Genomic DNA, 60,948 nt, shown 5'->3' with positions numbered 1-60,948 from the left:
TGTTCAACTTTAGTAATGCTGGTTGTAAATATAATGACTTTGCTTGTTTTGACTGCAATAGGATTACCACAAAACTTGCTGACACACTTCATACTAGCATTGACATAAAACCGAGACTATAAATGTTCATTTTAGCTGTGAATTTACTAATGCAGCATGGGGTTTCAACATTTTAATTTATGATAACAGTATTTTATAAAGCACCCGCATTCCAACATTGCTAACAACTTTCATAAATGACTAGCCACTGACTCCTAACTTTTCTTGCCGTTGTTCGAAGTCTTGGACAAAAGGGACAAGTGCATGCAGATACATGCGTTTGTCTAATTTATATGGCACTTTAACTTATTGTTTGCCTTGTTGTAACACTAAATTCAACACTTAATTCGTTCATTATCACATGCTAGAACGGACATTGTTTTTAACCTTACAGAAGTATATGTGCATTAATATGCAGATGCACGTTTGCTGCCAGTGGTAGCCTTAAATTAATTAAAATTATGTTAAATGGCGAGGCATTTAATGACTGCAAAATGGAACAGTACAATGACTGCAAATTGTTTCACAAATGGACATAAAGTTGTTCACACAATAAAACATCAAATAACCTTATTTGTAAATGTGAAGTAAGCAGGGCTAAGGTAGCACAATAAATAACTTGATTTATTATTTGGTTTATTGTTGTTGTAGTTTGTTTAAAATTTAATAAATGTACAACGCATTACAACTTCCAGACAATTTTGTTCTTTGGCGCTTTTTATAAACACAATAGTATTAGTTAAAAAGATTGCATCACATACAAATCACAACTTAATATTACAGTGGAACCCATATTTGTAGACCTTCAAAAATCGGAAAAATCAAGGTCTTAACCCCTTTACTGCCCACCCCGTATGTATTACGTGGTCATTATTGGTTTGTCCTACGCCCATACACGTACTAGGTATGTGGTATTTACATCAGCACTTTTCAGGACATTTGTGAAAACTAAATGGGAGGTAACCACTGTCCAACTTCTTTATGGGGTTTAAACACAGTTCTTTCCCATTGACCAGCAATGGGGCGGGGATATAGCTCAGTTGGTGGCGCGCTGGATTTGTATTCAGTTGGCCGCTGTCAGCGTGAGTTCGATCCCAGGTTCGGCGGAAATTTATTTTACAGAGTCAACTTTGTGTGCAGACTCTCTTCGGTGTCCGAACCTCCCCCCGTGTACACTACATTGGGTGTGCACGTTAAATATCCCACGATTGACAAAAGGGCCTTTCCTGGCAAAATTGCTTAGGCACAGTTAATAATTGTCTACCTATACCCGTGTGACTTGGAATAATAGGCCGTGAAAGGTAAATATGCGCCGAAATGGCTGCAATCTACTGGCCGTATAAAATTTCATCTCACACGGCATCACTGCAGAGCGCCTAGAACTGTACCCACGGAATATGCGCGATATAAGACTCATTGATTGATTGATTGATTGAATACCAAAATGCTAATATACTGTGGCAGTGAAGGGGTTAAAAAGGAGGAGTCTTAAATTGGGGGGTCTTCAAAGATAGGTTCCACTGTACTCACAAACCTTCTTTATTTGGTGTTTAACGTCGTTTTCAACCGTTCAAGGTTAAATCGCAACTGAGGGAAAGGGGGAGATGGGATAGAGCCACTTGTCAATTGTTTCTTGTTCACAAAAGCACTAATCAAAAAATTGCTCCAGGGGCTTGCAACGTAGTACAATATATGACCTTACTGGGAGAATGCAAGTTTCCAGTGCAAAGGACTTAACATTTCTTACATACTGCTTGACTAAAATCTTTACAAACATTGACTATATTCTATATTCTATACAAGAAACTACACTTAACAAGGGTAAAAGGAGAAACAGAATCCGTTAGTCGCCTCTTACAACATGCTGGGGAGCATCGGGTAAATTCTTTCTCGTCCCAACCAATATGGGACTCCCCCCTAACCCGCAGGGGGCCTCACAAACCTTAGTTACACCACTTCACGTATCATTTAATTGAAGAATCACAAATCTAGAAAATGTATCATACTAGTACTTACATAATTCACTTCCCACACACACACATCCATAGCCACACACATATTAACAACCTACATATTATATTCCCTACACGTCCATTCTCATGTATAAGTACATTATAATTGATCTGGTTTTCTGGTGCCTGTCTTTCAATATAGTTTCATGATATTGTAGACATAATCAAAGCCCAGAAAATATTCCACTCCATACAGATCCCATTAGTAATCAACATACCTACAATCTGTGACCACATGCAATCATTAACAGGTATTTGATCGATCCAGCTTGTACATTGAAACACTTCAGGTAAAAACCAGCTAGCCAAGAAAACTTGGACTAACAAAGCCCAACCCACATAAACACGTGACAGAAAAAAACAATGTGGAAAAATACAAAAAACAAGGTCGAAAAATACAAAAAGCTGCATAAAGTACAAAAATCAAAACAAACAATAAACAAGGAAGCTAGGTTAACCTATTGAAACATTGCGTTTGTTTACTTTTGTCCTGATCTAAATAGTTTGGCCTTTTTAAAATTTATTCTTGATACCTACAGCCTTACATGTATCTGTTTCTGATTTTTGCATTACAGTTGGCAAATTGGCTAACACAAACACTACCTAACAAACATTATTTCAAAATTAGAATCGCACATACATTGTAAAAAAAAGTTTGATTCTAAAATACTGTCCTATGAACATTAAATAAGATAATGATCCCATGTAGAGTAAACTCTTCACAATATCCTCAAACAGTTGAGCATTAGGTCACAATACTGAGCAGTATAGTGTCCGACTCTTGAGCACAAAAAAGTCTAAAATCAGATATGAAAAATTACACTCTCTCTCTCTCTCCCTCCCTCCCTCCCTAGGGGAGCATATCACAAATGTGGACCATTGAACCGATAACAAAAAACAGTTGGTCTGAGCTGCAAGCTGAGACATTCTTCTCCCCAAACATGTGTAACCCAAGCCAGAGAAAAACACATTCAGTAGCTTTTCTAATAGACAGGCAATTATTGGTTGGGTAGATTTCATGCAGTTACTTACAAAGCCTTTTGTTTATTTGCCTGTGGTCATTTGGTTGTAGCTTTTGTTCAGACTGTTTGGTTCAGTTGTCTTCAGAATTCACTTCAACACTGAGAAACTAAATGTAAATTTATTGTCTTCGGAACGCCAATGAGAAGAGGCGAAGAATTTCAGAGCATTTCCTTTCGGTTTCATTTTGATTATCCATTTGTAATCATCTTCCCGCACCCATGGGAACAGGCCATTTGTAACCTACGCACATAAAAAAATGTTTATCGTTGGGAATACAGTTGTGAAAATGATGACAAAGTGTTTTATATAATGCAAACTGGGATTTGTTTAAGATCACTTTATCAACCTCAGCAGTTGGCAAATTCCGTCCGTTCTCCCAAGCATGAGATCATGAAACTGTACACAAATTATACCTTTCGGGGAGTAGAAAGTTTGATTAAAATAATACACTGGTATCAACTTATGAGTTAGTAATTGAAAAGTGCAACATTTTTGTGGCCAAGTTTATTCAAAAATTAGTTACCAGACCTTGGTGGATTGATGCAGCTAATATTGTCATCAACCTCCCGAAAAATAAACACCCATCCCTCTCACCAAGATAAAACAAAATTTCCACAAACAAAGAAAAAGAAGCAAGGCCGTCTGTGGTTATGGAAGGGGTCATTATTTGTTTTCAAATTCATATAAGCACGGAACACTCAAATACCTTCAGTGGCAAATCAGCCAAACAGGAGTGAGTAAATCATCTATCATGTGAACTCAAAAGCTTTGCAACCACATACCAGGAGACAACAGCAGTCAGATGATATCACACCAAAGGGTGTCTAACCATGCAACCATTGAGCGTTCGAGTTTCAAACAGCGCAGCGCTCAAGGATGGCAGACAACTCTGCTGTTGAAAGGAAGACTACTGCTTCACCCTGTTAAACACACTATGTTTCATTTGCGCAACGCATGTTCTCTTTGATTCGATCAATCCGGCTCTGCTGACCCTTGCTGATTCTTTGGTTGTCCTTCAGGTAGAAGTGGCCTCGTCTCCTCAAGCATAAAGCCTTCAGGTCGTGCAAGATCCCGGACACCTCTTCGGCTTCCTGAGCCCTATTCCCCCCAAAAGAAAAGAAAAGATAAATGACTAGAATAGCATTAACACACATTAATACACACCACTTACACTTTAGAACCATTGTTGTGCATACCATGACTAATTTGAACAACCAGAAATGATTAGGTGACCACCTTTATGTTGTAGCGGTCAGGTAGCATATCAAGTTCCTTTTTTGTTTAACTCGCTTTAAAAAAAAAAAACTAATTAAATTTGGAATAAACAACTTTCACTTGACGCCATTATTCTTCTTGAATGTTCTCCTCACACTTTGTTTCATTTTGACGTCAGAGATTTTACTTTGGAAGAGAGGTTCAAGAGAGACTCGACGGTATTCAATAAACGATGTTCAGCAATAACTCAGCTGGGTTTGTATAGGCTGTGAAAGAGTCAGATTACTCAAGAAAAATATGGCTTTCCCGCGTGACATTATACGCCAATAACTAGCAAGGGGTGCGTCTCCCATCGTGGTTCTTGTCCACTAATGAGTGGCCAACAATGTCATGCCCGAAAGCGTGCTTCATATTTTCCAAGAATATTTATTTTTCACAACACATAAAAACCTAGGTGAGTTATTTCCATAATTCCTCTATTTGGACACTCCAACCTCACAGAACAGCGCAAGGCAATGTGGAATGATTTTTTTCTTCTTTGTTTCTTTCTTTTTACATTTAGTCAAGTTTAACTAAATGTTTTAACATAGAGGGCGAATCGAGACGAGGGTCGTGGTGTATGTGTGTCTTTGTATGTGTGTGTGTGTGTGTGTGTGTGTGTGTGTGTGTGTGTGTGTGTGGTGTGTGCGTGTGTGTGTGTAGAGTGATTCTTAGAAAACTACTGGACCGATCTTCATGAAACTTTACATAAGAAATCCTCCAGATGATATCCCCAGATGCTTTTTTCATTCTTTCCACAAATGTCTTTTATGACGTCATATCCGGCTAAGTTGAGGCGACACTGTAACACCCTAATTTTTTAATGAAATCGATTGACATTTTGGCCAAGCAATCTTTGACGAAGGCCAGACTTTGGTATTGCATCTCAGCTTGGAGGCTGAGAAATTAATTAAAGGCTGACATAGTCCTATTTAATTAGTTTAATTACTTCCAGGGCTTTTCCCATCGTTGCGGGGATGTATAAATTAAGCTTCCTGCAAAGTTTTAGGTTTGAAGTCCTTACCAATTACGAGAAATAATTAATTCTTTATTGCATTGTTTAGCAACAGTTCTCCAGGACTTGGGCTATTTTTAGACTGTTGACGTCACTTCGTGACGTTTCGTAAACCTAAGATGGCGTTTGAGACTGTTCTGCTTACATTCGACGCTATCAACACCACTTTGCAATACTGAAATAATTTTTTCTGTGTTCGAAAGCTACAGCCAATCGTTATTATATCCCCTTAGATACAGTTTTATAACATTATTGGCACATGTAAACAATATGAATTAATTAATGAACGCTACGAGTATGTCAGCCTTTAACAAGTTTGGTCATTAAAAATCTGAAAATTGTAATTAATATTATTGTTTTATAAAATGATCGAAAATCAATTTGATCTTATTCTGCATAATTTTCTGATTCCAAAAACATATAAATATGTTATATTCGGATTAAAAATGCTCTGAAAATAAAAACAAGTTGCGTAAGGTGAAATAACAACATTTAGTCAAGCTGTCGAACTCACAGAATGAAACTGAACGCACTGCTTTTTTCACCAAGACCACATACTCGTAGTTTCGTCAGTCCACCGATCCTGGCAAAGGCAGTGAAATCGACTAGCCATGCAGAATAGTGCTGTAGCGGTCGCGCTGAGCAGGATAACACGCTTTTCTGTATGTCTATTCTTTTTAGTTTACTGAGTTTGTTTTTAATCCAAACATATCATATCTATATGTTTTTGGAATCAGGGATCGACAAGGAATAAGATGAAATTGTTTTTAAATCGATTTTGGAAAATTAATTTTAGTTTTAATCATAATTTTCAGAGCTTGTTTGTAATCCAAATATAACATATGTATATGTTTTTAGACCAAACTCATTCATTATTTTTTAAGCCACCAAGCTGAAATGCAATACCAAAGTCCGGCCTTCGTCGAAGATTTCTTTGCCATAATTTCATTCAATTTGATTGAAAAATGAGGGTGTGACAGTGCCGCCTCAACTTTTACAAAAAGCCGGATATGACGTCATGACGTATTTATCGAAAAAATGGAAAAAAAGTCCGGGGATATCATGCCCAGAAACTCTCATGTAAAATTTCATAAAGATCGGTCCAGTAGTTTAGTCTGAATCGCTCTACACACACACACGCACAGACAGACAGACAGACACAGAGACACACACACACACATACACCACGACCCTCGTCTCGATTCTCCCTCTACGTTAAAACATTTAGTCAAAACTTGACTAAATGTAAAAATATGATAATTATGATTAAAACATTAAATTTCCAAAATCGATTTAAAAACAATTTCATCTTAATTTCCTTGTCGGTTCCTGATTCCAAAAACATATAGATATGATACGTTTGGATCAAAAACAAATTCAGAAAGTTAAAAAGAACAGAGATCTACTAAAAGCGTGCTATCCTGCTCAGCGCAACCACTATCGCGCTATTCTGGCTTGTCAATTTCACTGCCTTTGCCCGAGCGGTGGACTGACAATGCTTCGAGTATACGGTCTTAGTGAAAACATGCAGTGGGTTCAGTTTCATTCTGTGAGTTTGACAGCTTGACTAAATGTTGTATTTCGCCTTATGCGATTTGTTTGTTTTGTTCCCGAGGCAAATGGTTCCCTCTTTTCTTTAGAACCAGAACACATAAAGCTCAAATTTAACTGATTCTATGTTTAAAGAGAACCGCTATAATGTTAACAAAGGGGTGTGCACGTTAAAGATCCCACGATTGACAAAAGGGTCTTTCCTGGCAAAATTGTATAGGCATAGATAAAAATTGTCCACCAAATACCCGTGTGACTTGGAAAAACAGGCCGTAAAAAGTAAACATTCGCCGTAATGGCTTGAGATTTACTGGCCGATGTGAATGCGTGATGTATTGTGTAAAAAATTCCATCTCACACGGCAGAAATTAATATGTAAATCGCCGTGAGCTCTTGTGAGAAGGGGGGTTTAATAAATGTCCATTATTATTATTATTATTATTATTATTATTATTAAAGGCAAACACTTTGGGTGGAATTCTTGCAAAGTCAAAATGAAATAGTTTCAAGATTGAAAGTGAGCCCATTCAAAGCGACTGAGCCATCAGCAAGTTTGAGGTAGAAGGTACACAAGTACAGAAGGTAGGATGAACAGAATATATGGCTTTCTGCATGATATGTACTAGGTTTACACCACTCATTATAAAATGTTCAAATAAACAAACGCTTGTGTACACCTGGTATCCCACAATTATTGGTCAGTGGATCTGGATGTGAATATAACAACCTTTGAGATAAAATTTTTTTAAAAAACCCACAAAAAACAAAGCAGCTAGCATACTTACCCTCTGTTCACTGGACCTCACAGACTCATTCACTAAAAGGCCAGGGTATCGCTTTTCCTGAACTTCAGTGGCCAAATAAAGTACTGCTGATTCATTATCTGTAGCCTGCACAGAATTAGGCCTGCAACAAATAAAGACAAGAAAAGAAAATAAGACTGTTGAAAACAGTGTAAGATTAACTGTTTATTCTTGAATGTGAACTAAAGGCAAGAAGGCTTTATGAACATGATGTTAAGCATTCTTCATTTTCTTATTCTGCGGCATTCATCGAATGCCACTCCTTATGTTCACTCTTTAAAGCACAAATGGGCTTTTACATCTATGACTGTTTTTTCCTCACCATTTATACAGTCACACTCACACTCTGATTCTCACCTTACTATAACACACTAAAGTCACACACACACACACAAACATACTCATCTTCACATCGACGTCGCCTTGGAATTTTGGCATATTTGAGAGAATAATTTTCGTGGAGAATGAATTACTCAATCTATCACAAAAACATCAAAATCGATAAGAATCGAGTTACACCAGAAATCCCTGACGACATCAATATGTAGTTTTTCGGTCAGTTGGGTTTCGGTCAGTAAGGTTTCAGTCGGTTACATAGCCGCTGGGAGCCCAAAATGTTGCCAGGACTGAACATTTTGGAAGGACGGGGTCCAGGGGCTGCTAAGGCTCCGGCGGGGTGTAGGGGCAGAGCCCTTGCTGGGGGGTCCAGGGGGGCAGCGTCCCCCAGCCGAAAATGAATTTTAGCATTTTAGGGAGGGTTTAGGTGGCCTCTCCTGCCTCTAAATCTTGGAACAAACAAGCTTTTTGGAGACGCATAATATAAAAATCTTGTAAACTTGAAGGTATTTGTAACTGACCAGCTGAAAATGAATTTTAGCATTTCATGAGGGGCTATTTGAGCCTCTGCTGGCTTAAAACTGAAAACAGCACACAATGAATGCACAAAATCAAAAACTTCTATACTTGAAGAAGTTTGGTTGTATCACTCTTGCTTTGGGGGTCTACAAAAACAAGTGGTAAACAAATTTCAAGAAGCCTCTCCTTGCTTAAACAAAAACTTAATATTGGAGCTGCACAAAATTAAAAAATCTTGTAAACTTGAAGGTATTTCATCACCTAGTTTTGTTTTTGATTCAAAAAATGTTTACCGCATTTAATGGAACTTAATCACCATGCTAACAAAAAGTTAGGCAAACACAGAAAATAACAGTCACCTCCCTTGTGTTGCACATTTTAACTTGTAGCTTATGATTTTATCATTGCAGGTGGTATATTCTCAAATAATTGTTGAACCATAGCTTAAACCAAATCATAAACAAGTTTCAAGTCAGTTTGTTTCAATTGAACACCTTCAAAAGGGCTAACTGCTCAGGCTAAAAAAGAAGAAGGTTTAGACAAAAACAGAAACCCCCAGAGTTATATCCCTTGTTAATGCTATACACAGTCTTCTGATGCTACTTTTCAATTCATCATTTTAGAGTTATATTCTAAAATGATTGTTGAATCATAGCTTGAATTTAAAGAGAAATATGTTTCAAGTAAGTTTGTTTCACTTGCTAACTTTCTTAAGGACTCAATGTATCAGAAGCTATAAATACATATAGGTTACACACTCGAGTTTTAAATATCGTGCATATTTTCCCTAGGGTCGATTTTCAGGTATTACCGAGCCTCTGAAGGTCTCTGAATACCTGCAAGAAGGGTGTATAAAGATGTGGGTGAGCTGAGTATTCAAATAACTAAGATGCCACATTTCCCAGGATGACACTGACATTCCGCTGCCCCCTACATCAGTCACTCAAACCTTATTGAGAATGGCCTGGGACATGGTGAAAGGACCGTCGCGATATAACCTTCGTGGTTGAAAACGACGTTAAACACCAAATAAAGAAATGGTGAAAGGTGGCTGACCTGGCACAACCACATTGTCACACAAACCCATTGTAAACAACAGCTGCCAGGGATTAACAAAAAAAAGGTATACAAAAAAAAAAAAAAAAAAGTTGCCAAAATTCTTCCTGTGACAGAAATCCCACATCTGCAGTTAGGCATGGAACCAGATTCTCTGTGTACTTAACTTTAGTTAGTTGTTCTATTTTGCTATTTAACAGCTGTCTCACCTTGGCTGCTCAGCTTCTGTACAAGTGATTGGTGTAGTCATTGCACTTGCTGTCGGTTCATCTGTGGAGTTCTGAAATACAAATAACAAAACCCTTTTAAAGCCTCCAAATTAATGCCTTAAAGGCCAATTTACTCAAAAACAGAACATATTCAAAAATAACTCTTTCAGGATTGTCAGCGGTCTGGAAGAGTAAGTGCCCCTTTGGCTTTACATCGGCCAAGCTTTTTCTCAACATCCGGAGCATGTTCCACGCTTCCAATCAGCTTTATCCTGTGATCGGGACGAACAACTTAACCCCACTGCAGGGTTTGGCCTGGAAGAAAAAGACAAAGGGACTTTTGTCCCCCTCAACCAAATTCTGATTGGACATTGCTGTTTTACGTGGGTCTGTGTTTCGATCGATATCGCTTGTGTTGACAGTTTCCACAGAGGTTACACGCAAGCACAGATTGGTCCTGCACAGATAGTAAGCAGGATTGGTTGAATACTAATGAGGTACATTTTAAAAGCCAACCACAGCGCGTTTCACAAACTTGCAAGTTGCTTGGCTATATGGCGCCCCTTTTTGCTTAGGTCTTTCCGAACACTGTACTCCCTTGAAAAGTGTGCATTAGGTGGCGCAGTGGTACGTAATCTCAGAGCGCCCTTAGACGCACTGAAGGGAATACCAATGGGACATTTTGAGATGTTATGCGCCAATGGTGCAAGGCGCACTAGTAAATGAAACCCAGCACTGTGACCATGAACTTTGACAAGGGTCAGCCTGTCTTTAACCATGTCCTAGGTGTGTAAAGTTTCAAAGCTCTATTGCATCAAAATCTGTAAATAAATGTTTTTTGTTTTGTTTTCTCATTTCTGTACCCAAACCTGACCCAACTGTGACCTTGTTATTTGAAAAGGATCAACCAGACTGGATCTTAAGTGTGTCTGGAGGCTGCAGTCATCAAAGTTCCAATCCTGCCCTCAAAGGTACAGTCCTTCCTGTGTGAACGATTCAGCTTGACACCATCTCTGATCTGCCCAGGACTTTACATGGGAATGTATAAGGAAATATTCCTTCCACTTGGATATCTATATCATTAAAAGGCCTCTGTCCGTCTGTCTGTCTGTCACACTTTTGATAGCTTTTAATTCCGGTGTAACAGGCCTTTTTGGCACATAGTCAGTTTTGACCGGGAGGTCATTCTGGGCTAGCTGATTTTGACCGGGAGGTCATTCTGGGCTAGCTGGGCTGTGTCAAAATAGGCTGCTACACCGGTATCAGCCGATTTGCCTGAAATTGGGCAGGACATAAGCTATCCTCATGGCATTATATGTGGGGAAATTTATAAGCTATAAATGACTTGTAATTAGCTATTAAGCTTTCACATGTGATTTCTTTCAAATATAAGTTCAAGCTTTTCTTGATTGATTTGCCTTAACAATTAAAGTATGTACCGAGCAAGTTTTGTGCAAATCGGTTTGTATTCAAGTGTGTAGCGCTGACAAAAAACCCCGCAATTTTGCGCGTAAACCAATGGGGTTTCCTTACCTTAAATTTATTAACATAACGATCCTAAATGCACATGAAGGAGCCATGATGTTCAGTTTGCAAATTGCGTCCAAGTGGGGGGATGGATTTGATTGCATGCCAAAGCAGTGGGCATATCTGAGATAGCAAGCAGAACTGTTTCCATGGGAATACTGACTGTCTTTCAATCTCAAACTGAAGACTGTTCAACCAATTGTTCTGTTAAAATATAATCTGAGCCTAAAAATGCAAGTTTTTGTTTAGTACCAAACAAATTCATATGTAACAAAAATCTGTGACAAAACTTCAGTACCAGATACGTAAAGTTTCAAAGAATTGCAATAAAATGTTGACCGAGGCCTTTTGACGGTCTCTTGATCAGTAACGCTAGCATGCACACTCAGACAAAAAGACAAACACACACACAGGTAATAGCAACAGTACCCAATATTGCTATTTCATATGTTACGTGGATTTCCATTGGTCAATTGGGCAAAACTGAGCTCAGTGCAAAAGTGATATCGACGACATTTCCGTCGATATCAGTTTTGATATCGACGACCTCTTTATTGCTTCCCCACTTCAAAAACAAAAACACCTACATTTAAAAACAAACAAATATATATGAAAATGTAATTATCCCAGAATTTAGTTGAGCAAGTGACTAAAGACTTTTTGAAAGAAAAGACATTTTGAAATACTGAAAAGTACAAGAAAAGAGTGAACAAAAAGAAATAATAATCAGAGGGAGGGATATGGAACAGCCAAAACTGAGACAAATACTTTTGTAATTTCTTTACAGTAAATACAAAATGTCCAGAGAATTAGCAATATATCTAACATTGACTGACTGTGTGATGATATCTTCTGCTATTGGTCTGTTTCGACAGTGATATCAAAATCGAGACCGGACCATAGCAGAAGATATCATCACACAGTCCGTCAATATTGGGTAATATTGACGGACTGTGTGATGATATCTTTTGCTATGGTCTGTTGAGACAGTGGTCGAGATTTTGATATCACTGTCGAAACAGACCAATAGCAGAAGATATCATCACACAGTCAGTCAATGTTAGATATATTGCTAATTCTCTGGACATTTTGTATTTACTGTAAAGAAATTACAAAAGTATTTGTCTCAGTTTTGGCTGTTCCATATCCCTCCCTCTGATTATTATTTCTTTTTGTTCACTCTTTTCTTGTACTTTTCAGTATTTCAAAATGTCTTTTCTTTCAAAAAGTCTTTAGTCACTTGCTCAACTAAATTCTGGGATAATTACATTTTCATATATATTTGTTTGTTTTTAAATGTAGGTGTTTTTGTTTTTGAAGTGGGGAAGCAATAAAGAGGTCGTCGATATCAAAACTGATATCGACGGAAATGTCGTCGATATCACTTTTGCACTGAGCTCAGTTTTGCCCAATTGACCAATGGAAATCCACGTAACATATGAAATAGCAATATAATGCTATAGCCTCAGATGGCTGCATACCAATGTAAGCCTGTTGACACTACTGCCAGCACTGCTAGCAGTAGTACTGGGTGTCGCTTGTACTTGAGCTTCAGTCCTCAGCTGGCAGAACATTTGCTGTTGTTTAATTTTTTCTTCCAACTGATTAAGAAGTTCCAACTCCTTTTCATAGCCTTCTGGTGTTGCTCCTGCCACATTCCCTCCATCAACCTGAAAGGTATTAAAGACACCATGCTAAAAGACAATTAATGAATGCTTTTAACTATTTTTTTTTCAAGTGGTTACTTTCTATTCCTTAAGTATTATACTATCAGAAACATTTCTTCTTTCTTCTTCTTCTCCTGCGTTCCCGTTTCTATGCTACACTGTCAGGGTTGTTGACGTGACGAAGTCTGCAGTTCACCGCAGAGACTCCGCTGGGCCCCACAGTTTCTCCTTTAGGTCCACCGTCTCTGGCCAGAATTTACTTCTCAATCTCAGGCCCACAAAGGTTCATGGGCACGTCTGAAGAACATGCTCTGGGGTCTGCGTGCCTGTTCCACATGGGCATTCATCCTTGTGGGAGATTTTCATTCTGTACATGATTGTGTGCTTGGAGCGGCAGTGACCCGTCTGGAGCCTGAAGATGGTAACCTGTTGTGCTCTTGTAAGGCGTTTGATGTCATCATCTGCTGTGTGCGAGTAAAAGGTTCCATACTTTTCACTTGAATGCAATGAAATAAATTATCCGGACTGTTCTAAAGCATTCTCGGGTGAAGGTCAATTTGGAGTAACTTTTGTAAGTGCACTGATGTATTTAAATGCTTCCCATATCTTTGTGTCTCAGACATGGAAATCAAATACGATGTATCTCAAATTTTACTGAAAGAAAAGGAAGAGTTCTGGGGCCCCCATCCCAAAATTATCATTATTTTTGTTCACTAAAGTATAATCTCTAGTCCGCAATGAAAACATGTACAAAAAATTTGAACTAGTGTGACATGCAAGCTGATGACAGCAACAGCACAATGGAAACTGAAACTAATCTGCACTTCTTGCTTGCTACCTGTGAAAACTCAAATCTATTTCATTAACTTTTGCTTTTTGCCAGAATGGCCGACCAATATGTTTTCAAAAATATAAACTGTTTTCCCTGATCCATGACTGAGTGATGCGATGTGCAACCACACATTCGTTTGAATCAATAAATTCTCTGCTGAATCGCATCAGGGTCATTCTCAGATTACTGTCCCATAGAGGGGTGACCTACATCATGAAAGGAATACAACCATCTTTTTTCATTAAATCAACTATATGCTGTATCTGTATTGTGTCTCGAGGAATACATTTATATGTTTTCAACCCAAATTTGACTACTTTTTCAGTGCACATTTGTTTGACATTTTAGTTTGCTAAAAATCGGCTGATTGAAGCCGCAATTTTGTGACATTCCTCTCTTGACGAAAAACAGACGTTTAATTTCCAGTAAACTTAGAGTGAAGAGTGCAAACAAAGTGTACAGGTGCAAAGAGATTATGCGCATGTTTATGACTACAATATACGTTTTAAAAAAAATTCATTGTTTTACACAGTAATTTGACCGGGCCCAAAATGCTGTTCGGTCGAGGCATCGTGTCAGGAATTACCCGGCACAGATAAACCACTCATGGGCACTCATGGGCACACATGCAATAACAATGCGTTGGATCTACCTTGCAGGGACACTTTATTTGTACACACTACTGCTACACATCAAACACAGTTTCTGTTACTAAATATATAGTTTTGTTTGCCGGTAATTGCAACATGAATCTCAGAGGAGGTCTAATGGTGTCACACATTTTGGCCTCGACCGAACAAGACGTTTTTGCGATTAATTAAATAATGAACAATATTTTAAAAAAACCTACTTGAACACAATTTCATCCTGTCATGAGCTTGGAACCAGAAATGCTCACAACAGTAGAAATGGTTGGTTATTGAGCGCGAGACTTGCAGTTTAACTTCCGTGTCTGTCAAATTGTCAATGCCGAACATGGTTTTGGACGGTTTACTTACTTTGCCCCTCCAAATAAGGGAAACCAACAAGTTTCTTTGAGCTTTTTGTCCACTTATTGTTTTATCACACACTATTATATTGCACATGAAGTTTTTAACGATTTTCTTTAAACTTTATTTTTCAATGACTATGTCAGTATGTGAGAATGTCACGCTTTTAGACCATGCATGACTCTGAGAATGACCCATCAGTGAAGCTTGAACCAGGTAAGTATTCTATGTGTCCTTAATCACTGATCAACTCTGTTAACAGTCCGCAGTGTTTTTATGTCCCTTACAAATTAAATTAAATTTTTCGGAATGAGTACAAATTTAATCGTCAAAATGAACAGTTTAAGCAACTGTTTTGCATCAGTTGTAAGTTGCTTATGAGTCATTCTCCAAAGCTGTTGAATTAGGTCGGTCACTTAAAATAAAATTTTCACAGAAGCAAAATAATGTGGTTAGACCTTTCCCCCTGTTTATTTGGATAAAGATATGTTTGAAGAAGCACCCACAGCAAAATGAATGAACATATTTGTATTTTGATATTTAATATAGTGTAAAAATGTCAGTAAATCAAACAAAATGGCGTCAGAAAAATGGGAACAGGCTCAGTACATATTATTATTGGAAGTTACAGTTCATTTACACGATAAGTTGATTTTGGATGATTTGTTGAAAAGTCACTTTGTGAAACGATAAAGGTTCATTCCTGTGCAATTGTTGTTATTTCCTTTGTGCTTGAGACCCCCCAAAATGAAGTTGAAAACAGCTTTACGTACGCATCGAATGTTGTCACGCTCACTGAGATTTTTCCGGCCTCAGTGTCTACCAAATGAAATTCTTTACAATCACTAATTCTTTTGCGATCAAATCCACAAGTGCAGCTTGAAGATGCAAAAAATGCATTCATTCAACCGACCGTCCGCCGCAACAGACACACTTTGGACGAATTTGATTTCTCAGAGAGTGTTTTGTGTCACACGTGATGCGTTTGTAACGGCTGTTTTCATTATAAGCTAGCACCAATTCAACTGAATAAAAGCATACATTTTCACGTTTGCCCCTTTGTTAATCACCCAGCCATACAGATGCCTGACGTGTTTTTCACAATTTGTCATTAAAAATTATCTGTGGGTTATTAATCTAATAGTCTATAAGTTACCATGATTGTTTACAGGAAGAACAACATAATCACATTGTGGCCGGCTACACAAAGCATAATGCCAATGTCATTCCAGATCCGACATGGATGTAGCAAACCAAAATGCTCTACTGGGACCCCTCCGTATCACGGCCAAATTCTGGTTACATTTCTGTAGTCATTAGAAAGATGTACCACTCTATCATCGCGGCCTGAAAAAATAAAATAAATGTAAACAAGAGGCGAAGCCTTCAAGGCTCACGTAAGAAATAGACAAACAGTAACACAAACTCAATCACTCCGTCACACATAATAATAATAATAATAATAATAATAATGCAAACTTTTATAGCGCTATTCTAGAAAAATGTCTACTCTTAGCGCTTTACAATACATACATCGACCAAGCATACTATACACGCACAGGCAAAGAAACCGACCAAACATAACCAACAAACTATACACGCACAGGCAAAGATAACGACCAAACATAACCAAACATACTATGACCAAACATAACCAACATACTATACGCGCGCAGGCAAAGAGAACAATCAGCACATACACACACACACACACACACAGTAAGCATAGGTGAAACTGTGCAAGAAAGCGAGACACTAGATCTAGATCTGTCTGTCTGCATGTAGCCTACTTACAGGGACACGACTGCCAACTAGTCTCGGCCCGCTCAAAATAACAATGACCGAGACTTTCAGTAATTCCTTCGCGTGACGTCTAACCCTCTTACGCCATAATGTGACGTCTTCAAATGACGAAATGTTAAAGTTTCTACCACAGACATACATACATACGCACGCACAGACAGACAAAGTTACGATCGCATAGGCTACACTTACGTGAGCCAAAAAGGCATCAATTTTAGTTCAGAATCATAAATCACATGCCAGGTACAAATGTCTATAATGCAACTTCAGCACCTGGGTGATTTCTAGCACACTAAGATGTTTATCTGCGTTTTCCTGATAAATCAAGCACCCCCACACACACACACAACTACACACACACAACCGCACACACACACATCCACACTGTACTATGACACACACCCTCCCACACACACAACCACACTATGACACACACACACACAACCACACTGACACACACAAACACACACACACACAGTGGAAAAACCTAGACAAGATCGTTTCTCATTACCATATTTCCGATAGAAGACCACTGTCAGCATTGCTGTTAGGTGTCTGCAGTTGCACATGAGGTTCTACACTCACCTGGGAGAAAATGTGCTGGCGATGTTTCCAACTTTCTTTAAGCTGATGAACAAGTTCCAACTCCTCTTCACAACCTTCTGGTGTTGCTGCTGCCATATTTCCTCCATCAACCTGAAAGGCATCAAAGATATCATGCAAAAAGACAAAATGGGTTTTTCCCATCGTAACTGTCAGGTCCAATGTTCTATTGAACAGTAGCTGACCCATGCTATGTAAAAAATTATTAGTTATTAGATTTGACTGTGATATCCACAATGTCCCAATGTCGAGAAAGCTGATCGAGGCGTGAGGCAAGATTTGATATGATTCAGCCTTTCGATACAAAATTGTGTGTCACTGTGTAGAAGCTGATGTTGATTTTTTTTTGGTGGATGTTGTATGGCTAGGACGAAGAGGGGTGGGACAGTGATTCATATTGGCGCGAACTGTTTAAATCGGCTGCTCATTTCCAGCCTTTTCGTGAGTGATGTGCCCTGATACACTGCTTTCTTTCTTTCTTTCTTTATTTGGTGTTTAACGTCGTTTTCAACCGTTCAAGGTTATATCGCGACGGGGAAAGGGGGGAGATGGGATAGAGCCACTTGTTAATTGTTTCTTGTACACAAAAGTACTAATCAAAAAATTGCTCCAGGGGCTTGCAACGTAGTACAATATATGACCTTACTGGGAGAATGCAAGTTTCCAGTACAGTTCAGGCGCAGTCACGTCCAGACTCCCTTATTATTAAGGGAGGGAGAACTTGAGCCCCTGTCAGTCACTCCAGTACACGCGTTCGGAATGCACGATAAGCGTGTGCTTGATACAGTTAGTTAAACACTTCCCTCGGCCTTTGGGAACTTGACACTGAGAGCCGAAGGCGCAGCTCCTGTGCCCAGTCCATAAAACAAGAGGCACATACAATACACGCACAGGGGTAGAGGAGACGAAATAGATGAACAAGAATAATCAGATATGTAATAGTTTTACTGCATTATAACAAACATTTCGTGTTAATGCTGCTACATTTAAATTAAAGCCATGGTTTTTTTTAAGGTGTGACGTCATTTTCTGTTTATGTTTTTGTATCCGGGGTTGTAAGAATTTACATGACAAATACAGAAATGTGATCATGCAGCCGAGTTGCAATGATACATGCAACACAGATTCCAGGCAGTTCGAGTTCATCATTGTCTGCTGTTGGTCTTTGAGCAGTCGCTGTTATTCAGAATAGTCCGGCGCCTGTGGGTGGACATGAATTGCGAAAGCTGTTCCGAGAAGGGTTTAAAAATATTTATCAATTTTAAAAGGAATATAAAAAGGGAAAACATCAATCTACATACAAGTAAAGGCTGTAGTTATCTGTCTGTCGTGAAAAAGGTCAATGTATTCAATGTTTTCCTTACACACTGGGTGTAAATGAGAAATCATACATCTCAGCAACTTTTCATGCAGTAAATGCGATACATGCAGATACACACACGAAATCAGCAGCAGCATGAACGGAAAGCCGAATTTCGATCACAATTTTGAAGTTATAATTGGAAACAATGAGAGGTTGAAAGGAATGAGCTCTGTCTGAAAGAAATAATTATAGACTGCTCAGTTATTTTGCTTTCGTTGGTAAATATTTTCACACACGACAAAACTAAATCCAAGAAGTAGTGTTTAGAAGGCGATGTGTTTGCAGACTGGGGGGTACAGATAGTTTCCTACAAAGCTCACCTAAGCAATAAAGCTCTCCCACCCACTCCCAGTGCAGGGGATACATGCATGCTTCCTGCGGGTAGACAATCAGATTAGTGTCGGAAAAAGCGGGTTATAGTTCCTATGGCATCACCACGACACCTGGGGTGTTGGTGTACCTTCTCACAATGTCTTTAGTTATTACTTTCGGAAAGATAGCATCTAGGCGATGTGTTTGCAGAATTAGTGACACTCTCATGCAAGGATAAACATGGGGTTGTTTTATTCTTAACATCGCTAAGTTTTAATGCTTTTTTTTGTTGTATCGTGATGAACACTCATACAAACACGGAAGACATTTAAAGCATAATCTCAGTGTCAGAAGCACGTGCACGCACTAAAGACACGCTCCCCGATACTGTTGTAATTTAAAGTCATACCCCTATCCCATCCTCATATACCTCCTCGGATTTTGTGGGGGTATTCTTTACTTTGTCTTACATTCCTACTAAGGGTATAAGCGATTTTATGACCTTGACAGAACATGAAAAACAATTCCTTTCTAGATGTACATATGTATAAGTGTAGGGGGTAAAAAATCAAGGGTCTACCTTTCAGTTTCCCCAAAATAACCTCTACAAAATCACACTCTCAAAAGAAGTTGTCCTAACAACTTGAAACTGAAAATTTTGCCGAAAAGTACCATCTTTGGGAGAGGTACTTAGGGATTTCTCGGCTGCCAACTGCATTTGCCGGGTTTGGCAGACCCTTGATTTTTACCCCCTATGGCCTGGTGGTTTGGAGCATGTATCGATACTGAGCTAGCCATTTGTTTTGGGTTGGTGTGTGAGTTCAGGTGTTTTATGTGTTTTGTTTGCACTGATGTGTTGTTGTTGTTTTTAAACTAGTCTTCATTTCCTTGACAGTTTATTGTGATTTAGAAGTTGATGGATATCATGTTTTCCATTTTTAGTTCATGCTTGCACAGGATTTACGTAAAGCTCCATAAGTCTATTGACTTTTCACCATGTTTGATTTCTCACTTGTTTTGCTGTCTGTCTTGCTGGGGATTTTTTTCTTGTTTTGTTTTGCCGATGTAATTGAAAACAATTCTGGAGTCGTGTTTGAGTCGTGAATGCACTTAATGAAGTTTTCACAAGTGTTGTGAAGTTACACATTTCTTGCAAACTTCGGTAAAATGGTAACTGTGTTTTATAAGAGTTTTTCAATTGTAGCTCTGCAAAAGCCACGATCGCCTACCCTATCAATGTATGACTCCATGCTGTTAAAGAATGTGAAGGAATGTTTAGGATTTTGAACAGGAGCAATATCTTCCAAAGTAACCGAGTCGAGATAATAGAGCATAATTACTTCAATATTGAGCACAGACATATTTGTCGGAGAATGCAAAAATAATGTAAATAAAATCATCAAGTGTGTGTTGAACTGTTACTAATAGGTCAACTAATTCAATTGAAGTAGATTTAGTAAGATGTGAGTGTGTGTGTGTGTGTATGTGTGTGTGTGAGTTTGAATAATGAGAGAAAATCGCCCGTGTTTCTCTGTGTGTGTGTGTGTGTGTGTGTGTGTGTGTGTGTGTGTGTGTGTGTGTGTGTGGTGTGTGTGTGTGTGTGTGTGTGTGTGTGTGTGTGTGTGTGTGTGTGTGCGTGCGTGCGTGCGTGCGTGCATGTGTGTTATTGCTGAGCATAAGTCATAATGATTCAAAAAGTTTAGAAAGCCTGCACTTGGTCAGATATGTATCTTTCAACCTTTCAGCTGAGTAAACTTTGATCAGTCTTTCTGAGCTTGAAGTAAAAAAAAAAACGGGCCTGGTTTGAGCAGTGACACAGGGAAATCTGTACATCAAACCTCTGCAGCCCTACAGAGAGAAATTCTCTCCAGAGTCTTCGGAGTTGTCACCGTTTGGGTTTGGAAACTTGATAGTCTGCTACCGACGGTGGGAAAGTTCTTGACCGCAGCATGGCAGGTCAAAATAACACACTGGGACCGAAGCAGCGGTGGAGCTTAATTGATACCGACATGGTTACTGCACAAACAGCCAGCTAAGCCACTCCTCCTACTGGCACGTGCGAACACTGCGATGGCGCGTGCTACGACTGCGCCTAGACTGAGTACAAAGGACTTAACATTTCTTACATACTGCTTGACTAAAATCTTTACAAACATTGACTATAATATTCTATACAAGAAACACTTAACAAGGGTAAAAGGAGAAACAGAATCCGTTAGTCGCCTCTTACGACATGCTGGGGAGCATCGGGTAAATTCTTCCCCCTAACCCGCGGGGGGTCTGATACACTGCAAGAGAACTCGCAGTTTTGTGAGTGTAACTGGCATTTCCAAGGTCAGTTTTGTTTGGGGCTGTCCCACTTGTCTCACTTGGTAAGATTAAAACATGCAATGCTACTACTTCTCTCGTAAAGCTGGGTGGGAAAAGATTGTTTTTATTCATTGCACAGTTTAATCTTTCTGATGCAATTACCTTCCTTTAATAAATTTGTGCTTTTAAAAAAGGGAGACTTGTAGTTGTACGTGTTTCCTTCACGTGAGACTTCTTCTTCAAAATACAATTGGAAAACTACTTCCTGCTGGATATCAAAATCACTGGGAACTTCCTGCACGATATCAATTGATATACAGTTCCTAGTTGACCCATGACAACAGCTGTTTTTGTCATGTGATCACCCGTACGATATGAACCTACATGGCCATATAAGAGACATACAAGAAACCTTTAAGTTTCGTATAAGAAACATATAAGTTTCATATATGACAAGTAAAAAGCTGTATATGTCAGTTACGGGAATAGGTTTTTTGTATGTTTCTTACATGAAAAAGCCCCCAATTCATATACGTGGGCGTAAGGGGAAGTAACCCTAATGTATGGGCAGTGCCCTAGCGGCAAGCTGTGGCGTTTTTTTTTAGTTACTTCCCCATTTTACCAGGGTCAGTGTATGTTCAATGCCTTATGGTTTTTGTGCAGCAAGTACACTGGTCACCCACAATGATATAATGGATAGTTATTTTGACACGCAATACAGGATTTGACATGTGTTGTGTCTCTGGAATCCTCAACAAATTCAACACCATGACTTTTTTGTTGTATGCAACCGATTATAGCCCCTGCGACCTTGAACTTTGACAGATGTCAACCAAATTTTGTGTAGAAATAAGAATCATGCAATCAATGCTCTATTTACTGTACAGTGGTACCTCTCTATAACTGTAATTGAAATTCGGTCGTTATATGGAGGGGTCGTAACATGGAGGATTGGTTTATGTCCGGGTCCGTCAATGATCAGGAATGACATGGGCGTTTTGATTGATGCCACCCACAAAGTAATGTTATTCTTTCCTTAAAACGGTTATGGTAAACAGTTTTCTATTCAATTATTTACCCACACATAGTTGTCTTGCTTGTTTAACTACTCGTGGGTTAAGGGTTTGCAAATTAAAACACGCTGAGGTCGAATGAAAGTATGCGGTGCCAAAGCATGCACATGGATCTCGATACCAGATTCTAATCAAGTCATGCAGAGATTTGGTTAAAAACAAAGAAGTGTCCCAAACGCTTGTTTCAAAAACTTGTAAGCCTTTGCAGACGTTAAGAACCGCGACAGTGTGTTGAAACTGATGTAAAATTGTAGCGAAAAGCGTCAGTTTTCACGATAAAACTTTGACTCGCTCATTCACGGGACATAACTGCACTCCAGACTGTCCACAGTGTTGAGCAATTTAGGAGACTACACTACTGACACCTTCAAAGTTCACTGCCTGAGGAGAGTTTATTGATTCAAATGAACGTGTGGTTCTAAATCGCGTCACTCGGCCACGGATCGGGGAAAACAAAAAAACAGTTCCAGATTTCGAAACCATGTTCGTCAGCCATTGTTTTTAGCAAGACAGACCACATGTGCACGAGCTTTGTTGACGTACATCGCAAAATGTCATGACGTCACCACAACTTTCGGTTTTGGTTCGATCTGCGGATTACTTTCATGACGTTTCTGTAACTTTGCCTGTTTATAAGGTAGGAATTCCTGCAGAGTTCTTTGCAAAATGAAGCAGATATCTGGCAACTGACCTTTATCTAGTCAAAATAAAGTTAATGACCTGGATTAGAAATGAAAAACCATGGCTTCAGCCGTTTGCGTGCCGAAGTGATGTTGCACATGTACAGGATTTCAACACGTGTTTGTGTCCGTATTGCGTACTGACTCGACTAGAAATACAAGTTAGAGTAAACCAAACCCGTGATAAGTTTGGGAAAAGTCGTTATAAGTCCACATGTGAACGGTCGTATGTCGTATCAGATAGGTGGACCGTAATATGGAGGTGAGAAATACTAAGACAAAGAAGTAGAAAAAATCCGTCAGAGAAAAGTCGGTCGTAATATTGAGGGACCCGTAAAAGACAGGGGTCATTAAGAGAGGTACCACTGTACCATTAGTTTGTGAACTCTACCGTCACCAACTTTCCCAGACTCGTTTCTTTTAATTTGATAAAGGTACAATTTAAATCATTTTAAACTCTAGGAATTTTTCTCATCGTATTTTTTTTCAGTGACCATACTGCTCCGTACTCTAGACAATCATGCGTACAAAATACGGCAAAATTGTATGGGTTCCCAGGTCTGCATTCTCTTGATATCTTGAGCAATATTAACAGCGTAGATGCACAACAAGAAGCACATATCTACCTGACGGTCATCACCATGGCCATATGTCCGAGATGTACTTCTTGCACGTCCCTCTGCTGTGTTTTCTTGACTGCTCGACGCATTTGAGGTTGGAATGTCTTCCATTGCAATCACAGCAGAATCTGCTGTTCGTGATTCAGTGCTTGCACGTCCCTCTGCTGTGTTTACTTGACTGCTCGACGCAATTGCAATCACAGGAGAATGTGCACTTTTCTTCCTGTCAAAGAATGTCAACAGCTGCATCAAATTCATATCACAAAGCTGAATAGAAAATGTTCAGAAATAATTCTGTCATGGTTTTTATAGGCTGTAGAAGAAATGCACACCTTGAAAATGCGGCCAGGATTGCAAGTGATAATTAAGTCAAGCATTTATCTAGAGCACAACAGTGCATTTTATGCAGTGCCAGCTCAATATGACATCAGATGACAATTGCTGACACCATGATCGCTTGGTTGCTGATTATAAAGAGGCTCATGTATGGCTAACAGTGGGATCACTCATTACACATGTTGTGACTTTTCTGATGACAGCCAAGCCATTATGGTGACAGAAATTGTGAGCTCCATTGTGCATATTGTGCAAAGGATTCTAGGGGGCATCAAGCTGACACTGTATTTAGACAGGAATTCCATTCAAAATAAAAAATTTCTCTTGTGAAAACATGCACATTGGAGCTCAGTGTTCATCATGACACTATCAGTGTGCTAGACATCTTGTCTCAACTTTAAGGGATACAACTCTTCCACGGAGCATTAACACCCTAACAAAAATGGCGATTAAGCAATTGTTTTATGACTTAAAACTTTTTTTTATTTCATGCATTATCTACCCAACCAACCAACTCAGCTGCTCAACAAATTTGATGTTGAAATTCCATTCATTTTCATTTTATTCACAGTAGACCAGGACATTGGGACCTATTCATAATTTAAATCCAGGTCTAACTGACTTTTTATCCACTGCGGCTGGGAACATATCACTGCTATTATATGTTGAAAATCTTACCTGCAGCCAAGACAAGCAGCAAGTCCAAAAATAACTCCAACTCCAAGAGAGAGAACATATCCCACAATATCACCTGGTGATGACCAAGCGCTGTTACCTGAGGAAGACAAAACAAACACATTACTTTACAATCAATGATACAGTTGTACAACATTTTTCAAATTCACCACCTTCTTTTATGATACATGTATTACTGATACCAAATGGCCCACAATCATTCAGTCAATGGTAAGAAAATCAACACTTTTTGTGAACAATTCACAGACCTTGGCACAAGAAAACAAAGATTTCAAACCAGGGGGTTCTGGCCATTGTGTATACCCTCACCAATCCCACACATATAGTCTTTTTTAAGAAAATGTTTTACAAATGCCTCTCTCAGAGGTTTCAAGTTGGCTTTTTACATAGTATGTAACCTCATCAATGGAATTTAAGTGGAAGGCTGAGCAACTGGAAGGTGCCTGCAGATGTTGACATGTATTACTCTTTGTAACTTTAACATATATGTGTTCACAAGAATCTTTCCAATTGAGCTGTCCAAGCTCTAAAGAAGACAGCAACTTTCGTACACGCCACAGGAGTGGACGTCTACAGAAGTAAACGAGGAAGAAGATTGTCAGGGGCACAACTCTTCCACAAAACATAAAAATGCAAACATTTTTCTTTTCTTTATTTGGTGTTTAACGTCGTTTTTAACCACGAAGGTTATATCGCGACGGGGAAAGGGGGGAGATGGGATAGAGCCACTTGTCAATTGTTTCTTGTTCACAAAAGCACTAATCAAAACTTTGCTCCAGGGGCTTGCAACGTAGTACAATATATTACCTTACTGAGAGAATGCAAGTTTCCAGTACAAAGGACTTAACATTTCTTACATACTGCTTGACTAAAATCTTTACAAAAATTGACTATATTCTATACAAGAAACACTTAACAAGGGTAAAAGGAGAAACAGAATCTGTTAGTCGCCTCTTACGACATGCTGGGGAGCATCGGGTAAATTCTTCCCCCTAACCCGCGGAGGGTCTGATACACTGCAAGAGTTATTTCGGGAAAACGTTTTTTATTTCAAATTTAAGAGAATAGTTACCTATAACCAAATGCACCAGCTTCATAGGCATAATCAGACCTGTTTACCCCTACTTTGACTTTGGTGTACTTTTCACCAAGATTCAGAAAACGAAAAATCAGGCTTTTTATGGGTAAAAGTAGGCCTTTCCTGGTATCTCAAACACACAAATTTGCACAGTAAACAATGATAACAAATGCCAAGCTGTAGTCCGATAATTCGCGCGCTCAGGGAAACAAAGATTCAGCGATGTCCGGTCACTGTGTTAGAGAAAATACAGATCGGATCGCCGGCGGAAAAAAAAATCAAAATAAGGAATTTTTTATTTGACCAATTTCATTTGGCGGATTTCCGCCCTAAGGCGGAAAAGTTTCACCCATGCATTTGTTAAAAAAAAGCTATGTTGAGGGGTATGCAGTTCATATACAGTGGGACCCCCTATTCAAGACCTGTGACAATCTGAGAACATCAAGTCACAAAAAGTAGGGACTGGGAGTATGTGTATCAACATGAAGGCAAATTTGCATATAAACAGAACAGGTTTGCGTCGGCAATAATAACATGGCAGGTCATTGCCTCTGCTCTGGTTACCGATCTCTCAAAAGTGAGCTTGTCTTGGTCTTCTTTCCCTGGCACGGGTTTCTTCACAAAACAGTCCAATTTTTCCTCTGCTTTGGTCGGGATTTCTCGAATTCCTCATGAGAAGTGCTTTTCTTGTGGCGGTTACACGGTCGTAAAGCCCACTGTGCTTCTCTGAAAAAGCCGTGTTGCACACAGTGCAGTGGGCCTATGGGCAAAATGCTTCCCTTTTCTCCACGAAACTAGGCATGGATGCTCCTCATAGTACTTTGGCAGAAAAGCCTTGCTGGGAGTTTGACCAAGCTTCTTTTTTTTGCTCCGTGGCGGTTGATCGCCAAAGTCTTCTGAATCCGTGTTCGTCGCTGTAGCCATTTTTTTCCCTCCAGAAAGAATGAGCTACGAAGTGACCGCGTTCAGAAAAGTATGTGCTGAAACGCCCGCGATAGTTGTAATAACAGCAGCAAGACCAACTGACTACGCTACTCTCGCGGGCGCCGGGCATGTTTTGCACGCAGTACACAACCGGTTAGTACAAATTATGGATCGGAACTCGCTCGCGTTTTTGCGTATTCAAAATGTGTAGTCGAAACGAAACGTTTGCGTAGTATAAGACAAGCATGCGTAGTTGCGTAGTTTGGGGACCAAAATCGTAGTTTACTACGCTCAATGTGTAGTGTAAACAGGTCTGTGGACTCGACGACAACAATGGCGGCACAGAAAATCTCGTCATATCCCGTCTCACGTGATTACATTGACCAATCGTCAAAGCTGGATTTTATCCACTGGGCTATCAAGAGAACAGGTTTGATAACCTACTTTCGATTTCTTCTTCTTCTTCGATTTAGTGATCACGATCAAACTTGATTTTTTTTTTTTTACGATCATCATATTTTTTTCTCTCCAAACGTATTGGTCGTATCCTTGGCAACTGTGCGATTTTTTTTTACCTAAAATGACTTGCTTTGCGTAGTTGCCATCTATTAATGCTGTTTTTTCATCTCTTTCAACTTTGAGGTCACAAAAAAATATTCTCAATTGGTCCACCAGAGGTGATTCATTAGCACCGCATACTTCACACGAAAAGTATTCATGAAACATTTTGCAATAGAAGGAACAGTAAGCACACAATGGATCTGCATGTAATTTGTTTTACATTTGATACAGGATTTGAAGTGTCTTTAGTTTTGTTGAACCAATCAAATAAAACACGAAAGCTAGAGAAGACATAAATAAAGCTCAGACAGCATGCACTCACGGGGTATAGTTGTCTGTGTGGATACATTCTGAGAAGTAGTTGGCGTTACTTGTGATGACTCAGCTAGAAAAAAGACAAACACACTTAACATTTAGACCCTTACATCCACCATTCTTTCCTTCATGTCACAGCTTAAACAACAATGAACACAAAAACATTTTTTTGTTTTTGTTCCCTCACATAAAAAACCATACCAATTGTGACGAATGGAATTCGTGTATCGACTCCCTCTCTCATATTAATCGAGACTTCACTAGTTGCGTACACAAAACGAGGTTAAATGACCGAGACTACGTCATGACGACACTGTATACATATGACGTCAACGCTCGCGCCATTAGTCCAAAACTAGTGCAGCGTACAAGGCAAGAATTTGTTTATCTTCATGGAAAGAAATTTAAACGAAGAGAACAAAAGGAAACAGCGTGCATTGGTATTAATTCGTGAATATGAACTGTACATATATTCAGTTGAGGTTGCTAGGATGCAATGCTCTGACCGTTTCATTGACTCCAAGATGGCAGCAATCAACGAAGCCACGTAGATTGCACTAGCATATGTTTCACCTTCCGTGGACGGATTTCCACATTTTTGCGATCTCCAAAGGTCCACTAACCGAAGGTAAAACACGCTAATACATTTTAACATTATTGATTCACAGGAAAACACAGGTATTGTTCATTTTCCATGTGTTTGTGTCAGTCTGTGAACTCTTGTTTCTGTGTTTGTTTTAGAGAAACAAATTGAATGATATCGATGGAAATCATACTTGATAATAACAGATATTGCACGTGTGTGTTGCAGAAGGTGCAAGTGTACAGGGGTGTACAATGCTTGTGTAAATGATGTCGTGTGAACACTGTGGGAAGGGCAACGTCAGCGGTAACCACGGAAGGAACCACCAACGTCCCCAAGTGTCACCCAGATCGAGTTTATCATGATGAGTAGACTACGTTATATTTTGTGAACATTTACACACCTTCATGTCTTCATTTGTGTAAACCGAAATACATTTTCAACGAGAAGAAGTACGTTCCGCTCTTCGATATCAAACGTCTACGCAACAAGAAGAAGAAAGACAATGTTGTTACGTGTGTGTGAAATCACACCAGCGAAATCATAATCTATAAAACTTTCATTTGAAGATTCTAAGAGAAAGGGATTGATGTCTGCAAGAATGATCATGTGCATGTTTTTGAAAGTACAGAATTATTAAATTTCTTATTACTTCTTTGCACTTGTCTCTGTTAAACACTGATCAGCCCTAGAACGAGAAGCAGACGTCACACCAATGTTATTTTTCCCAATCTGTCTATGCCCTTGATTCTTTGAGGCGATTCAAGTGGCTATCAGTGGAACCCAAAACACAGTTCCAGGTAGCCTCAAGTAAACTCATCCCATCTTCTTTAATGAATCATATACTACTCTTTGGATTTTACACTCTTTTCAAACCCTTCATATCAAGCTCAAGATTAATTGAAGAATGTAAAGCACTCACCGGGTACACTTGTTGATGTGGAACCATTGGAAGAGTAAGAAGAAGGTGGCGATGGCTCAGCTAGGAAAAGACAGACACAATGTAATTTTCACAGCAGATCCTTGGATCCAATTTCTCTCCTTCATAAAACAGAACAAATATTTATCTACTATTTTGTTAAAGACACCATCCGCCTCCTGTACACTGTCATAGGCAACGCCCTGCTTTTACATACAGGGTGACCACCAACCCCCCCACCCCCCTCCCCAATGCAGCCCACTAAAATGCTGATAACTCAAACATAGTTGGTGAACATTAGCATAAAGTGTGGAATAAGGATTTTACAAAGTGTCAAGTATGTAGGTCAAGTGGTTTGATTTTTACGCTTTTCGGAAAGATTTTTCAAATTCTGAGATTGTCTCAACAGTAGGAGGTTTGACACTCATCCGACTTGAACACTCAAGATTCCCTGTAATCAAAAGTTTTAGTAATATATTTTCATTTGATTAATATACTTACCCACCCACCTCACATATAAGCATTGACTTCAGTCCGAGTGCTAAGACGGTGAACCTTGTTAAGGGGAAGTAACAAACAAGAACGCTGAGGCGTGATTAACCATTCAGTCAAGCGATTGCACGTTAAAATACGCCCGTGTTCCTTTCTTTCTTTCTTCTTCTGCCTTCGTGGGCTGAAACTCCCACGTACACTCGTGTTTTTACACGAATGGAATTTTACGTGTATGACCGTATTTACCCCACCATGTAGGCAGCCATACGCCGCTTTCGGAGGAAGCATGCTGGGTATTTTCGTGTTTCCATAACCCACCGAGCTCTGCAATTTATTACAGGATCTTTTCTGTGCGCACTTGGTCTTGTGCTTGCGTGTACACACAAAGGGGAATAAGCCACTAGCAGGTCTGCACATAAGTTGACCTGGGAGATCGGAAAAATCTTCACACTTAACCCACCAGGCGGCCGCGGCTGGGATTCAAACCCTCGACCTTCCGATTAAGAGGCCGACGCCTTACCACCCCGCCACTGCATGCGCCCGTCTGTGTTCCTTTTACACACACACACACACTCGTGTAAGTTCACACGCGCTGCGCGTGTTCGAATTACACAACTTACTAGCCCGCACACAGAGAGAGAGAGAGAGAGAGAGAGAGAGAGAGAGAGAGAGAGAGAGAGAGAGAGAGAGAGAGAGAGAGAGAGAGAGAAACTTGGCTTGCCAGGACTGACTGTAACCGAGACCAAGACTTTGCCAACAAAAATGAAGAGACTCGACAATGACGCTACGAACATATTATGAGGAATGACTTGACCTCAAAACTAAAGAGTGCTGAGGGCAGATGAACCAAAGTTTCCACAGCCCCGATGGGAAGGATCCTCGATAGTTCATTGGAAATCTACTTTTTGACCGCTGTTGTTAACGACTCCTTTCAAGTTTGCTTTTTCAAAAGTATCCTATGATACGACTCGAGTGACAAAGAACATACCCTGCAATTCATGTCTCAGTCGGTACAGCCGTTTTGGAGCTTAATTTAGTCATCATACACACACAGAAACCAGCTTGATAAGTTAGATACAGGCTTTATGAAGCATAATTACCTTTGAAAGATTTTCTCCATTTTAAGCATATTTTCAGCGACAAACACAATAAACAGTATATTTTTGGAATCAGCTAAGGCCAACAAAAAAAATTAGTCTGTTTATGGTAACATAGGCAAAAAACATAGGGTCGGGATTTTTTTTTTCTCCCAAAAAACCCCATATTTTTTTCAAGTTATTTTGCCAAAAAACACTTTTTTTCTTCTCCTAAATGCCCAAAACAAGTCTAGGGTCGCGCGAAAAAATAGGGTCGGTCGGGATACCGTAAGCAGACTATTTTTTTGCTTTTGCCAAATGATAAGAAACAGAGAAATAATAATGTTATGTGTCTTCTTTCAACAATAAAGAAAGTCGCTATTTAACGGTTTTCTTTATTTTAAGCCCATTTTTCAATCGAACACAACACAGGAGGCAATACAGAATACAATAATGTCACCTGATGATTCAAATATCGACTTTTAAGAAATCGACACATTTGGCTAATTTTGTGTACTGTACATAGTTTTTCACGTATGTGTGTTGCGCGCCCGCGAGTGCGTATGTTTGTGATAATGTATTATTGTGCAATGTGCTTGTGTGTGTCTGCGCGTGTGTTTGTGACAATGTTTTATAGAGCAATGTGTTATTCATTGATATGTTTGTGATTGCACCGTAAATAATGTTATGTTGTTGTATTTTCTTCCAATGATTGTACAGCGCTTTGAGCAGGGTTAAACCAAACCCTGGATATATGCGCTTTGTAAATATTATGCATTATTATTTAAGTTATTGAGACATCCCAGTGCACTAAGGGATTTATAGAGCAAATCGAGAAAATTCATTATTGAACTTCAAATCGACATGACAATCCCGAGAACTTAGCTTGATCGAATGTGTCTGCTGCTTGTTGGGAAAGTCCCAAGCGAATGAATCTACATTCATTATTCTATACATTATTATTATACATGTTCTGTTCGAATGATTCATTCGCTAGGGACTTTCCCAACAAGCGGCTTGACACATTCGATCAAGCTAAGTTCTCCTTACTCATTGTTTGTCTGTGCACTATAAAGACCGTTGGGTCGATATATTTGTGAATGTATTGTTCTGTCAATAACAAACGTTCCAACAACCTTTCTTTTTTTTTTATTCTGAATTTTGGAACATTGGCAGTCTCTTTGTTTCTGGATTCACTTCAATGATAGTTTGCAATGTGAGGGAGGTGTTCAACAGTCTTGAACATGCTGCATGTATTTGAACTACTTACTTACTTATATTTTGGGAATCAGCTAAGGCCAACAAAAAAAATTAGTCTGTTTATGGTAACATAGGCAAAAAACATAGGGTCGGGATTTTTTTTTTCTCCCAAAAAACCCCATATTTTTTTCAAGTTATTTTGCCAAAAAACACTTTTTTTCTTCTCCTAAATGCCCAAAACAAGTCTAGGGTCGCGCGAAAAAATAGGGTCGGTCGGGATACCGTAAGCAGACTATTTTTTTGCTTTTGCCAAATGATAAGGAACAGAGAAATAATAATGTTATGTGTCTTCTTTCAACAATAAAGAAAGTCGCTATCTTACTGTTTTCTTTATTTTAAGCCCATTTTTCATTCAAACACAACACAGGAGGCAATACAGAATACAATAATGTCACCTGATGATTCAAATATCGACTTTTAAGAAATCGACACATTTGGCTAATTTTGTGTACTGTACATAGTTTTTCACGTATGTGTGTTGCGCGCCCGCGAGTGCGTATGTTTGTGATAATGTATTATTGTGCAATGTGCTTGTGTGTGTCTGCGCGTGTGTTTGTGACAATGTTTTATAGAGCAATGTGTTATTCTTTGACATGTATGTGACTGCACTGTAAATAATGTTATGTTGTTGTATTTTTCCAATGATTGTACAGCGCTTTCAGCAGGGTTAAAACCTGCATACACGCGCTTTGAAAATATTATGCATTATTATTTAAGTTATTGAGACATCCCAGTGCACTAAGGGATTTATAGAGCAAATTGAGAAAATTCATTATTGAACTTCAAATCGACATGACAATCCCGAGAACTTAGCTTGATCGAATGTGTCAGCCGCTTGTTGGGAAAGTCCCAAGCGAATGAATCTACATTCATTATTCTATACATTATTATTATACATGTTCTGTTCGAATGATTCATTCGCTAGGGACTTTCCCAACAAGCGGCTTGACACATTCGATCAAGCTAAGTTCTCCTTACTCATTGTTTGTCTGTGCACTATAAAGACCGTTGGGTCGATATATTTGTGAATGTATTGTTCTGTCAATAACAAACGTTCCAACAACCTTTCTTTTTTTTTTATTCTGAATTTTGGAACATTGGCAGTCTCTTTGTTTCTGGATTCACTTCAATGATAGTTTGCAATGTGAGGGAGGTGTTCAACAGTCTTGAACATGCTGCATGTATTTGAACTACTTACTTACTTATATTTTGGGAATCAGCTAAGGCCAACAAAAAAAATTAGTCTGTTTATGGTAACATAGGCAAAAAACATAGGGTCGGGATTTTTTTTTTCTCCCAAAAAACCCCATATTTTTTTCAAGTTATTTTGCCAAAAAACACTTTTTTTCTTCTCCTAAATGCCCAAAACAAGTCTAGGGTCGCGCGAAAAAATAGGGTCGGTCGGGATACCGTAAGCAGACTATTTTTTTGCTTTTGCCAAATGATAAGAAACAGAGAAATAATCATTTTATGCGTTTTCTTTCAACAATAAAGAAAGTCGCTATCTTACTGTTTTCTTTATTTTAAGCCCATTTTTCATTCAAACACAACAAAACTATATGTTATCGATACAGGAGGCAATACAGAATACAATTCTGTCACCTATATGATTCAAATATCGACTTTTAAGAAATCGACACATTTGGCTAATTTTGTGTACTGTACATAGTTTTTCACGTATGTGTGTTGCGCGCCCGCGAGTGCGTATGTTTGTGATAATGTATTATTGTGCAATGTGCTTGTGTGTGTCTGCGCGTGTGTTTGTGACAATGTTTTATAGAGCAATGTGTTATTCTTTGACATGTATGTGACTGCACTGTAAATAATGTTATCTTGTTGTTGTATTTTCTTCCAATGGTTGTACAACGCTTTGAGCAGGGTTAAACCAAACCCTGGATATATGCGCTTTGTAAATATTATGCATTATTATTTAAGTTATTGAGACATCCCAGTGCACTAAGGGATTTATAGAGCAAATCGAGAAAATTCATTATTGAACTTCAAATCGACATGACAATCCCGAGAACTTAGCTTGATCGAATGTGTCAGCCGCTTGTTGGGAAAGTCCCAAGCGAATGAATCTACATTCATTATTCTATACATTATTATTATACATGTTCTGTTCGAATGATTCATTCGCTAGGGACTTTCCCAACAAGCGGCTTGACACATTCGATCAAGCTAAGTTCTCCTTACTCATTGTTTGTCTGTGCACTATAAAGACCGTTGGGTCGATATATTTGTGAATGTATTGTTCTGTCAATAACAAACGTTCCAACAACCTTTCTTTTTTTTTTATTCTGAATTTTGGAACATTGGCAGTCTCTTTGTTTCTGGATTCACTTCAATGATAGTTTGCAATGTGAGGGAGGTGTTCAACAGTCTTGAACATGCTGCATGTATTTGAACTACTTACTTACTGCCTTTCACGCCTGGTGGCGTGTAGGGCAGCGACAAAGGGTATTTGAACTAGTTTACATCTAAATGCGGTAGTCATTATGGGAGGTGGTCATTATTGAAAGGTGGTTGCCGGGGCAGGTTTGACGGAAACTTACCTGGAAAAGAGCATGCTTCAGATGGGTGGCCATCAACCTCACATTTGTAGGAAAACATTTCATCATCATCTGTTACATTTATCATCTCAATCTTCTGGTCAGTCCCCTCACTCTGAGGAGTGTAAAGCCCAAGTCGAGCAATGTGCCTTATACACTCCGGTGTGTGATCTCCCTCACAATCAAGGACATGCTCTGCAAAACAAGAGTAAAACAATTAAGTTGCGTGAACTTTAAGCCATATCAAAACATTTAGTCAACCTCTTGGCCTGAAAGTAAAATAACAACACCGAAAACCAGTCATCACCCAGACTTAGGTTTGGCTATAGTATAGTCCAAACCCAAAGACCGAGACAGATTACGCTAATCTCAGCGAAGCATGCAAAAGTAGTACCTAATTTTTATAAACCGGTTTTCTTTAAGTTTAATTCTGAGCACAGTTTCAGAGTAAACATGACATATATCTACAGTGTTGTTGCCAGGCCTCGGTCTTCCGTCTCCTACGCATTCCTTTCTGATTTGACGCATTGGACCTAGCCTTGTCCGGTCGATGGACCGATAGTTTTTACGTTTTGGTGGTCAACTGACCGATACATATTCGCATGGGTGGGAGCCAAAAATGTTGCCAGGACTGAACATTTTGGAAGGCCGGGGTCCAGGGGCTGCCAAGGGTCCGGCGGGGTGCAGGGGCAGCGCCCTTGCTGGGGGGTCTAGGGGAGCAGCGCATCCCAGCTGAAAATGAATTTTAGCATTTTAGGGAGGGTAAATTTAGGTGGCCTCTCCTGACTTTAAATTTTAGAACAAACAAGCTTTTTGGAGATGCATCTATCTATATATACATATACGACTTGTGTCTGTGTGTGTGTGTGTGTGTGTGTGTGTGTGTGTGTGTGTGTGTGTGTGTGTGTGTGTGTGTGTGTGTGTGTTCGCGATGCACGGCCAAAGGTCTCCATGGATCTGCTTCAATGCACAAAATCAAGAACCTCTATACTTGAAGATGTTTGGTTGTATCACTCTTGCTAGGGGGTCTACAAAAACAAGTGGTAAACTCATTTCAAGAGGTTTTTGTAGAAGCCCCAATACAGTCAAGGGAAAACCAGTGCCTGGCCTGTCTAGACAAGAAGGGCAAAGCCCATACGACTCACATGCTTGACCTTGACCTTAACTAAACCTAGCAATGACATCATACACTAAGAACTGCTTTACACATTTTTCCTACCAAAATACATGTGACCTTGACCCAAGGTCAAGGTCATCCAAGGTCATGCAACACAAAGCTGTTAACAGACCTGTTTACCCTAAACCCGAGGCAAGAGTACTTTCCCAAAAAGTTGAGTGTATTTTTCAAAAAGTTGGTGTACTTTGCAAGCAAAGCCATATGGGCTAGGGAAAATGTACGCGTGGTTGCAAACGTGTTTGTGTAAAAATAGCATGTCTTGTGAACACCTCCAGAATTTAACTCCTTCCAATACAACGGGGATAAAACAATTTTATTTACCTGTCAGTTTATAGCATTATAACCAGTGTCTTCCAAACAGATTGATAATGAAAAGATGAAGTTCATGAAATAACATCTGCGGTTGACAGTGGCAAGTTCATTTTTTACAATCATCTTAGAAAACATTGCTTCAGCGCGGACTACAGCCTTTTCTTCTGGCAGGATTTGCTTTGCGGGAATGAACTTCATAATTCCTTGGCAGCTTCAGCAACCTTGTCCAGGTGAGTTTTGGAACTGCAGTGTCGTTCGATGTCATATTTCCCAGCATGGGCAACGGAGAAATCTGATTTACAATACTTGCAGTGTGCATGACTTTTTCTCATAGTAGACTCCACAATTCCTGGCTCTTTCTTATATTTCTCCAAGAAAATCTGCTGCTTCTGCTGTTTAGACTTGGTACAGTCATCCGAAACTGGCACATTTTTCCGCTTCATTTTGCCACGATTGTCCAGACGATCGCACGTGCCAACAACTGAACAAGGTTTCCACAGCTGAAGACTCGCTGTCATGGTTATCTCCCTTCGACCGAAACCGGTATCAGTTGTACCATTCCGTAATCAGCACACGAACACTGGAAAATGTATTCTAGCCTTTTTCTTAGGCGTATTTTGTGCGTGTGTCGCGTATTTGCGTACCGATAATAATTTGGCGTACAAAATACGCCCAAATCGTACTGGTAAACAGGTCTGTGTTAATTCAAGACATAGGAAGTACAATGGTGCTTATTGGCTCTTTCTACCATGAGATATGGTCACTTTTAGTGGTTCACTACCTTATTTTGGTCACATTTCATAAGGGTCAAAGTGACCTTGACCTTGATCATATGTGACCAAATGTGTCTCATGATGAAAGCATAACATGTGCCCCACATAATTTTTAAGTTTGAAACAGTTATCTTCCATAGTTCAGGGTCAAGGTCACTTCAAAATATGTATACAATCCAACTTTGAAGAGCTCCTGTGACCTTGACCTTGAAGCAAGGTAAACCAAACTGGTATCAAAAGATGGGGCTTACTTTGCCCTATCTATATATATATATACGACTTGTGTCTGTGTGTGTGTCTGTGTATTTGTGTATTCGCCATGCACGGCCAAAGTTCTCGATGGATCTGCTTCAAATTTGGTGGGCATATTCAGGTAGACCCGGGACAGGACACAACCTGGTCGATATTTCAACACGTGCTCTCAGCGCGCAGCGCTGAACCGATTTTGGTTCCACCTCAGCTACCCGGGCCCCCATACCGACACACCAAAGCCGCTACACCACATCACAACGCCAAAGTTCTCGGTGGATCTTTTTCAAATTTGGACACCGTATTCAGCTACACCCCGGACACAATATCATCGATGAGATATTTCAACACGTGCTCTCAGCGCGCAGCGCTGAACCGATTTTGGTTTTTGTGTTCATTTCACCATTATAAGTAACTCTTCCTTATCTTCTCCAGTGTTTTGCGTTTATCTCCCTTCCTTCGTGTGGCTTCAATCCATATTCCCGTTTCTAAGTTACTATTTTTAGAATGTCACTGCGCTGTCCACAACGCTTCCCTTGCACCCGTAAGTTGTTCTTACTGTCAAAGTGAAAAGGTCGAATCAATTTATAGCCACGCGAAAAATACACTCTCACCTATCTCTATATATTTATAGATATAGATATACATATATATATACGGCTTCTCTGTGTGTGTGTGTGTGTTTGTGTGTGTGTGTGGGCAAAAACCTGTGTATTGTAGAGTTCTGTTTGTGATGTGGTCTAGCGGCTTTTGTCTGTCTGTATGTTCTGGCATTTGAGAAGCCACAGCAGATAATATAGGGCTAAGAAATAAGCTCTAAAATTCTCAATCCCGTTTGACAGGACTTCGCCTTCAAAGGTGATTGTGGTGAACCGCCACGCTGTCTGTCTCTGTCTCGCGATTCACCCCGGCGAATTCACCATTCCCAGTAACTCTTCCTTATCTTCTCCAGTGTTTTGCGCCTTCGTGTGGCTTCAATCCATATTCCCGTTTCTAAGTTACTATTTTTAGAATGTCACTGCGCTGTCCAGAACGCTTCCCTTGCACCCGTAAGTTGTTCTTACTGTCAAAGTGAAAAGGTCGAATCAATTTATAGCCACGCGAAAAATACACTGTCACCTATCTCTATATATTCATAGATATAGATATACATATATATATACGGCTTCTCTGTGTGTGTGTGTGTTTGTGTGTGTGTGTGGGCAAAAACCTGTGTATTGTAGAGTTCTGTTTGTGATGCGGTCTAGCGGTTTTTGTCTGCCTGTATGTTCTGGCATTTGAGAAGCCACAACAGATAATACAGGGCTAAGAAATAAGCTCTAAAATTCTCAAACCCGTTTGACAGGACTTCGCCTTCAAAGGTGATTGTGGTGAACCGCCACGCTGTCTGTCTCTGTCTCGCGATTCACCCCGGCGAAGCCGAGTATTTCTCTAGTATATCATATATAGGTGAGGTATTGAATCTCAAAAACTTCAGAGACAAGAGGCGAAGCCTTCAAGGCTCACGTAAGAAATCGACAAACAGTAACACAAACTCAATCACTCTGTCACACACACACACACACACACACACACACACAGTAAGCATAGGTGAAACTGTGCAAAAAGCGAGACCCTGGATCTGCCAAGTAGTCTCGGCCCGCTCACAATAACAATGACCGAGACTTTCAGTAATTCCTTTGCGTGACGTCTAACCCTCTTACGTCATAATGTGACGTCTTCAAATAGTTTCTATCACACACGTCAAACACTTTTGACCGAGACGTAATCTTCTTATGCGAGCTTTATCCATAGACTCGGAAATGTTAAAGTTTCTATCACACACACACACACACACACACACGCACGCACGCACGCACGCACAGACAGACAAAGTTTATCATCGCATAGGCTACACTTACGTGAGCCAAAAATGGGAAAAATAGCTGTTTTTTAGACAACATGTATGGCCCCTGCGACCTTGACCTTGAAGCAAGGTCAAGATGCTATGTAGGTTTTTTGGGGCCTTGTCATCATACACCATCTTGCCAAATTTGGTACTGATAGACTGAATAGTGTCCAAGAAATATCCAACGTTAAAGTTTTCCGGACGGACGGACGGACGACTCAGGTGAGTACATAGACTCACTTTTGCTTCGCATGTGAGTCAAAAAACCTCCGCGAGAGGGAAGATAAAGAGGGAAAATGTTTCTCTGCCCGAGAGCCAGCAAGCAGGCTCAGGACTAAGCTTAAACAAAATCTGAACAAGAAGGGCAAAGCCCATACAACTCACATGCTTGACCTTGACCTTTACATGACCTTGACCTTCAGCTAAACCTAGCAATGACATCATACACTAAGAACTGCTTTACACATTTTTCCTACCAAAATACATGTGACCTTGACCCAAGGTCAAGGTCATCCAAGGTCATGCAACACAAAGCTGTTAATTCAAGACATAGGAAGTACAATGGTGCTTTTTGGCTCTTTCTACCATGAGATATGGTCACTTTTAGTGGTTCACTACCTTATTTTGGTCACATTTCATAAGGGTCAAAGTGACCTTGACCTTGATCATATGTGACCAAATGTGTCTCATGATGAAAGCATAACATGTGCCCCACATAATTTTTAAGTTTGAAACAGTTATCTTCCATAGTTCAGGGTCAAGGTCACTTCAAAATATGTATACAATCCAACTTTGAAGAGCTCCTGTGACCTTGACCTTGAAGCAAGGTAAACCAAACTGGTATCAAAAGATGGGGCTTACTTTGCCTTATATATCATATATAGGTGAGGTATTAAATCTCAAAAACTTCAGAGAAAATGGGAAAAATGGGAAAAATAGCTGTTTTTTAGACAACATTTATGGCCCTACGACCTTGACCTTGAAGCAAGGTCAAGATGCTATGTATGTTTTTTGGGGCCTTGTCATCATACACCATCTTGCCAAATTTGGTACTGATAGACTGAATAGTGTCCAAGAAATATCCAACGTTAAAGTTTTCCGGACGGACGCCGGGACGGACGACTCGGGTGAGTACATAGACTCACTTTTGCTTCGCATGTGAGTCAAAAATGGAGATGCACAAAAGTAAAAAATCTGGTTAACTTGAAGGTATTTGTAACTAACTAGCTGAAAGTGAATTTTTAGCAATTCACGAGTTGCTATTTGAGCCTCTCCTGGCTTTAAAACTGAAAACAGCACACACTTTTTTGGCTCACGTAAGTGTAGCCTATGCGATGCTAACTTTTGTCTGTCTGTGCGTGCGTGCGTATGTATGTGTGTATGTCTGTGGTAGAAACTTTTGAAGACGTCATATTACATTGACGTCACATTATGACGTACGAGGGTTAGACGTCACGCGATGGAATTACTGAAAGTCTCGGTGATTGTTATTTTGAGCGGGCCGAGACTATTTGGCAGTCGTGTCCATGTAAGTAGGCTACATGCAGACAGACAGATCTAGATCTAGTGTCTCGCTTTCTTGCACAGTTTCACCTATGCTCTTTCTGTGTGTGTGTATGTGTGTGTGTGTGTGTGTGTGTGTGTGTGTGTGTGTGTGTGTGTGTGTGTGTGTGTGTGTGTGTGTGTGCGTGTGTGTGTGTGTGTGTGTGTACTGTGTGTGTGTATGTGTGACGGAGTGATTGAGTTTGTGTTACTGTTTGTCGATTTCTTACGTGAGCCTTGAAGGCTTCGCCTCTTGTTTCCTTTTCTTTTTGGGGGGGGGGGGGGGTGGTGAATGCACAAAATCAAAAACCTCTATACTTGAAGGTGTTTGGTTGCATCACTCTTGCTAGGGGGTCTACAAAAACAAGTAGTAAACAAATTTCAAGAAGGGTTTCAGAAGCGGCTTAAACAAAAACTTAAAATTGGAGATGCACGTATTTAAAAATTTTTGTAAACTTGAAGGTATTTGATTTTATCACCTAGTTTTGTCTTTGTTTAAAACAAATGTTTACTGCATTAAAGGAAAATTGCCATGCAAACAAAGCAAACACAGAAAATAACAGTCACCTCCCTTGTACTACACATTTTTACTTGTAGCCAGGGGCTCACATCCATGAGAGGTGGCATAGGACAAATGTCCTGGACAATGCAAGAGTGATAGTGGCATTTCATTCCCCAGCTACTGTATGACCAAAACAAGAAGAGCAAACGCTCGATCGAGTCACTTTCGCAGTTCTGAATATTATATGAGGCATCAGATGGACAGGAAGAAATTGCTATTCACAACACAATGAGTCACGTTCACATAAAATTTGAGCCCGGTCACTTTTATAGTTTCCGAGAAAAGCCCAACGTTAAGTTGTGTGTTGCCGAACAGAAAAGGCTAGTTATCTCCCTTGTTTTTCTGATAACGTTCGTAAAAGGCTACAGATGTAAATACTTTGATGTAAAGAATAATCCTACAAAGTTTCAATCACATCCGATGAACTTTGTCAAAGATATAAAATGTCTAATTTTTCCTTTGACGCTGACCTGTGACCTTGAAAAAGGTCAAAGGTCAACGAAACCATCGTTAAAGTGTAGAGGTCATTGGAGGTCACGACTAAACAAAATATGAGCCCGATCGCTTTGATAGTTTCCGAGAAAAGTTTGTCAAAGATATAAAATGTCTAATTTTTCCTTTGACGCTGACCTGTGACCTTGAAAAAGGTCAAAGGTCAACGAAACCATCGTTAAAGTGTAGAGGTCATTGGAGGTCACGACTAAACAAAATATGAGCCCGATCGCTTTGATAGTTTCCGAGAAAAGTCCAACGTTAAGGTGGTGTCTACGGACGGCCGGCCGGCCGGCCGGACAGACTAACACTGACCGATTACATAGTAACTTTTTCTCAAGTGACTCAAAAACATTCTTACTGCCTTCCAACAACTTAAACAGATGAATAGCTTTGCTTGACTGAAAAATGCAGAATATTCCAAAAGTTGTATTTTTGACAAAATTGTCACACAAATTCGACGCCTTTTCTGAGCCATGACAATTATATAAACTCATACCTTTCCGCGAACTACCATTTCTCCGAACACTGAATGCCTTCGAGGTTGAAGGCAGGTCACATGTAAGAGTGGCTTTCTCGCCTGATCTGGATATGGTGCATTTGGTTGTATCTGAAAAAAGGAGAGATACAGCATTTTATCCTACATACATGAGAGACACTCGTGAGATAATAATCGTTCAAATCACACGTGTGTATATCATGTAAATGAGGTCATGTCAAGCAAGTCTGGCAGGAACCTTTTTTTTCACTGCTTCTTATGATGCCAAAGTCACCGAGACGAACTTCATTATGGAAAAAAAAATTGCGCTCGCTAATTACCCTCAATGAATTTTTAGAACTAACACGTCACGCTACACTTTCAGAGTGACGTTTCTTTACTTTGACGTAATAGATTGCACGAGGCTTTATAGGAAGAGATCGAGGTTCCAAAACAAGCATCTTCAAGTTAGCTGCCTCAACTGCAGGACATTTTCAGTAAAATACACATAAGGACAGTATGTAGGATAAACTATAAAATAAATAATTACCGGTAATATTAGTTCGTTCAACAACAATAAGAAAAGCAAATGCTCATACAACCCAGCTTCTTTATAAGTAACTAGCAGTCAGGGCCCGGCTTCGCCCAGGTGTTGGCATCGCCCGAATGCATTTGTAAGACTGAGAAGACTGATGTGAATAAAAATTGTAGATATTGTTGTTCATTGCTAAATCCAACATCATTTTGTTGTTAAAGAAATAACTTTCACAGGAGTTATCTTCCTTCATTGGGAACATTCTAGATCTCCCCAGCAGACATTCCTGCATAATCAGAGTTACCTCCCTTCAATGTATAACCAAGTAATAGTTTACCTCCCTTCGCTTCCAGAACTTTCCAAAACTGTTCGGTCTTTTTTACATTTAGTCAAGTTGTGACTAAAATTTAATGTTTTAACATAGAGGGGGAATCGAGATGAGGGTCGTGGTGTGTGTGTGTGTGTGTGTCTGTCTGTGCGTGTGTGTGTGTAGAGCGATTCAGACTAAACTACTGGACCGATCTTTATGAAATTTTACATGAGAGTTCCTGGGAATGATTTCCCCGGATGTTTTTTTCGATTTTTCGATAAATGTCTTTGATGACGTCATATCCGGCTTTTTGTAAAAGTTGAGGCGGCACCGTCACACCCTTATATTTCAATCAAATTGATTGAAATTTTGGCCAAGCAATCTTCGACGAAGGCCGGACTTCGGTATTGCATTTCAGCTTGGTGGCTTATAATTAATTAATGACTTTGGTCATTAAAAATCTGAAAATTGTAAAAAAATAAAAATTTTTATAAAACGATCCAAATTTACGTTCATCTTATTCTTTATCATTTTCCGATTCCAAAAACATATAAATCTATACATCTATCTATACATATAAATAAAAGAGAGTGTCTGTCTGTCTGTGTGTGTCTGTCTGTCTGTGGTCGCCATACCTCTGAGATGGCAAGAGGCAGGAACAAGATAGTGTGCACGTACACTCCCTAGGTGCCGCAGATGTGCACCTGGGTTTTAGTTTCTTGATTCATTGTTTCCTTTCTCAGATTATGGACCTCCCATTTATTGAATACAGCCTATATGGTGCAAGACCAGTTCAGTGCCTACTGTTCACCTGTAGCAAGCACATCATGCCGGTGATATTAGAGACTCGCTATTGCTCCTATGAGGGGAAGAAATGAAGAAAGAACAATTAACTGGACAGTTCCGGAAATTTCTAGAAGGTAAGGGAGATAACTCTTTTTTTGTATCCAAACAAAGGAGGTAAAGCTAATGATAATGGGATAGCGAGCGTCTTAAATTGCTACAGGGCTCCGCTTACTCCCGGGCGAAGCCGGGCTTAAAACAAGATGTTAGTGTGTGTGTGTGTGTGTGTGTGTGTGTGTGTATGTGTGTGTGTGTGTGTGTGTGTGTATGTGTATGTGTGTGTGTGTGTGTGCCTGTGTGTCTGTTTGTGGTCGCCAAACCTCAGAGATGGAAAGAATCAAGAACAAGATCATTATTGAGCATGCACACTGCCTATGAGCCACATATGTGCACCAGTGTTTTAGTTTCTCGGTTCATTGTTTTCTTTATCAGATAATGAACCTCCTTATTATCGAATACTGCCTATATAGTGCAAGGCCAGTACATCGCGTACTGTTCATCTGTAGCAAGCACATACTGCCAGTGATATTACAGATCTCTATCGCTCCTATGAGGAGAAGAAATGAAGAAGAAAAAGTTAACCGGACAGTTCAGGAAATTTCTAGAAGCAAAGGGAGGTAACTCTTACTTTGTTATACATTGAAGGGAGGTATCTCTTCTAATGCAGGCACGCCTGATCAGTCTTTACAGAATATATAGAGTCGATGTTAGACCTGCTTTTCAAGTAAATAGAATTTTCTTAAGGAAAGGAGATAACTCAAGTCAAAAACTTATTTATGCTGTGCATAAAATCATTTTTGCATGTTCAGATGTGCGAGGATAGACAAGAATTTAAGATAAAAAGTTTTCCGAAACCGGACAATCAGCCAGCGCCAGCCAGCGCCACAGTCACCACCACAACCACATGAAACGTTCATTGCCAGTTTACGCTGAAAATGTTTATTGGTCGACACCACAGGTCGTTCATTTTCAGCGCAGATAATGCATACAAAATCAGTGGAATATTTTCATAAATTCCACAAAAACTATGATTGACATAATCATATACATTGGGTTGTACATTTGCATAAATTCACCAAGAACAAAAATTGTCTTACACATCATAGATGGCATTGTCCACTATGTATTAGCTTACTGTTTTTTGTTCTTGTTTCCAGCTTCACCAACAAGCTGTCAAATTTTACTAGACTGGTCACCGGGTTACTTCCCTTTATCTACCGCTTTCTGCATCCGCTCATTAGACCATCATCAAAAAACTTATATTGGCAACTCTAAAAAACAATAAACATTGTGTTTTAGCCCAATTAAAGCACATCGATTAAATACATAATGTCTGTCATTCACCACCAATCCGGCGGTACGCGCCCACACAACTACGTTATGGTGGAGTAAGGGGATGGCGGTGGGGTTGAAAATTTTCGCACAGTTGTTTGGGACGTCTGGCACTGGCTACCGCAGATGCAGAAATGGCAGAGAGACTGATCTTGGGCCGGCTGGCCAATGGGAAGACGGCATTCCGCTCATTAGTTATGCATATGACCTGTGCTCTGGCACCGTCTATACACCACAATCTCGCTTCTCTTCACACCCAAAAATATCATTTATGCTGTGCATAAAATCATTTTTGCATGTTCAGATGTGCGAGGATAGACAAGAATTTAAGATAAAAAGTTTTCCGAAACCGGACAATCAGCCAGCGCCAGCCAGCGCCACAGTCACCACCACAACCACATGAAACGTTCATTGCCAGTTTACGCTGAAAATGTTTATTGGTCGACACCACAGGTCGTTCATTTTCAGCGCAGATAATGCATACAAAATCAGTGGAATATTTTCATAAATTCCACAAAAACTATGATTGACATAATCATATACATTGGGTTGTACATTTGCATAAATTCACCAAGAACAAAAATTGTCTTACACATCATAGATGGCATTGTCCACTATGTATTAGCTTACTGTTTTTTGTTCTTGTTTCCAGCTTCACCAACAAGCTGTCAAATTTTACTAGACTGGTCACCGGGTTACTTCCCTTTATCTACCGCTTTCTGCATCCGCTCATTAGACCATCATCAAAAAACTTATATTGGCAACTCTAAAAAACAATAAACATTGTGTTTTAGCCCAATTAAAGCACATCGATTAAATACATAATGTCTGTCATTCACCACCAATCCGGCGGTACGCGCCACCACCTGATGACTCACATCAGGTACCGCCACCAAGCAAAATCGACCTTTCTCGGAAAGTTGCACTGCACACTTTCTTATAATCCCAGGCTGCACTGCACACCTGTGATCCCATGTTAATGTTCTGCTGCACTGCACGCAGACATGTGCCTGACCTCCCCCTTTCTGTTGCACTGCACACAGAGAGAAGCCCTACGTTTTACCTGATCTACCAGTTGTGCACCCTGATGTAAGACAAGAAAGCGTTAGAAGACCATCTGCCCGCCTGACGGATTTGAGCGTCCGATGCCCCGTTCCGAGCCATGTGGGAGGCACCCCCAATCCTAAAGCTATGCGATTTGAAGTTCTGTTTGGGCAGGCCACAAAATTGGAAAACCAACTGTAGTTGCTCGTTGAATTCCCTGGCCGTTATGGGTGCCCCCGACATAGCTCGGAACAACGGCCCCGTTGCGTTCCCACGAATGCTCATGTAGGCCCGCATGGCCTCTACCGCGCATGGGACGCCTGCCTTGGCTTTCTCTACGGTATGGGTAACTGGTTTTGCGCTAGATTTGAAATTGCGGAACGTTATGGTCAATGCCTGTCCGTCCAGTCGGACATCTCCCCTATGCAATACGTTTTCTGGTTCCCGGGATACCGCCATTTCCCCCACCCGCAATAATGAGTGAAAGGCCAAGGTGCACATAGCCCGGAAACGTATCTTCTCGTAGTTCTCCCCAATGGCCACCTCGCTCTTCTCCATAATTGAGTTAAGGATAGGGACAGTAATGGGCAACCTTGTATCCTTCCCTTTGTCACCCACCCTTTTGCACCCCTGCAGTAGTCTTTTGACAGTATAATCAATAGTGGGATCCCCTAACCCATTCAATTTATGGACGCAACTGATTGCTGAAACTGCGGACATCACCGTTGAAGCCGCCTTCCCTTCCTCATGCAACGAACCAATGTACAGACACACCGCTGCAGTGCTCATTGGCAAGGAAGTAGAAAACCCTCTCTGTTTCAAAAAACTAGTCACGCTCACCCAGGTCCTTCTATATGCTTGTTGTGTCCCTTTGGCGTACGAGGCTGTCAACAGCTCTCCTAGTCGCCTATCCCCCCCAATTGTTCTGGCAGAGGTGAAATCCCAACCGGAAGTGGCTCTGCATGTGGACACAATTGCCGGAACCTCGTCATCGGAGTGTCCAGAGTGCCCAGCCATGCCTGAGTTGGATTTTCCACCCGTAGAGGTGGTCGATCCTGCGGGCGATGCCTCAGGCGCCGGCGTCTTGGCGGCCCGAATCTCCGCAATCTCCTTCCTCAGGGCCTTCTGCTCAGCAAGGAGCTGGGTTAGCGACTCCTTCACGCCCATTTCGTCCTCTCCTTCAGCCTCCTCGTCTCGAAACCTCTTCGGGGGCTGCTTTGAGGGACGCCCCGGTCGCTTGGTTGGACGCTTCGACATCCTGAAACATTTCAAAGGCCACTAAGCATCAGGGGCCTATTTTTTTTTTTTTTTTTTTTTTTTTTTTTTTTTTTTTATTTTTTATGCAGCACGGGCTGTACCAATAAAACATTCCCCATGAAGTCACAACCGGTTCTACCAAACCAGAACCAACAATGACGTCACTCCAGAAGCTGGAAAGGATATTCCCTCCTATTCCACTCCCGGCATCAAAGCTCTGCGTCTGGCGTCTTCGGTAGAACCCAACCACTTCAGTCTGGGAATAAACCTTGGTACCCCGTTCGTGCTGCATCTACACTCCTATTGTGGTTCTGCCCTCAGCACGAGAGTACACCTAAGAAAACACTGTCAATCTGATCATGCAGCACGGGCTGTACCAATACACATTCCCCATGAAGTCACAACCGGTTCTACCAAACCAGAACCAACAATGACGTCACTCCAAAAGCTGGAAAGGATACCCCATCCTATTCCACTCCCGGCATCAAAGCTCTGCGTCTGGCGTCTTCGGTAGAACCCAACCACTTCAGTCTGGGAATAAACCTTGGTACCCCGTCCGTGCTGCATCTACCCCTATTGTGGTTCTGCCATCAGCACGAGAGGATACCGGCTATCACTATTAGCCCCCACTTCCCTCTCACCCGCTGAACAACCACAACACCTTCTTACCTCATTGGTCTATATGCCGACTGTCCAACAGAACTTTTCTCAGTGCTCTGTACAGTAGCATGTGCCCCGACCCTGACAGATGAATCCCATCTGCTAAAAAATGTTTCTGATACTGAGCAAACTTCTCTGCTGGAGGGAAAGCCACGTAGTGGGGGAACAAACCCACTATCCTGTGTGCCGTTTTCAGCTGTTGATGAAGAAGCCTATTCACCTCCCTGGCTATGTCATTGAAACCCCCCCAGCCACTGTATCTCTGTGTCATCCCTGACACCACCACTACTGAGTTTGCCAATGTTTGCACCCTCACACACAGATGCCACAGCTCACGAAACACTTTATTCGGTGTCGTTCCGGGAACAATATTATTGTCCCCCACCATTAGCACTATCACTCCCCATTTTTTCCGGGTGAAAATGGCCCTGTTCTGTTCTAGCATTGATTCAACGTCGCTTATTTTTCGGCCCCCTCTCCCATCGAATATCTGCTCAAAACCATCAAAACCTAAATCTGGCCGCACCCCCTCATCTGTGTTCACAAATCGCTGAAACCTCCACGTGAAAGAGTGCCCGACCACCGCACAACTTGTAAACATTTTCGCTCCCGCCGTCTTTCTTCACAAAGAAACTAGTCACGTGACCGAGCGATTCGCGTTGCCACTGCTCGGACCAATTTTAATGCCAGGAGAAGATGATACTGTCTTCTTTTCTCCCTGAACACTTTTACTGACGGCTGTCAGCTAATTGTACCATCACCGTCTACCTAGCTATCACCCTCGTTCCTTCGAGTGTCACTCCCGGCAAACGTGAAACCACATGTTTCTGCCTACGGTGCCACGCTGTCTCCCAGTTTCCCAAACTCCAAACTTTCCTTGCAGACAACTAATTGGCCCCACTCGAGCCTATTACCGCTGTTTCGATCTCAATCGCCCCTCTCGACAATCAAGCAACAAAACAAAACAAAAAAAGGTAAAAGTACGTGTACCTTCTCTTTCCAAAATCCTTGAAACGTTGAAAATTTTCGCACAGTTGTTTGGGACGTCTGGCACTGGCTACCGCAGATGCAGAAATGGCAGAGAGACTGATCTTGGGCCGGCTGGCCAATGGGAAGACGGCATTCCGCTCATTAGTTATGCATATGACCTGTGCTCTGGCACCGTCTATACACCACAATCTCGCTTCTCTTCACACCCAAAAATATCATTTTTCAGCAAAAAGAGTGTGTTGATGGTGATGCTTTCACACTGTCAGTCCCAGCCTTTTAATCCAAATGTATGAGCTCACACTTTCATCTATTGCTTATTCTCATTGGAATAAGATTCTAGAGGTTTCTCAGAGAGAGGGGAGATCTGAAACACCCGAGCGAAGCCGGGCCTGACTGCTAGTACATATAAATAAAAGAGAGTGTCTGTCTGTCTGTGTGTGTGTGTGTCTGTCTGTCTGTCTGTGGTCGCCATACCTCAGAGATGGCAAAAGATCAGTACAAGATATTCTGCCTACACACTGCCCTGGACCCACATATGTGCCCCTGGGTTTTAGTTTCTCGAGACATTGTTTCCTTCCTCGGATAATGACCCTCCCCATCTATCAAATTTCAATACAGTCTATATAGTGCAAGGGAGGTAAGTCATGGTTTGTCACCCACGGAAGGGAGGTAACTCTCATCAAACCAGTATACCGTGTCATTCTCAAGGGTTACCCCCCGCCCGCTATCATCCCGCCGCCCCCCCCCCCCACACACACACTAACCCTGCCCCCTGCTCCCCCTCCCTGCCTTCCAGATCATCGCGAATAATGTTTACGAAACGATCGCCTCAGTGAAAGATCACGAGAATTTACAGATTTCTCTCCCCTGTTCAAAAAGGTATGACGCGCTCACTCATGAGGTATGCGTGCTTTGATCAGACGGTAACTACAGTGGGTGTGAGACGGGGTAAACAAATCACGTTGAACCAAATAGAAACTTGCCTTGCCTATACATCCAAATGTATGAGCTCACACTGTCATTTTTCTTATCCACATTGGAATAAGATTCGAGAGGTTTCTGAGAGAGGGGAGAGCAGAAACACCCGGGCGAAGCCGGGCCTGACTGCTAGTAAGTTATATTTGGATTAAAAACAAGCTCTGAAAATTAAAAATATAAAAATTATGATCAAAATTAAATTTTCAAAATCAATTTAAAAACACTTTCATATTCTTATTCCTTGTCGGTTACTGATTCCAAAAACATATATATATATATATATGATATGTTTGGATTAAAAACACGCTCAGAAAGTTAAAACGAAGAGAAGTACAGTAAAGCGTGCTATCCTTCTCAGCGTGACTACTTTAACCCCCCTCTTCTTGTCAATTTCACTGCCTTCGCCACGAGCGGTGGACTGACGATGCTACGAGTATACGGTCTTGCTGAAAAATTGCAGTGCGTTCGGTTTCATTCTGTGTGTTAGACAGTTTGACTAAATGTTGTATTTTCGCCTTTCGCGACTTGTTTTTTCCTTCTTTCTTCCCGTCATAGGAGTAATTAGAGAGTCTCTTGTTTCACTGGCAATTTATGTGCTTGCTACATGTGAACGCTAGGCACTGAACTGGTCTTGCACTATACAGGCTGTTATTAATAATCTATACATCTATACATATAAATAAAAGAGAGTGTCTGTCTGTCTGTGTGTGTGTGTGTGTGTCTGTCTGTCTGTGGTCGCCATACCTCAGAGATGGCAAAAGATAAGCACAAGATATTTTACATGCACACTGCCCTGGACCCACAAATGTGCACCTGGGTTTTAGTTTCTCCAGACATTGTTTCCTTCCTCGGATAATTACCCTCCCCATCTATCAATACAGTCTATATAGTGCAAGGGAGGTAAGTCATGGTTTGTCACCCACGGAAGGGAGGTAACTCTCATCAAACCAGTATACCGTGTCATTCTCAAGGGTTACCCCCCACCCGCTATCATCCCGCCGCCCCCCCCCCCCACACACACACACACACACTAACCCTGCCCCTGCTCCCCCTCCCTGCCTTCCAGATCATCGCGAATAATGTTTACGAAACGATCGCCTCAGTGAAAGATCACGAGAATTTACAGATTTCTCTCCCCTGTTCAAAAAGGTATGACGCGCTCACTCATGAGGTATGCGTGCTTTGATCAGACGGTAACTACAGTGGGTGTGAGAAGGGGTAAACAAATCACGAAGAACACGTTGAACCAAATAGAAACTTGCCTTGCCTATACATCCAAATGTATGAGCTCACACTGTCATTTTTCTTATCCACATTGGAATAAGATTCGAGAGGTTTCTGAGAGAGGGGAGAGCAGAAACACCCGGGCGAAGCCGGGCCTGACTGCTAGTAATAATAATAATATTTGTAACGCGCACATATCTCACCAACAGGCGACTCAAGGCGCACATACACTCATTCACACACACGGAATGGGGATCATTCATAATCTGAGGAAGGAAACAATGAATTAAGAAACTAAAACCCAGGTACACATCTGCGGCTCCTAGGGAGTGTGCATGCACTTTATCTTGTTCCTATAACCTCTATCCATCTCTGAGGTATGGCGACCACAGACAGACACACACACACACTTACATCCATTTCTCACTTCGACTCTATCTACTATATATATATATATAAAACTAGCAGTCTGGCCCGGCTTCGCCCAGGTGTTTCTGATTACCCCTCTCTCAGAAACTTCTAGAATCTTATTCCAATGTGGATAAGAAAAATGAAAGTGTGAGATCATACATTTGGATTTATAGGCAAGGCAAGTTTCTATTTCGTTCAACGTGCTCACGATTTTGCACACCCACTGTGGTCTGATCAAAGCACGCATACGTCATGAGTGAGCGCATCATACTTTATTGAACAGGGGAGAGAAGTCTGTAAATTCTCGTGATTTTGCACAGAGGCGATCGTTTCGTAAACATTATTTGCGATGATGAGGGCAGGCGGCGGGGTTAGTGGGGTGGGGGATGATAGCGGGTGGGGGGCAGCCCTTCAAAATGACACGGTATACTGGTTTGATGAGAGTTACCTCCCTTCCATGGGCGACAAAGCATGACTTACCTCCCTTGTGCTATATAGCTTGTATTTATTAACGGGGAGGGTAATTATCCGAGGAAGGAAACAATGTCTGGAGAAACTAAAACCCAGGTGCACATCTGTGGGGCCAGGGCAGTGTGCAGGCACAATATCTTGTGCTCATCTTTTGCCATCTCTGAGGTATAGCGACCACAGACAGACAGACAGACACACTTACATCCATTTTTATATATATTGTGGTCGCTATACCTCAGAGATGGCAAAAGATAACCACAAGATATTTTGCATGCACACTGGCCTGGACCCACAGATGTGTACCTGGGTTTTAGTTTCTCAAGACATTGTTTCCTTCTGGACATTTCCTGAACTATCCGGTTGATTTTCTCTTTTTCATTTCTTAAATCAAGAAACTAAAACCCAGGTGCACATCTGCGGCTCCTAGGGAGTGTGCATGCACAACATCTTGTTCCTGCCTCTTGCCATCTCGGAGGTATGGCGACCACAGACAGACAGACACACACACTTACATCCATTTTTATATATATAGTAGAGATATATAAAAATGGATGTAAATGTGTGTGTCTGTCTGTCTGTGGTCGCCATACCTCAGAGATGGCAAAAGATAAGCACAAGATATTTTTCATGCACACTGCACTGTAAGTGTGTGTGTGTGTGTGTGTGTGTGGTCGCCATACCTCAGAGATGGCAAGAGGTAGGAACAATATAGCATGCATGCACACTGCCCAGGAGCCGCAGATGTGCACCTGGGTTTTAGTTTCTTGATTCATTGTTTCCTTTCTCAGATTATGGACCTCCCCTTTATTGAATACAGCCTATATAGTGCAAGGCCAGTTCAGTGCCTACTGTTCACCTGTAGCAAGCACACTATGCCAGGCATATTAGAGACTCTGTATGGCTCCTATAAGGGGAAGAAATGAAGAAAGAAAATTAACTGGACAGTTCCAGAAATTTCTAGAAGCTAAGGGAGGTAACTCTTGCTTTGTTATCCATGGACAGGAGGTAACTCTAATCATACCAATACACGGCATCTTAGGGTGTAGCATGATCAGTTGAACCTGCTGGTCAATTATCTGGAATTTTCTCAAGAAAGGGATCGAGGTACAGGGTGTCCCAGAATACTTGCAACCCATGTTAGTGCTAATAACTCTGCCAATATTTAATGTTATTTTTCATATTTCCAAAGAGGAGACCATAACAACGAATAATTAGCAATCAGACAAATTTAAAATGCCTTGGACAAAAGAGCAAAAAGTATTTTGCGTCACTACTTATTTGGAGACGAAATCATTCAAAACGGTGCAAGCCAAATATCGCAGGAAGTTCCACTTCAACAATTATCCCCAGAAAAGCCAAATTTATCGTTGGGTTCACAAATTTAAAGCCACAGGATCAGTCAACAACATCAACAAGAAGGCAGAAACACCCAAATCTGGCAGGAAGCTGACTGTAAGATCTCTTGACAGTGTGAATGCGGAGAGAGATTCTGTCGGAAGGAGTCCGAAAAAGTCCATCCGAAGACGAAACCAAGAGCCGGGTAATTTCACATTCTTCAGTGCAAACAACGTGTATGAGAATCCTCCTCAATCCATTGCTGAACTGAAAGTGGCCATCACCCAGAACATTCGTGCCATCAGGAAGGAAGAGTGTGTCAAGGTGATTGACAACTTTGCTCGTCGGCTTCAAGTGTGTCTGCAGCGAAACGGCTGTCATTTGGAACATGTGCTCTGACAAATGTATCCTGCAAGTAAGAGACCTCAAATCTTCAGTTTTCTAATTCTTATCATCTCAGCTTCCAGGATTAATGTAATATTTTTTGGAGTTGCTGGCCTGTGTAATAAACTTTTGTATGTATTTGGGTTGCAAGTATTCTGGGACACCCTGTACAACTCATTCCATAAAAAACAATGTAAGTAATGAGAGGTCCATAATCTGAGAAAGGAAACAATAAATCAAAAAACTAAAACCCAGGTGCACATCTGCGGCTCCTAGAAAGTGTGCATGCACGTCAACATCTTGTTCCTGCCTCCATTCATTTTTATATATGAAACCTTGAAGAAATTGGTATGTGTATTTGTATTGTATTTGAAATTTTCAAAAATTTGACCCAAAAATAAATCTGACATGACGTTGAATGGGGGTTACTCTGATTTGCATCGATCTGCATGTCTTGGGGATATCAAATCCTAAAAATGTGTAAAGTTTCACCGCTCTAGTTTCAAAAAGGTTCAAGAAATCAAAAATTTTCATTATATGACCTGAGCAATGCAGAGTACTGGGACGCTGAATATTGACGAGGGTCAACGAGACTTGGGTCAAGTCAAGAGGTCAATTTAAACCCCAGAAGTGTGTAAAGTTTGAAAGCCCTAGCTTTAAAAACATATCTGAGAAAACCACAAGGTCAAGTTATAATTATGACCCGAACTTGACCAAACTGTGACCTTGAAATGTGATTACCCCGGTCAACCCGACTAATGTCATGTCGTGAGGTAATCAAATAAGAACACTTAATTGTCTATTAAAACGTAACTTTAAAATGATTTTTTTTCTTAACATACCCAGCCTGCCTGTAAACGATTAGAACTTAAAACAACTTAAAAGAATTATTAGGACATTCAATCAGGGTTCCTGCAGGGCAGAGCTGATACAATTCAATGAGTTTTCAAGGACATTTCCAGGACCAAAAAATGCTTTTCAAGGACATGATTTTCCCCAAATTAATGCAAAGCACCAAGCTTACCTTCAATTTTTCAAGTCTGCAAACTATTAGTCATTCCGTTGTTGTTTCCCTTGCCAACTTCCGGGAAGGGAAGCAACTACGGGTGACTAGTAATAGTTAGTTCGTCTGCTTTCTTTTTCACTCGATCTTTTATTCTCCCAAAATGTGTGTACTGTATTTGACGAAAAAAAAGGGGGTTGCATTTTTTTTAAATAAGACAAGCTGCTGACAAAATGTATAGGCAACAATTTGAAAAAATCAAGTACTTTTCAATGACTATTTAACAAAACTCTATTTTCAAGCACTTTTCAAGGCCTGGAAAAGGTTTTCCAATTTTCAAGGAGTTTTCCAGGGTTCAAGGACTCTGTACGAACCCTGAATAAGACAAAACAAGAAGGGCAAAGCCCATACGACTCACATGCTTTACACATTTTTCCTACCAAAATACATGTGACCTTGACCCAAGGTCAAGGTCATCCAAGGTCATGCAACACAAAGCTGTTAATTCAAGACATAGGAAGTACAATGGTGCTTATTGGCTCTTTCTACCATGAGATATGGTCACTTTTAGTGGTTCACTTGTACCTTATTTTGGTCACATTTCATAAGGGTCAAAGTGACCTTGACCTTGATCATATGTGACCAAATGTGTCTCATGATGAAAGCATAACATGTGCCCCACATAATTTTTAAGTTTGAAACAGTTATCTTCCATAGTTCAGGGTCAAGGTCACTTCAAAATATGTATACAATCCAACTTTGAAGAGCTCCTGTGACCTTGACCTTGAAGCAAGGTAAACCAAACTGGTATCAAAAGATGGGGCTTACTTTGCCCTATATATCATATATAGGTGAGGTATTCAATCTCAAAAACTTCAGAGAAAATGGGAAAAATGTGAAAAATAGCTGTTTTTTAGGCAACATTTATGACCCCTGCGACCTTGACCTTGAAGCAAGGTCAAGATGCTATGTATGTTTTTTGGGGCCTTGTCATCATACACCATCTTGCCAAATTTGGTACTGATAGACTGAATAGTGTCCAAGAAATATCCAACGTTAAAGTTTTCCGGACGGACGGACGGACGGACGGACGGACGTCCGGACGGACGGACGACTCGGGTGAGTACATAGACTCACTTTTGCTTCGCATGTGAGTCAAAAAAACATAAGATACATGGTTCACATATAATTAACAATCACATTTATTACCACTAAGCCTAAGTCAGAGTGCTATCAACTTATATTATAAAATTACAAATAAGAGTGATTTTATGTTTCAAACCTCTATAGCTTTAAAAACGTCTGGAAAAACGATATATTTTTTTTTCATGGACGAAAAGCCCCTCGTTCATACTGCAAATGAACACTGCTAATTACTATGACTCATTGAGTACTCAGGTGAGGTTATAACAGTGCTTTATTTTGCCGGGGCGCCCGCGCCATTCACGCGTCATTTTTCAAAATGACGCACGGCGATGCCGTGCTATTCGCCCGTTGGGCGCACATTTAAATTTTTTTAAATTTTTTTTTTATTTACGTCGCTGATTTCTCCACGCTAGCGATCGGAGGTCGCTGACATGAGATTAAACAAGTGAGTCACTGAATCACAAGTGTGTCAGTGAATTTGATTCATTGGCTTTGCAGAGAGGAACCAATCAGAAAGCGTCTTCCATTTCCGCTTGTGTTTCAAAAACTGAGCATGACGTCACGTTGATCTAACGAACAATTTCGCCATGCCACCTCCTCCTGTGAAGAAGCTGAAGGCAAAGCTAACTGGAGTCAGTGGACTTGTACAGACCAAACTCACTTTCAAGCTTCCTGTAGCTGTCAGTGAGTCTGACGAAGGTAAATATTTTCTGTTTTTACTGAACCCGTGGGAGAAGGGGAAAATGGGTGAGGGTGTGCAGTGCACATGACATGGGTTTGACATCACATCTTTTCTGTTTGTCTTCCGATTTTGGAGACAGATTCTCCGGCTTTTGAGATTACTCAAATTTACTGTTGCTGCTGTTTGGAGCGACTTTCTCAGTCTCTTATACACCCCCCCCCCCCCCCCCCCCCCCAAAAATGTTTTTGTTGCTGCTCGATTATCTCCCGTATGGCGCGCTTTCAGTTTTATTGACCCCTCATTTTCAGTGGTCAGGGGTCATTTGACCTTTCATGCTCTAAAACAAAATGAAGCACTGTTATAATAATCAAAACATTTACACTTTTAGAACGTCAGTCTATTTTTATCAATACTCACATTTATTACCAGCAAGTACCATTGCTAGTATGAGTACCGGTGCGGCAACCAATTTGCTTCGGTCCATATCTTTCTTCTTCAGAAGCTATACTTATAGCTGTAACAAAAGGAAATACAGTGAATTAACATAATGCAGAGTTGAAGGAAGTCAAGTCCCTCCAACCAAGTCCTCCACTAGCTTATATCCTCTTGATCCCAAAGAACATTAGCTTCCAGCCAATGACTTTCACCCTACTATTGATCTGACTGCTAGCGCTGACAGGTAGCGCCCTCTGGAAGCAGTGGTCCTATTAGCAGTCACACAAACATATATATATAAATGCAATCTTGCATCAAGGGACTAGTAATCCAACCCAACCCTCACAAAGAATGCCCTTTCTTTGCCTATAACAGAATTGAATTTAACTCCAATACACTTATTTTTACAGAGTGAAGGCAGTCCTCCTGCTCGGTAGCATCATTTGTAACGCAATTCTGATGTTATAACTTTGGAAGCGATCTGAGGGCCTTTTTTTTCAAAGATACCAGGGTCATTCTGTAAGTGCTTAGAATCCAAGCTCCTGGCAATGCCTCATAATATTTACAATAACGAATGCATACTGTAATCTTTCATTGGCGATTACACAAAATGTCATGTATCTTGAAGTTTCCTCTTTAAAGAAAACAGCTCTTTGGGCTGTTCACTTGACTATCTGGATCACCTCTTGGTTTAAAATTTCTTTTACAGGGATCACGTGACTGCCGCTCGAATAAGGGTACCCTCAAAATCGACTGGACAAAAACAGAAGGGCCCAATTAAAAATCAAAACAAAATCACAATTGGCAAAACTTTGCAACTTTTACATATATCTATTCTATATATACATCACAATAAAAAGTTCAACACCAAGCCAGATCAATGTCTCATCTTTTGTTTCAAAATTTTCGGCCCGCGCGCAGGCCTTCTTCAAACTCAAAGGTACACAGACCAAGCGTCTATATAGTTTGTTTGTTTGTTTGTTTGCTTAACGCCCAGCCGACCACGAAGGGCCATATCAGGGCGGTGCTGCTTTGACATTTAACGTGCGCCACACACAAGACAGAAGTCGCAGCACAGGCTTCATGTCTCACCCAGTCACATTATTCTGACACCAGACCAACCAGTCCTAGCACTAACCCCATAATGCCAGACGCCAGGCGGAGCAGCCACTAGATTGCCAATTTTAAAGTCTTAGGTATGACCCGGCCGGGGTTCGAACCCACGACCTCCCGATCACGGGGCGGACGCCTTACCACTAGGCCAACCGTGCCGGTGTCTATATAGTAACAAAACAGCAATAGAATAATACTATAATAATATTGTCATATAAAATAATAATATAACAATAATACTATTGCTGTTTTTACCATAGACACTTGGTCTGTGTACCTTTGAAGAAGGCCTGCGGGCTGAAAATTTGGAAACAAAAGATGAGACATTCTGGCTAAATGGTGTTGAACTTTTTGTTGTAATGTATTTATAAATAAGCTTTTTAAGCTTTAAAAAGTTTTCCAGCTTTCATTGTGTGGGAGTGGTGCAGAGTAAAAAGAGTTTCTTGAATTCTGTGCATATATATATATATATGACACATATATCCCGTGGGGGCGAAAATTTGGATCATCATTAATAAACATATTCCATATTCATCACAACAACTTTTGAGATTGTTTTTAAATATTTGCCTTAATATATATATATATATTATATGAGAAGAAAGCCAAATCAATTATCTACCCTAAAAAGTAGTACCTGCATGTACGCCTCAGACTAATGCTACTATTGGTCACCGGAAAGAGGAAACCAGTCTGCACCAAATACACCCTTCATGGAGAAACACTGCAACAAGAAGAGCAAACGCTCGATCGAGTCACTTTCGCAGTTCTGAATATTATATGAGGCATCAGATGGACAGGAAGAAATTGCTATTCACAACACAATGAGTCACGTTCACATAAAATTTGAGCCCGGTCACTTTTATAGTTTCCGAGAAAAGCCCAACGTTAAGTTGTGTGTTGCCGAACAGAAAAGGCTAGTTATCTCCCTTGTTTTTCTGATAACGTTCGTAAAAGGCTACAGATGTAAATACTTTGATGTAAAGAATAATCCTACAAAGTTTCAATCACATCCGATGAACTTTGTCAAAGATATAAAATGTCTAATTTTTCCTTTGACGCTGACCTGTGACCTTGAAAAAGGTCAAAGGTCAACGAAACCATCGTTAAAGTGTAGAGGTCACGACTAAACAAAATATGAGCCCGATCGCTTTGATAGTTTCCGAGAAAAGTCCAACGTTAAGGTGGTGTCTACGGACGGCCGGCCGGCCGGCCGGCCGGCCGGCCGGACAGACTAACACTGACCGATTACATAGAGTCACTTTTTCTCAAGTGACTAAAAAAATGGACAGAGCCAAGTTCCTTGGCGTGGAGCTCACAAAAGACATGCACTGGGGAGCGCACATTCAGGCCACCACAGCAAAGGCAAACAAGACCAGAGTGCCTTTGTTTACCGCCCCCATCCTGTTCAGACCACCTGCTACAAGGGACTGGTGAGACCGGTCTTGGAGTATGCTTCCCCATTCTGGGACCCACGTGGGATTAGAGCCGGTGTGACAGCCTGGAGATGACACAATGACGCTCCGCAAGGAGGATCCTGTGCATCTCCAAACCAACCAGCAGCGCAACAAAACTCGTCTCCAGGCTCAAACTGGACCCCCCTCAAACAACAGAGCACGGTATGGCCAAGGCCACCATGATGTACAAAATCATGAGTGGACTGGTCGGAGAGGCAGCCCCAAGGTAAGGCATCCTGACACCAGTCCCAAAATTCACCAGGGGGCACACTACCACTGTATTAGACTACAGGTCCCCCAGTCCCGCACTGACCCCCACAGAAAGTTGTTTTTTCAGTCAGCGGTCCGCCTCTGGAATAACATCCCCCAAGAGGCTGTGAGCGCAGACTCCCCCGAGGCCTTCAGGACCGTCACTGCATGAGGCCTGGTTCATAGGAGCCAGCCCATAAGCACCCCCTGTCAAAATCCAGTCCCTGTCTGTTCCACACCCCCCCCCCCCCCTTCTACACACGATTCCCCCCTCTCCAGATGGGTGGTAAGCTCGCCCCACAGCCCAGGGCCTGAAACTGGGCGCCACAGTCTAGAGACATTCGTAAGATGGAAGAGGGTGAGGGTTCGCAGTGGTGGGGGTCAAGGGCTTGTGTTTACTATTCGCTGCCCCAAGGTTAGTATCTGCTGGTTTTTGCCGAGTGTGTGTAGGAAAAATGTTCTCTTTTCTTTTTCTGCCTCGCGGTTCACAGCTGTATTTGGTACTCAGCGTCTCAGTCACACACACACTTTGCACTCATCTGTTTTCTGAGTACAAGCTTTACTTATATTGACGGGTTAACTCTCAATTTCTGTAAATGCTCAAAGAAAACCACCGGAAGTGTTAATCATATATTCAATCAAGGATTTCCAGTAAACACACACACACACGCACGCACACACACACTATATGCGCGCGTGCACGTGCGCACAGAAAAGGAGACAGAGACAAGACATGACAAGGCTAATTCTTTATTACGAAGAAATGGCAAAAGCGAACAGGTGCTTTTTTTTTTTACAACAACAAGCCCTACCCCATGAGAGGTACTTATCTAATGATAATACGTTTCATGAATGGTCACATGACAATCAAAGAAATATTAAAAGCTTACCGACAAAATCCAACAAACAAACAAACAAACAAATATACACACAGACGGACAGGGAAAGTGGTGACGTAGGGGAAGGAAAGAGTGACTGCATTTTACCACTACAGAGATAAGGCCTAAAAAAAAAATAGGTGTGGTTACGGTAACTCGACCTACCCTATTTTTAGGGGCCGACCCTATAACTTTTTATTACATTTGTCCAAAAAAAAACCAAGAAAACGAATGCAGAAAACGCAATGAAAGCGAAAGCGCCCGAGTCGCACACTTATTTCCCTGTCAAGTAGGTTTAATTTGTACACATTAGAATAAAAAGTTTAAAAAAAAGAAAAGTGATTGCCTAC

General features: G+C 40.8%; 1 protein-coding gene and 1 long non-coding RNA gene across 2 annotated transcripts; one reads left to right on the top strand and one right to left on the bottom strand.

Moving 5' to 3' along the window:
* Nucleotides 1-2,570: 2,570 nt before the first annotated feature.
* On the bottom strand, nt 2,571-56,983 carry LOC138973366 (uncharacterized). Its single transcript, XM_070346084.1, has 12 exons — nt 56,884-56,983; nt 41,883-41,993; nt 34,392-34,583; nt 29,012-29,071; nt 27,514-27,576; nt 24,611-24,707; nt 23,603-23,819; nt 17,221-17,331; nt 12,826-13,014; nt 9,818-9,888; nt 7,680-7,800; nt 2,571-4,172 (listed from the first exon to the last, which is right to left on the bottom strand). The coding sequence occupies exons 1-12, from the start codon at nt 56,948-56,950 to the stop codon at nt 4,047-4,049; spliced, it is 1,425 nt and encodes a 474-aa protein (XP_070202185.1). The 5' UTR covers nt 56,951-56,983; the 3' UTR covers nt 2,571-4,046.
* LOC138972281 (uncharacterized) lies at nt 27,717-28,744 on the top strand. The gene is made up of 2 exons (XR_011457531.1): nt 27,717-28,134; nt 28,318-28,744. It is a non-coding gene; the product is annotated as an uncharacterized lncRNA (long non-coding RNA).
* Nucleotides 56,984-60,948: the final 3,965 nt, after the last annotated feature.

This window comes from Littorina saxatilis, linkage group LG8 (genome assembly GCF_037325665.1).
Source record: "Littorina saxatilis isolate snail1 linkage group LG8, US_GU_Lsax_2.0, whole genome shotgun sequence".
In the NCBI taxonomy this organism is placed as follows: Eukaryota; Metazoa; Mollusca; class Gastropoda; order Littorinimorpha; family Littorinidae; genus Littorina; species Littorina saxatilis.
This window is presented reverse-complemented; position numbering and strand designations above follow the sequence as displayed.

Excerpts from the sequence above, each read along its gene's own strand:
- LOC138973366 (XM_070346084.1), bottom strand. The coding sequence starts at position 56,950 with ATGGACCGAAGCAAATTGGTTGCCGCACCGGTACTCATACTAGCAATG. Across the intron at positions 24,708-27,513 it reads CACACAGACAACTATACCCC|GTAACAGCGCTTGGTCATCA; the intron begins GTGAGTGCATGC and ends TGTCTTCCTCAG. Across the intron at positions 9,889-12,825 it reads GTGTCAACAGGCTTACATTG|AACTCCACAGATGAACCGAC; the intron begins GTATGCAGCCAT and ends TTTGTATTTCAG.